Source organism: Vipera berus, assembly GCF_964194415.1.
Source record: "Vipera berus genome assembly, chromosome: 12".
Lineage (NCBI taxonomy): Eukaryota > Metazoa > Chordata > Lepidosauria > Squamata > Viperidae > Vipera > Vipera berus.
In genome coordinates this window covers 8,163,395-8,233,972 of record NC_138215.1, presented here as the reverse complement: position 1 = coordinate 8,233,972, position 70,578 = coordinate 8,163,395, and the positions used below count along the sequence as shown (strand labels likewise).

At 41.8% G+C, this 70,578-nt stretch overlaps 3 protein-coding genes across 3 annotated transcripts in view; 1 reads left to right on the top strand and 2 right to left on the bottom strand.

The window, feature by feature from the left end:
- Positions 1-12,527: 12,527 nt before the first annotated feature.
- Positions 12,528-22,978, top strand: MTFMT (mitochondrial methionyl-tRNA formyltransferase). The gene is made up of 9 exons (XM_081337665.1): positions 12,528-12,728; positions 14,301-14,513; positions 16,934-17,056; positions 17,861-17,963; positions 18,529-18,604; positions 18,944-19,035; positions 20,111-20,192; positions 21,889-21,971; positions 22,405-22,978. Exons 1-9 carry the CDS (start codon positions 12,556-12,558, stop codon positions 22,591-22,593), a joined length of 1,134 nt encoding a protein of 377 aa, XP_081193791.1. The 5' UTR covers positions 12,528-12,555; the 3' UTR covers positions 22,594-22,978.
- Positions 22,979-24,933: 1,955 nt separating this feature from the next.
- Positions 24,934-44,114, bottom strand: CILP (cartilage intermediate layer protein; the record flags this gene model as incomplete). Its single annotated transcript, XM_081336995.1, has 9 exons — positions 24,934-25,830; positions 25,886-27,303; positions 28,174-28,331; positions 30,592-30,700; positions 31,881-32,195; positions 34,247-34,432; positions 36,751-37,020; positions 39,566-39,649; positions 44,051-44,114. The coding sequence occupies 9 exons, from the start codon at positions 44,112-44,114 to the stop codon at positions 24,934-24,936; spliced, it is 3,501 nt and encodes a 1,166-aa protein (XP_081193121.1).
- A 22,099-nt stretch (positions 44,115-66,213) lies between these two features.
- Positions 66,214-70,578, bottom strand: part of PARP16 (poly(ADP-ribose) polymerase family member 16) — an 11,908-nt gene continuing 7,543 nt past the window's right edge. The window contains exons 5-7 of the mRNA XM_081336998.1: positions 70,042-70,213; positions 68,842-68,983; positions 66,214-66,363 (exon numbers count right to left, since the gene is read on the bottom strand). Coding sequence (XP_081193124.1) covers positions 66,222-66,363; positions 68,842-68,983; positions 70,042-70,213 — 456 coding nt within the window. The 3' untranslated portion in view covers positions 66,214-66,221. The remainder of the gene's footprint in view (positions 66,364-68,841; positions 68,984-70,041; positions 70,214-70,578) is intronic.

Below are 70,578 nucleotides of genomic sequence, written 5' to 3'. Positions count from 1 at the left end.
ACACCAGAGGCGCACGGAGCGCTGTTACCTTCCCACCGTAGTGGTCCCTATTTTTCTACTTGCATTTTTACGTGCTTTCGAACTGCTAGGTTGGCAGAAGCTGGGACGAGTAATAGGCACTCACTCTGTTACGCGGCACTCGGGATTCGACCCGCCAAACTGCCGACCTTCTGATCGACAAGCTCAGCATCCTAACCCACTGAGCCACCGCATCCCTTATTTACTGTAGTAGCCTATGTCAATAAAGATGAGTCTTCCTGTGGGGTTCGCTTTCCTGATCTGGTCTACTTCGTAGGGCTGACACTAATACAAAACAGCGAGCTCACCATATACCAGGAAGCATAAGGCTGTCCAAAAGATCCCCATGACGATTTGAAGCACCCTTCAAGGGGAAACTCTTCTTTGAAAGGATCCTTCAGTGGAAGCTAGGAAAAGAGAAAGCAAGATACTTAGTCCTGAGATTGGTGTGCCTGGCCAGAGGTCAATGGTTCTTGACTTAATTCATTTTCCAGGTATCAGATAATGCTATTACCCTAACAAAACACACACACACACAAAGAGAGAGAGAGAGAGAGAGAGAGGGAGAGGGAGAGGGAGAGGGAGAGGGGGAGGGGGAGAGAGAGAGAGAGAGAGAGAGAGAGAGAGAGAGGGAGGGAGAGGGAGAGGGGGAGAGAGAGAGAGACAGAGAGAGACAGAGAGAGAGAGTGTTTTATATGAGGATCTCAGCAGTGGCTAATCCATTTTGGATGCTCAAATTAAGTAATTAAAACTGTTCCTTTGAGGAGGAAGAGAAGGAGGGGGAGGAGGAGGAGGAAGAGAAGAAGAGGAGGAGGAGGAGGAGGAGGAAGAAGAGGAGGGGGATGGGAAAGGAAAAGGGAAGAGAGGAGGAGGAGGAGATCCAAGAGAGGCTGTAAATAGATGTCTTTGTAAAATTACAATTTTAATAGCATAATTTTATATTTTTTAAATAATGTAAAATACACACTAAAATAAAATAATATGAAAGAGACCAGGTGGCATACCTGTAAGGGGTCAAACAGGTCAGTCTGATGCAAACTGTGTTGTATTGACACAACACAACCACATGCATTACAAAATGTAATATGCAATCCTCTTAAATATTCTCTTAAATGTGGTTGGGGGGGATCCCTTTGTTCTTGCAGTCCAATGCTGCATTTGTTGTTGTTGTTGTTGTTGTGTTGAAAGCCTGCAGGCTACCACACCTGAGTCAAATTTAAACCTAGAGCTTCCTGATGATGGTTGAAATAGGCTGCAATTCAGCTACCTTTTATTTATTTTTTTCCTTTTTGTTACAGTACTATAAATCTTGTTAGATTGCATTGTTTCAATACAGTGATGTTTATATGATATGATTAGTGATGATCGGCATTCCGTTAGATAACTTAAAGCATTGAAAATAGAGAAAGAAAAGAGAAAAAAGTATCAATATTAATTATAATTTAGGATGCCCATATTGCATGCGTAAAGAATTCAGCTATCTTTGAAGAGAGATTAGTGGCATGATCATCTAGTAGAAAACATAACCTTTCCTAAGTTACTTATCTGAAATGGCATAGGTTCTCCTGTTGAGCAGGAGGCTGGGCTAGAAGACCTCCAAGGTCCCTTCTAGCACTATTCTATTCTATTCTATTCTATTCTATTCTATTCTATTCTATTCTATTCTATTCTATTCTATTCTATTCTATTCTATTCCATGATTCTATTCTATTCTATTCTATTCTATTCTATTCTATACTATTCTATTCTATTCTATTCTATTCTATTCTATTCTATTCTATTCTATTCTATTCTATTCTATTCTATTCCATGATTCTATTCTATTCTATTCTATTCTATTCTATTCTATTCTATTCTATTCTATTCTATTCTATTCTATTCTATTCTATTCCATGATTCTATTCTATTCTATTCTATTCTATTCTATTCTATACTATTCTATTCTATTCTATTCTATTCTATTCTATTCTATTCTATTCTATTCTATTCTATTCTATTCTATTCCATGATTCTATTCTATTCTATTCTATTCTATTCTATTCTATTCTATTCTATTCTATTCTATTCTATTCTATTCTATTCTATTCTATTCTATTCTATTCCATGATTCTATTCTATTCTATTCTATTCTATTCTATTCTATTCTATTCTATTCTATTCTATTCTATTCTATTCCATTCCATGATTCTATTCTATTCTATTCTATTCTATTCTATTCTATTCTATTCTATTCTATTCTATTCTATTCTATTCTATTCTATTCTATTCTATTCTATTCTATTCTATTCTATTCTATTCTATTCTATTCTATTCTTTCATAATTCTATTCTATTCTATCCCATTCCATTCCATTCCTTTTCAGGCAGACATAAACACTCAAGCTATTACAGAAAGGATTGTGGAAGAATCCACCAGCAAAAGTTTCATCTGGGCTCAAGGAATGGGACATCCACAAAAGCATCAGAAAAGTCGAAACAGTGGTGATGGCAGGGCTATCAAAGCCCTGTCCCTTTTGTAAAGTGTGTCCCATATAAAGTCTAGATGGGGTTTCAATCATCCAGCCAGAGCCTCCATCTTAACTTTTTAATGGCTTGGCTATGTAAGTTCAACCCTGATTGTTAGCAGCTTATCATGACATGTGGGCAAATCCAACAAACTGTGGTTCACTTGACCTTTTCTTTGGGTTTGTATGCACAGTTCATGGATTTTTTGAAGATTGGCCAATCCCTGGCAGCTCAGCCCTTATTGGCTGGCAAATCTGTGCCCTCAGAATAACATAGTTGGAAGGGACCTTGGAGGTCTTCTAGCCCAACCCGCTAATCAAGCAGGAGATCCTACATCATTTCAGACAAGTGGTTGTCCAAACTCTTCTTAAAAACCTCCAATGTTGGAACACCCACAATTTCTGAACCCAGGCTGTTCCACTGGTTAATTGTCCTTGGTGTTAGGAAATTTCTCCTTAGTTCTAGGTTGCTTCTCTCTTTGTTCAGTTTCCATCCATTGTTTCTTGTCTTACTTTCTGATGCTTTGGAACACAACTAGACATACCCAATTCCAGCAACCGTTCCTTATATGTTTTAGCCTCCAGTCCCCTGACCATCTTTGTTGCTCTTCCCTGCACTCTTTCTAGAGTCTCAACATCTTTTGTACATTGTGGTGACCAAAACTGGATGAAATATTCCAAACGTGGGCTTACCAAGGCATTATAAAATGCTATTAACACTTCTCTCAGCTACTGATCAGCCCCAATTGGTGGGCAGTTTCCTGCATGGTATCCTGAAAAACTCTGAAATAGAATCTTAATTGGTTTTTAAATTAGAATCAGAAGATTTTGGAGAGAGAAGGGATGAGGAGGTGGCTGACCTGAACATGAGGCTAAAAAAATTCCGTATACATGCAGAGTCAAGATTGGCAGCAGCTTGGGATTAAATATTTAACCAGTGAAAATTCTCAGGACTGTCTTTATGCTCTGGGTGCAAAAAAACCTTTCTATGGGTCCTTTTCACAGCAGCAGTTTCTGAATATAACTCTGAGCCTTCCTCTCTTAATGGCAATGCAGGGGCAGGTCCATGGGTATTGGAATCCAGCAACAACTGGCAAGATTTAAGTCCTATGCCCATGATTTGTAAAACTGCCTTTTTTGAGAGACACACACACAGAGAGAGTAACGTTTTAAAGTCTTGTAGAACTTTCACCCAGTTAATTAACTTCCCTGGCTAGAGGATACCTTGAATTTAGCCCAGACCCAAAGCAACCGAAGGATGGCTTAGCAAAAGCAGTGTGCCAACCATCTCTCTGTGTTGAAATATCTACCTGCAGAATTAGAAAATGGGTAACAGAAAAGTAGGAGGAATAGGAGGGGACGTGGGAGGGGAAGTGGGAGGAGAAGGAGGGGGAGATGGAGAAATGCAGAGAAGGAGATAGACAAGGAAGGAGGGTGGAGAAGGAGGGTGTTTGAAGTTGCTTTCTGGCGATTGCTTTAGGGGCAACTCTTTCTGCAGCTGGCAGTTTTCTGCTCTGAGTGAGAATTCTGCCTGGGATGCCTTTCAAGGACACTCTCTCCCCACCCACCCCCGCGCCCCTCAGCTTTTCTGTCTGGGCATGAAGCCATAGGTCCTCTCTGTCAATGACCTCTGTAATCTCTTTCTTGCTACATTCCTCTCCTTTACCTTCTTTACAACCCAAAGTTCAGATGGCATGACTAAAAGAATGACCCTTGGACAAAAACCAGAATCAAAAGAGGTACATGATGTTCTCTCTATTTCCCGCCCCCCTCTTTTTCTATAAGTATAGCTCTAATTCATGCATTACTTCATTGCATTTTTATAGCACTGTCCTCTGCAAGGATAATGTTCAGAGTACATTTTACCCTGAATATCCGCCCCACTGGTCTCCCTCCGCAGCCCATAAGTTCATATCCGGTGTAACACAACACAATCAGGCAAAGAGCTGAAGAGACAGTATACATTTTGCTGAGTGGCAGTATACAACATGATTTCTCTTAATTTTGGTGGTTCCCCCCCCCCCCCGGCTGAGCATGTAAGGCAGACCCCACGCTTGGCTTACTTCTGATTCAATATGTTGCACAGACCTGAAAAACCAAACATTAAGCAAGGTTGGCTGTATGAATGCACCCAAAAGTTTTTAGTCTTGATTTATCCTGCCTCCCTGTGTTTCCCTGAGGGGCACGCTTCATTTCCGTACACAATCTGACTCTGCTCTGCAGCTTCTTCCTGACAGAACTTATGTTCTCAATGTCTTTCCTTCCTTAATAAAGTTTTTGAATGGAGCAGAAACATGAAAGAAAGAAAGAAAGAAAGAAAGAAAGAAAGAAAGAAAGAAAGAAAGAAAGAAAGAAAGAAAGAAAGAAAGAAAGAAAGAAAGAAAGAGAAAGAAAGAAAGGAAGGAAGAGAGAGAGAGAAAGAGAGGAAGAGAGAAAGAAAGAAGAAAGAAAGAGAAAGAAAGAAAGAAAGAAAGAAAGAAAGAAAGAAAGAAAGAAAGAAAGAAAGAAAGAAAGAAAGAAAGAAAGAAAGAAAGAACTCAATAGAAGCAGATCAACCACAAATAAGTGGAAGGCAGTGATTTATCCATTTCCCCCTTGAACAATCTGAAGATGGTGAACTGTGCTTAGATGATGCTTATTAGTATGCCTTGTACCTATTTCTCCTCTAAGGAGCATGTACTGAAGCACACCAATGCATGTGCAAGCAAACACAGGCATATGCCCTAGGGATTAATCTGAATTTGAACGGAGTCAGATTCCACCAAAGTTACAAAGTCACAGACCCAATGGAAGGGCAGGAAACCAAAGTATTTCCAAGCATGAGCAGTGAACACAAAAGCTCTTCTCAGCGCTTTTCACACATCTGGCTCAAATGTTACACTTCCCTCTCCCCTCTCTTTTGAAATCCAGTCGTTGTCTTCTTGGCCCCATAAACTTTCTTAGCTTCCTTTTGCTCTACTTGTCCAAACTTTAAGAAGAAACTTACCAAAAGATGTGTAGCTTGGCCCAGATGAATGGAAGGCAGCAAGATGTGATCCTCAGCGTTGGAAGACTGTGTCCCTGTGCAGCATTCAGAACATCTGGCAGGTTGGGAGAGCCGTCGCATTCACATCTTCAGATGCCGTAACTAATATGATGCAGTCATTCGTTTCCCTCCCTTGCAGCTAAGAGAACTTGTAATCCAGGAAAAAGGCATTTTCAAAGTCTTTACACCCGTCCACACCCACGCAACCTCTCGCCAAAGGTGAGTGAACTTTTTCCCCAATCAGAGCTTCTTGGCTGCTTGTCAAAAGGGAGACTCGTGATTCTGTCTTGGTCCAGAAAATGCCACACACAGAAAAGGCCATTCCTCTTCTGAAAGTTTTTCTTTAATTAACACAAATGCCATTATTTCCAATGACATTTTCCCAGGTTCACAAAATGAAAGCATACCACCAGTCCATAGCTAGACACATAATCTCCCCAATGAGACTTAGTTCCACTTCTCTTTTAAGATGCTCCAGAACGACACTAGATTTTATTTGACAAAAATCATCTCCATTTCTTTAGAGACATGCTCTCTCTTTCTGTCATCTTTCTATTTCCAGCTTTGACTCTGTCTAGCTGTCACTCAATCCATCCAGTATTTTCCATGGGTGTATGGGTATGTTTGTGTGTCAAACTAATCTGTTTGATGAAAGCAGCACTGTGCCATCACAACACAATCCCGACTCTTTTTGTACATGCCACCATGTCCCAGCATGTCCAAAGAATGGAATCGCTTTCATCATTTTATTTAAAGATGAGTCACCTTGGTGAGATGGGCAGGATAGAAATTTAGTAATAAATAAAATAAGAAATAAAGCAATAATCATGCATCTATCTATTGTAGGTCTCTATTCCTAACCAAAACGATGCCAAAATCCTGAAAAGTTCGTTGTGAAATCACAGTGCAAGCTTCATTAGTTTGTACTTGCATCATAAGTGCATAAGGGATAGTTTGCATCATGATGAAGGGATGATATTTCATCATTTGTCTGTTTTCCAATGAAGTTTTCAGAGTGTGTCCCTCACTCAAAAGCCAAAAATGGATTTTAGCCTTCAAAAAACTATAATTTTTGCATTGCAGCTGCCATCTTAACTTTTTAGACCACTAGCTGCTGGAACTTCGGGCAAGGAGTATGAGTAATTTCATGCCAGCTTCAAGAATGGTGCAGCGTATTTCATTCAGTGGGATAGATCTGAAGAGAAGCAGAAGAGGACCAAGAGTTGACCACAAGGCTTTCCTTTAAAAAAAAAAAAGGAAGCTGGGCAAAAGAATTTCCCTGCTATGCTTTTCATGACTTGATAGGACGAGGCCACTGTGCAAAACAAACCTCAAAGATTATATTCTTTTGCTGAATATTATATATTCTTATTTCTGACTCAAACTGCCAATGGGGTAATCGTGACATCAGCATAGAGATACATTTATTTATTTATTTTATTTATTTTTGGGACTTATATGCCGCCTTATCTCCCGAAGGACTCAGGGCGGCTAACAACAATAAAACACAATAATACAAATGTTAAAAAAGATTAAACTAACATGCCCCAATGATAAAATGATAAAATATTAAAAATATTCTATTTAAAAATCCCTATCGTCAGTCCAGTTCAGCCTGATGGAAGAGAAATGTTTTAAGGCCACGACGAAAGAACCGGAGATCTGGGACCATCCGGAGCTCAAGGGGAAGTTGGTTCCACAGGGCTGGCACTCCCACAGAGAAGGCCCTCCCCCTGGGGGTCGCCAGCCGACATTGTCTAGCCGACGGCACCCTGAGGAGGCCCTCTCTGTGTGAGCGCACCGGGCGATGGGAGGTCGTTCCTGGCAGCAGACGGTCCTGCAAATATCCCGGGCCTAAGCCATGTAGGGCTTTATAGGTAAGAACCAGCACCTTAAATCTCACCCAGAGGACAACCGGTAACCAATGTAACTCACGCAGGAGGGATGTAATATGGGAGTATCGGGATGCTCCCATCACAACCCGTGCGGCCACATTCTGCACCAGCTGGAGCCTCCGGGTGGTCTTCAAGGGCAGCCCCATGTAGAGAGAATTGCAGTAATCTATACGGGAGGTGACGAGTGCATGAGTGACTGTACGTAGAGCATCTCGGTCCAGATAGGGGTGCAACTGGCACACCAGGCGAACCTGGGCAAATGCCCCCCTGGCCACAACTCCTATATGATCTTCAAAACTGAGTCATGTATCCAGGAGGACGCCTAAGTTGCATGCCCTATCATAATATTTTCCCCTGATGAGCTTCATTCTCAGCTCATTTTATCTCCTTCGAGAATACAGGCAGGAGGTTATATTCATTTAGATTCATTTCTCCTATTTTTTCTCAGATCAGCAATCAGAACCTGCTAGAAATTCTGCCCTGCATTTCATTATTACTTGACTAAGCAGCAGGAATCATGCCAAGAATATCTTTGGAGGTTTTATTTCTGTCCACTTTTGCCCTTGAGATGCCTCAGAAGTGCAATCTGAATTTAGTATATTTACTTTGGTTTATCAGTCCTTGAAACTGTTCTTTTTTCAGGGTCTTTAACCTAGGGTTCTTGGTTACAGAGTAACTAGGCTTGTAATCATATATGCCTCACATTCAGTAGCCTTTATGTCTGAGGATGCAAGTCTAGGATTGCACTTCGGGTCACATCTTTTGACATTAAAAGTTATCTTTTTAAAAAAGAGAAATCTACATTAATTTTTTTTCTTTTATTAGTTTATAACCTAAGAGACATTGGATTTCTATAATGGAGATAAGCAAGAGTTTTGAACTATAGTTTTATAACTCACTCCTAGGTTACCCCTTCATGGATTACTGCCTTGTCGTGGCGAAGGGGCTTGCGTAATTCAGTGAAGCTATGAGCTATGCCGTGCAGGGCCACTCAAGACGGACAGGTCATAGCTGAGAGTTCTGACAAAACGTGATCCACTGGAGAAGGAAATGGCAACCCACTCCAGTATCTTTGCCATGAAAACCCTATGGACAGTACCAAAAGGCAAAACGATATGACGCTGGAAGATGAGCCCCTCAGGTCGGAAGGCGTCCAATATGCTACTGGGGAAGAGCAGAGGGCTAGTACTAGTAGCGCCAGAAAGAATGAAGCGACTGGGCCAAAGCCGAAAGGACGCTCAGCTGTGGATGTGTCTGGTGGTGAAAGGAAAGTCCGATGCTGTAAAGATTTTTTCTCCATAGGAACCTGGAATGTAAGATCCATGAATCAAGGAAAGCTGGACGTGGTCAAACAAGAGATGACAAGATTGAACATCGACATCTTAGGTATCAGCGAACTAAAATGGACAGGAATGGGTGAATTTAATTCAGATGACCATCAGGTATACTACTGCGGGCAAGAATCCCTCAGAAGAAATGGAGTAGCTTTCATAGTCAATAAAAGAGTAGGAAAATCAATACTGGGATACAATCCTCAAAATGACAGAATGATCTCAGTTCGAATCCAAGGGAAACCATTCAATATCACAGTAGTCCAAGTCTATGCCCCAACCACCAGTGCTGAAGAGGATGAAATTGACCAGTTCTATGAAGCCCTACAGAACCTTATAGAACTAACACCCAAAAATGATGTCCTTATCATCATGGGGGATTGGAATGCTAAAGTAGGAAGCCAAAAGATAACTGGAATAACAGGCAAGTTTGGCCTTGGAATACAAAATGAAGCAGGGCACAGGCTGATAGAATTTTGTCAAGAGAATACGATGGTCATAGCAAACACTCTTTTCCAACAACCCAAGAGACGGCTCTACACATGGACATCACCAGACGGTCAACACAGAAATCAGATTGACTATATGCTCTGCAGCCAAAGATGGAGAAGCTCTATACAGTCGGTAAAAACAAGACCAGGAGCTGACTGTGGCTCAGACCATGAGCTTCTCCTTGCAAAGTTTAGGCTTAAACTGAAGAAAGTAGGGAAAAGCACTAGGCCACTCAGGTATGAATTAAATCATATCCCTGTTGAATATACAGTAGAGGTGACAAATAGATTTAAGGAATTAGATCTGATAGACAGAGTGCCTGAAGAACTATGGACAGAGGTTCGCGACATTATATAACAGGTAGCAACCAAAACCATCCCAAAGAAAAAGAAATGCAAGAAAGCAAAATGGCTGTCTGAGGAAGCTTTGCAAATAGCTGAGGAAAGGAGGAAAGCGAAAGGCAAGGGAGAAAAACATAGATATGCCCAATTGAATGCAGAATTCCAGAGAATAGCTAGAAGAGATAAGAATGCCTTCTTAAATGAACAGTGCAAAGAAATAGAAGAAAACAATAGAATAGGGAGGACCAGAGATCTTTTCAAGAAAATTGGAGAGATGAAGGGAACATTCCATGCAAAAATGGGCATGATAAAGGACCAAAATGGCAGGGACCTAGCAGAGGCAGAAGAGATTAAGAAGAGGTGGCAAAATTACACAGAAGAACTATACAAGAATGAGCTTAACATCCCAGATAATCACAATGAGGTGGTCACTGACCTCGAGCCAGACATCCTAGAATGTGAAGTGAAGTGGGCCTTAGAAAGGCTGAGCAACAACAAAGCTAGTGGAGGTGACAGTATTCCAGCTGAGCTATTCAAAATCTTAAAAGACAGTGCAGTAAAAGTGCTACACTCAATTTGCCAGCAAATTTGGAAAACTCAACAGTGGCCACAGGATTGGAAAAGATCAGTTTACATTCCAATTCCAAAGAAAGGCAGTGCCAAAGAATGTTCAAACTATCGCACCATTGCACTCATTTCTCATGCTAGTAAAGTCATGCTTAAAATCCTACAAGCTAGACTTCAGCAGTATGTGGATCGAGAACTACCAGAAGTACAGGCAGGATTTCGAAGAGGCAGAGGAACTAGAGATCAAATTGCCAACATACGCTGGATCATGGAGAAAGCTAGGGAGTTCCAGAAAAACATCTACTTCTGCTTCATTGACTATGCTAAAGCCTTTGATTGTGTGGATCATAACAAACTGTGGCAAGTTCTTAAAGAGATGGGAGTACCAGACCATCTTATTTGTCTCTTGAGAAACCTATATGCGGGTCAAGAAGCAACAGTGAGAACTGGACACGGAACCACTGATTGGTTCAAAATTGGGAAAGGAGTCCGGCAAGGCTGTATACTGTCGCCCTGCCTATTTAACTTATATGCAGAGCACATCATGAGAAAGGCAGGGCTAGATGAATCAAAAGTTGGAATTAAGATTGCTGGAAGAAATATCAACAACCTAAGATACGCAGATGATACCACTCTAATGGCAGAAAGTCAAGAAGAACTAAAGAGCCTCTTGTTGCGGGTGAAGAAGGAGAGTGCAAAACTTGGATTGAAACTTAACATTAAGAAAACCAAGATCATGGCATCTGGCCCTCTCAATTCCTGGCAAATAGATGGGGAAGAAATGGAGGTAGTGACAGATTTTGTTTTCCTGGGCTCCAAGATCACTGCAGATGGGGACTGTAGCCAAGAAATTAAAAGACGCTTGCTCCTGGGAAGGAAAGCCATGGCAAATCTAGATAGCACACTAAAAAGCAGAGACATCACCCTGTCAACAAAAGTGCGTATAGTCAAGGCTATGGTCTTCCCAGTTGCAATGTATGGCAGTGAAAGTTGGACCATAAGAAAGGCTGAGCGCCAAAGAATTGAGGCCTTTGAACTATGGTGCTGGAGAAGACTCCTGCGAGTCCCTTGGACCGCAAGGCGATCAAACCGGTCAGTCCTAGAGGAGATCAATCCTGACTGCTCTTTAGAAGGCCAGATCCTGAAGCTAAAACTCAAGTACTTTGGCCACCTAATGAGAAGGAAGGACTCACTGGAGAAGAGCCTAATGCTGGGAAAGATTGAGGGCAATAGAAGAAGGGGACGACAGAGAATGAGGTGGCTGGATGGAGTCACTGAAGCAGTAGGCGTGAGCTTAAATGGACTCCAGAAGATGGTAGAAGACAGGAAGGCCTGGAGGAATGTTGTCCATAGGGTCGTGATGAGTCGGACACGACTTCGCAGCTAACAACAACAACAAGGTTACAAGGTAATTTAAAACAATGTCAAAAAGCAGGACAGGAATTTTTTTTAATGCTTTAAATTACATATAGTTCCCAAAGACCTGCAGCCTGATCATTTTGTTTTAGAAAATAATGTAAAAAAAGCAGAGATAATAGAATCTTAAAGTTTGCAGTTATTACTCTGGTTCTCAATTCCTTATCTGCGTGAAACTTAAAAGCAGGAGTCCATTTAAAACAGACCTACAATTTAAATGCAGGTACACCAAAATTAAACACAGGATAGATAAACATAATATCTACCCCTCTTCAAGATTCACCATAATCATCACTGCAATCTATCTAAATCAAAGTGATTTCTTTTTAAACTGGAGGGGGGATGGAAAATCAAACCCTTTCTTGATGGAAGAAAATCCAAATGCTGCAAACTATTCCTGCAAATTGTTAAGCTTTTAGGAAGAAACAGCAGACATCATCCCTCTCCCAGCAAGCATCCTCTGTTGAATTTCTGCTTGTAATGCAATGCAACAGTTAGATACAGCTTTCTCCCTGTTGCAAAGAGGCATTAACACTCTAGCTGGGTTCCCATCATCGTGCTAAACGATAGCAAGTCTTCCGTTTGCAGGCTAAACCCGCTTCCTGCTAACCCTGGTTAGTTTATTTGTGGCTCATTGTATTTATTGGGTGAACAAATAGCAACTGGTGCATAATCTTTGTGGGAATCGAGAAAAGTCACTGGATCAAGCGAGTTGTCTGAACGTGGCTGCTTTGACGCGCAACCGGACAGCCTTCCTTAGCAAGGCTCCAGAGGTCGCCATGGATACGGCGAGCCCCCGGTTGCTATGGCTACCCGACAAGCCCAGGGCTCGAACAATCCCAGAAGCCCTCGCGGCGAGCACGCCTTGGACTACTACGCTCAGGGATGGAACGTCGGCCGCTCAAACTCTTCTACGTCATCAGGGCGCGACGTCGAGCCGATCGCGGAAGCGGCTGCCGGGGCGGCGATGAGCGCGCGGTTCCTGCGAGCCTGGCGGGGCGGGTGGGGCCGGGGGCGCGGGAGGGGCCACGCGACCCCCGCGGGGGAGGCCCCGAGGCGCGAGAAGCCCCCCTGGCGAGTCCTCTTCTTTGGCACCGACCACTTCTCCGCAGAGATCCTCCGAGCGCTCCAGGCCGCCCGGTGGGTCTTTCGGGTGGAGCAGCCCAAGGGGCGGGGGGGGGCGAGGGAATGAGAAATGGGGAGGGGGAGTTGAGGGTCACTCCAATCTCGGGGTTCCTCCACACACACACACCCCTTTGCAGCTGTCAGACCTGTGGACTTCAACTCCCAGAATTCCCCAGCCAGACATGCTGGCTGGGGAATTCTGGGAATTGAAGTCCACACAGCCCAAAGGTGCTTTTCCAAAAGGCAACTGGAATTTCTTGTTCTTTTTTTCCCCCTTGAAAACGTCCAGGAAGACTTTGAAGTAGTTTCTTGGATGAGAAGCGAAACGTTTTTAAAGAAAAAAAAAGCAAGAAAATCCAGCTGCCTTTTGGAAAAGCACCTTTGGGACAACCGTCGCCTGGATGCTTGAGATTCTCCGTAGACAAGAAGTCCACACAACCTCTGACAGTTGCTGAGGATGAGAAACAGTGCTGCAAGCCGTTGAGTTGGTTCAACGGCATAGGAGTGCCATGACCTTGCTTGGCTTAATACACCAAAAAAATCTCCCGCGCCCCCTTTGTTCTTAAACGAGTTTATGAATGGAGAGCAACTGAGAGGAATCAATGGGAAGGTCCAGGCATGGGCTGCCATATCTGCAACAGGCAGCAGTCCCTGACCAACCAGCTCCTATTAGCCCAGCGGGGTTGAAGTCAGCCAACACATGGGCTGAGATGGGAGGAAAACAATATCAAAATCTCTTAGGCTTTTTTGCTACTCTTGATTTGGGAGGTGAGCTTGACCGAAAGGAGATGTTAACTTTGGGAGTTCCAGGTGAAAGGTGACTGCACATGGACTCTCGATGTAAATTTTTGACAGGGTTCAACACCTATTGATAAACCACTTTATTGGTTGGATTTTTGAGTTGGTGTTTCTTTCAGTTAGGCAGGTAAGCCTTATAAAACAGCGTTTTCCTGAGTGAATCCATCGATCAAGTTGTGATTTATTCAGGAAATTGGTTAAGCACACAAGCTAGTGATGGATGATTGCATAAGAAAAGCTTTTCTTGGCTGTATCTGAATCCTTTGAGGGAACTCTAGCCGCTGACTTAGACCTGACAGAGCTGATTATCTATAAATCCTACTGTTGGCTGATTTAATTGGCCTGGGCTAGAAGGTTTTCTTTTGTTCAACAGCCTTGACTCTCTTCAGTTGAAGATGTTTGGTCCAGGACTTAAAATCGTGCTGGAAATTTGAGCTGGAAAGCCTCATATACCTGAAGAGCAAAGGCAATATGAAACGGACAGAATTACAGGCTACTGACTGACTCATAGGAGAGCATAGACAGAAAAAGAACTGAAATTAATTCTGGGGAATACTTTCTTTAAATATAGAAAGGCCATTAAGACCTAGGTCTGGGTAATGGACCATTTAAGGTTCCCCAAATTTCCAAGTGAATACATAAAGGTTCCTAGGATAAGCACTTTATTGTGATAAAATGCAGTTTCCTGTCTTTCTTTCTTTGGGAATCCAAGTATTAAAATAGTACACTTAACATTTAAGTCTTTTTAAAGGATGTCCATGTCTTCTTTTTGATCCCCTGCAAGGGCAGAGTGCCAAGACCAGACCACTTGGTGGATCACCTGGAGGTAGTGACTCTGCCACCCAGTCACTCAAAGCTACTGCCTGTGAAGAAGTATGCAGAGCAGTTTCATCTCCCTGTCCACATCTGGCCTGATGTAGGTGCATGTGAGAATTTTGACGTTGGCGTGGTGGCATCCTTTGGACGTCTGCTTAGTGAGGACCTCATCCTAAAGTTCCCCTAGTAAGAATTATCACAAGCACTCCCCCCCTACTCATTTTCTTAGTGTATTTCTCACGCAACTATTTCTTACTTTTACATGAAAGGAAAGGCTGCCTTCTATAATGTTTGATTATATACAGGGGCGGAAGGGCCAAGTTCCTTATAACAATTCCTGCGTAGGTATCTAATTTGTTGTAATGTTTGCAACCTGTGTCATCTAGTGGGCAAATTTGCCCAGAAATTTACTGGTGCTTCTCAAACTAAATTTCCAGTGCAAGGTGAAGGGGGAATTAAAGAACCTGCAGCACTGCAAATGTATCTGAACTGCAGCTGTCATCAACTATGGCAGAAGAAGCTCAGAATTGCTGTTCAGCAATACAGGTTGATAACAGTTTCCATGGTCATAGCGTTTTATGGGAGTTATTCAAATCAGGCATCGACTTGGCTACTTCTGATGAAGAATGGTAACAATCTCAGGTTCCTACAATTTTTGCGTGAAATTCAGCTAATATATCATTCTCATTCTTCCCTGGCAATGTTTCTTTTTTCACTGTGCTAAAATACTTTGTTTAGTGTTTTAATAACCTCTAGGGTTACAGTCTTTGCTGATTTAATCATGAACAAGTGCTGATATGCTTTGGGGTAAAATACGCATCATAATCAATTTAGAATGCAGCCATAAAAACAGTGTACAGGCACTCCTCATTTAGCAACCATCGTTGGGACCAAGCAACTCAGTCTTTAAACAAAGCATTCACTTGAGTGAACTACGCCTGTGCTTACAATCTTATTTCAGCTTTCCTTTGCTTTGTACACCTGCAAAGGTTGTGATTGCTAGGATTGGTTGCAAAGTTACTTTTTCATCACCTTCATAACTGAATATTCTGTAAACAAGGTAAAGGTAAAGGTTCCCCTGCACATGCGTGCTAGTCGTTTCCAACTCTAGGGGCCGGTGCTCATCTCCGTTTCAAAGCCGAAGAGCCAGCGCTTGTCCGAAGACGTCTCCATGGTCATGTGGCCGGCATGACTAGACGCCAAAGGCGCACAGAACGCTGTTACCTTCCCACCATAGTGGTCCCTATTTTTCTACTTGCATTTTTACGTGCTTTCGAACTGCTAGGTTGGCAGAAGCTGGGACGAGTAACAGGCGCTCACTCTGTTACGCGGCACTCGGGATTCGACCCGCCAAACTGCCGACCTTCTGATCGATAAGCTCAGCGTCCTAACCCACTGAGCCACAAAGCATTGGCTAAATTAGGACTATCTGTAATTTATTGCAGTTTACCACAAGGTCAAGAAAAACATGCTAGTGCATGCTGCAAAATTGCTCTGTTTGTTTGTCTAGCGTGTGGCATATCATACATGGATAAGCAACATATATTAACATTTCACCTAGATTAGTAAAACATAGTAAAATATAAATGTTAAAAAGATCTCTGTTCAAATACCAATGTCCAGGCCATCTAACCACTGAAGCTCAGCATTGTTTATATTAAAAAAAATCAGATACTGGACCGGTATGTGCCCTCAACTTACAGCCAGTCACAATGTGAGCTACAGTTGGGCGTGGGACCCCCACAGTAACACTGAGGGAAGGATACCATGCCCCATTGATACAGAGAGTCCTGATAAACGCTTTGTGAGGTGCGAATCCTATTCAGGATTGTCCATTGCTGATGTAGTTCAAGGCCTGGCTCCTTTGACATTTTGCTCAGTTTGACCTCTTGCAGCAATATGAATAGCTAAGTCAAGATGTCATGATTAAGCAAAGCTTATGTGATACCTGAATTAAAATTCCTTGCCTGTTGCTGTCCATAGAAACTGAAATCTTAGATCAAGTTCTTGACTTATAATTTGTGCATTGTTTGGGAGCAGTAATCTCCAAATTCTGGTGTGAAATACATTTATCTTTTGCATGCAGTTCATAAAAAATAAACTAGACATTGCAACATTCTAGCATAATACTATATGTCACTGCAGTCACACAGATTTCAGAACAAGATTTAAAAATGATAAAAATGAAAGCAGTGTTGGCTGTGAATTAAAAGGAGTTGGTCAGAGATATATTATAAGTAAGTAAATTATAACTTACAGAATTATAATTCAAAAACCTGATTGGCTGCACTTTGGAGAAGGCAAAGAATTGCATTGTAGGTTTTCTTGATTTGTAGAATCGCGTAGCTTTTTTACATTGTCTTTTTTTTTGTGCTTTAGTTATATTGAGCATTGAGATATCAGTAAAATAAACACTGTCAAAAATTACTCCTCATTTCTACATTGCATTAATATATTGTGCTTATTACATTGCTGAATTTTTAACTTATTGTTTTATCATAAAAACCTCTGGAAGTCACTTCGAAATCCAGCGGCATAACAATACAATAAATGAAAATGTTACTGGATTGCGAGTCTTGTTCTAATTTCCCAATATTTTGACACAGTGGCATGCTGAATGTCCACCCCAGCTACCTTCCGCGGTGGCGTGGCCCTGCACCCATTGTCCATACCATACTTCATGGAGATACAGTAACCGGGGTCACAGTTATGCAGATCAGACCTAAGAGGTACGTTGGCTGTTTCATTCAGCATCCAGTGCAAAACACCTGGCTGTGAGAATTATTAAGCATGGAACAGCCCGCACTTCTGAAGTTGTGTGTGCTCCATTACTGGAGAGTTTCAAGAAAAGACGGGACAACCTTTTGCCCAAAATGGCTTGAAGATTTCTGCACAAGGCATGAGATTGGTCTAGAAGACCTCCAAGGTCCCTTCCAATGCTATGATTCTAAGATTCAAAGCTCATTACTAAAATCCTCTTTTTAACAATTGTATCAATGCAGCAGTTCGGTTCTCTGTCCAGTCTCTCCACTACCTCTTACTAGGTTTTTAAATCCCGTGTAGAATCTGACTAAAAGTATATGTCAATGCTGCTGACATCGGATGTTTTTGCATTGACAACAGGTGGAAATGTAGCCATCTTTTCTCTTTCGCTTTTAGAGTTAGATGATGCTGGGAGGGGGGGGATGTGAATGAGAGTCCAGCTAGACATAACAACACTAAACTTAGAGTGAGAATCAAGGTTACTGAGCCCAGAGCTGATAAAGAATTGACGGGCTGGAGAGCTGGAGAGGAAGCCCGTGTTTCAAGCTAATTGGAGAATGTGATTTATGACTTAATTGGAGGAGGAGAATTGTGCTTTGATACTATGTGCCCGGGGGAGGGGAATTCAGTTTTTGACTTCGATTATGTACAGCCAATTTTATGCTATTTGAATAAAAGATCCTTTAAGGTAAACGATGCCTCAAAGTTCTTTTGAAGAGTTTCATCTGTCGGAACCGTGACAGCATATCTGCGATATGTTTTATTTCCAGGTTTGATGTGGGTCCAATTATAAAACAAGAAGAATTTGCTGTTCCACCCCGTTGCTCAGCAAAAGAACTGGAGCCATTGTTATCCAAAGAAGGTGCAAGCATGGTAAATGAATACCTTTCTTTAATCACACTTAGCCCGGTGAAGACACTTGTGGGAGATGCAAATAAATGCCAAAAAATGTATTATCAGTTGGAAAGCACCTTTTCTAGGCCCATTGTAATTTTGAACAGTCATTAAGCAAGCGGTCTTAAGTCAAGGATTATCTGCAATTAAATCTGAATCTCTCCCTGAGAACTTAAAGAAGGTAGAATGCATAGACTGGTGTTTTTCAAACTTGACAACTTTAGTGTGTATGGATTGCAGCTCCTAGAATTGCCTAGCCAAGATTGGTGTACACCATTCTGATAGATTTATAAACGCCTTGCTATAATACAACTGTAATACAACCTGGATAGTTTCTGAAACTATTTCACTGGTTATAGCCACCTAAAATACAAAACTCCATAAGTTCGATTTCCAGCAGAGGGTTTGAACCTCGTAGAATAAGATCTGGCTACCTAAATCTGACAAATCCTAATAAAGATGAAACTAGTCATGGCAATCCCTGTTGATTAGAAGGAGAATCTGTTCTTCGTTATACACATTCTGGACTTTTTTTTTCTCTCAGCTGATTTCTGTTTTGCAAAACTTACCTGAAAGTTTAACCAAGAAGAAAGAACAACCCAAAGAAGGAGTAACAAATGGTATTTATCGCAAGTTTCATGTGTGGTGTAGGTATTAATTAGCTATGATATGAGCCATTGCTAAGTAAACCGTCGTAATACTTTTCCCACGATTCCCCCGCCGTCCTTCCTCCCTATTAAACTGTAATTAAGTTGAAAACTTGGCAGCCAAGGGTTAATTTTTGAGAGTACCAGGGAAGCCGAATGCCCCTTAATTTGAAGAGGGAAAAAGAGGGAACATCTATTAGTCAACAGAAAAAAATTGCTTCTAAATGTTACTGGGACACTGGAAAAGAAGATTTAAAATGTGTAAAGATGCAGGGCCAAAAGAGGTTGCTTTTCTTTTATTTTCCTCTAAAGCTCCTAAAGTCACTGTTGCAATGAGCTGCATTCAGTGGGAAGAACAAACTGCTGAGCAGATACTAAGGAAGCACCGTGCCTTAGGAGCCATGGTAAGGTCAGCCTCTCAGAGAAGAGGTTGCTTAATAAATAATAATAATAATAATAATAATAATAATAATAATAATAATAATAACAACAACAACAACAACAACAACAACAACAAATAAAAAGTTGGAAGGGACCTTGGAGGTCATCTAGTCCAACCCCCTGCTTAGGCAGGAAACCCTATACATTTCAGACAAATGGCTGTCCAGTCTCTTTTTTAAAAACTTCCACTGTTGGAGCATTCACAGCTTCTGGAGGCAGGTTGTTCCACTGGATAATTGTCCTAACTGTCAGGAGATTTCTCCTTAGTTCTAAGTTGTTTCTCTCCTTGACTAGTTTCCATCCGTTGCTTCTTGTCCTGCCTTTCAGGCGCTTTGGAGAATAGCTTGCCTCCCTCTTCTTTGTGGCAGCCCCTGAGATATTGGAGCACTGCTATCATGTCATGTGATATATTTAAATTCAGAAGTAGCTTTTTATAAAAAAAAATAATCTTATTTTCAGCCCTTGAGTTGGTGGTGGGAACAGAATTATATATTCTGGAATTACAGTGTAATGTTTTTAAATCGGCAAATATTGCAGGATTTTTTTTTTAATTTGATGGACTTTTTAATGAATAAAATGAAGTATGCATCAATATAGGCCCTACGAATGAGTAAGAAGAGCTTGAGTTCCTCTTACTGAATTCTGAGTTCCTTCTCAGAATTTAACTTGGCAAAGACAAAAACTCAAATTCTTTTGGTTCTGCTGTGGCTCCTTTCCAATTAAAATGCAGTTGAAATACAATATCTGGTCGATTAGCTTCCTACTTAAACCAAATTCATTTCAGCGTGTAAAACGTTCACCTTTGTCTTTCCTTGGGATTGGAAGGAAAAACTGGCCTGGTTCTTCTAGCCAGGCACGCTGGCTGAGGAATTCTGGGAGTTGAAGTTGACAAGTCATAAGAGGGACAAGTTGGAAGACCCCTCTTCTAGTCGGTTAACTGTGACATAAGTGGAAATTAGATTCTGTTCTGAATAATTTAACTGAAATGTCTGTGACCTTCTGCAACTATATAACTTACACCGTGCTGTATGTTTTTAGATGCCTCTAAAGACGCTGTGGATGGGTTCCAGTGTAAAGCTATTGGACTTTGAAGAAGAGGAAATGCTACCAGATTTTACTGGTACTTATGAGAAACCCTTAGCACTCTAATCAAGAGTATCTTAATAGTGGCAGTGTCTAAATAACAATAGGTGGTCTGTGAAACAAAACTGAACACTTTCTGACTTCCTCTGTTGCAAATCCTCTTCTTGTTGGAATCAGACTGCTTAAGTGTATTCTTATTTCTAGGAACATTAAAGCGATCTGTAGAAAAATGTGGCATGAAAAGAATTGCTCTCTGTTTGATACCTACAAAGAAAAGTGAGGAATATTCTCTTTCGGTTGCCCTCTATGACGATGTATAGGAAATTGATAGAGTAGAGTAGAGTAGAGTAGAGTAGAGTAGAGTAGAGTAGAATAATGGAATGAATAGAATAGTGGAAAGAATAGAAATAGAATAGTGGAAAGAATAGAATAGAATAGAATAGAATAGAATAGAATAGAATAGAATAGAATAGAATAGAATAGAATAGAATAGAATAGAATAGAATAGAATAGAATAGAATAGAATAGAATAGAATAGAATAGAATAAATATGGAGGAATAGAATAGAATAGAATAGAATAGAATAGAATAGAATAGAATAGAATAGAATAGAATGAAGAATTCAGAAAAGAAAAGAAAAATATATAATAGAATAGAATTTAGAATAGAATAGAATTCAGAATAGAGTAGAATAGAATATAGAAAATAGAACAGAATATAGAATAGAATATAGAATATAATTCAGAATAGAGTAGAATAGAATAGAATATAGAAAAGAATATATAATAGAATAAAATTTAGAATAGAATATAATTCAGAATAGAGTAGAATAGAATAGAATATAGAAAAGAATATAGAATAGAATATAATTCAGAATAGAATAGAATATAGAAAAGAATATAGAATAGAATATAATTCAGAATAGAATAGAATAGAATAGAATAGAATAGAATGAAGAATTCAGAAAAGAAAAGAAAAATATATAATAGAATAGAATTTAGAATAGAATAGAATTCAGAATAGAGTAGAATAGAATATAGAAAATAGAACAGAATATAGAATAGAATATAGAATATAATTCAGAATAGAGTAGAATAGAATAGAATATAGAAAAGAATATATAATAGAATAAAATTTAGAATAGAATATAATTCAGAATAGAGTAGAATAGAATAGAATATAGAAAAGAATATAGAATAGAATATAATTCAGAATAGAATAGAATATAGAAAAGAATATAGAATAGAATATAATTCAGAATAGAATAGAATATAGAAAAGTATATAGAAAAGTGTATAGAATAGAATAGAATATATAATAGAATAGAATATAGAATAGAATATAGAAAATAGAACAGAATAGACTATAGAATAGAATATAGAATATAATTCAGAATAGAGTAGGGTAGAATAGAATAGAAAAGAATATAGAAAAGAAAGAATAGAATAGAATTCAGAATAGAGTAGAATAGAATATAGAAAAGAATATAGAATAGAATAGAATTCTTTATTGGCTAAGGGTGGTTGGATGCACAAGGAATTTGTTTTTGATACATAAGCTCTGAGAGTACACACAAGTAATAGTGGTAATCATATGTTCAATCTTTTGTTTTATTTAAGCTAATCAGCCTTCCCCTATAAGAGTTAAACCAAATACGATTTTCGTAACACTTTGGAACTTGTATTTTACTGTTGCAGAGGCAAGAATGGCCTGACTGTTTATATGTTCTACAGATAAAATTGTAGCTGAGAAAGAGGCGATTCCAGGGTTGGTGTTGTACCACAAACAATTAAAGATCCTGGTGATCCGGTGCAAGGTAAGTTTTTGTGTGTAGGTGTGATATTCTTACTCCTTTTCAAGGTAGAAAGGCTCTCAAAATGTGTGCCCTTTCAGTTTCATTGGAGAGATGGAGGAAAGAGAATGCCAGTCAAATGCAGCCTGTGTTGCATTTCTTTGGTTGCACCGTCCCTTCTCACAACTGACAGCAACAAACTGTTAGTACTGAAATCTTATCACCTTAGTCCCCTAGTTCTCTGAAGAGTGTCCATAGGTTTTCTAAGTTGCCCTTTACAAATCAAAAAGGGTTTTTTTTAAAAAAAAATTGGAATCTTAACAATGCCAGGATGCTGGATCCCATATTAGATTTCACCTAAGCTGCTTGCAACGGAATCACTCCTGATGGGTTTGCAGATTTTGCTCAGCTTTTTGTGGGTATGTGTGCATTCTCTCCCCCTCTTTTCCCTTTCTAGGAAGGCTGGGTTGGAGTCAAAACTATTATACATAAAAAGAAATTGACAGCAACCGACTTCTACAATGGCTACTTACATTCTTGGCCACAGAACAATTCTCAAACAGCTCTCAAGAATTGCCGGTTTCAAACACTCAAGCCGACCCAGGTGAAAAAGAAGTTGAAAGGTTCACTGAAATATGCAGAATAATTCTGAAACAATTTTCAGTAATATGTGAAAGTACCAACTCTGTGTGAAGAGGCAAGTTGGAAACGTCTCATCCTTGTGTGAAATTTGTCCTAGAACTGACTGACAGAAAACAGCAATGGAAGAAAATAAATAATGGCAAAGACAATGCTATGCAGACGATATTGTGGAGTGGATAACACAAAGGACTAGTAACCTGAACAGTGTGTTTATTCTTTCTATTTAAAGCTTCAAAACACTCTCAGCCTTGCAAGTCTTGATTTTTCAGGAACTGTACTTTCCACTTCTGGATCCATCTTTTTCCAGCTTAAAATACAGTTGAGCAGGATTCACTAACTTAAGGACACTTGTTGTATTATTGGAAAAATAAATGATTTTTGTACATGTTTGCGTTGGTGTGCCACACAATTCATTGCCATGGCTGATATTTGAGAATGCTGACTTGTGTAATATAATGTAGAAATCTGTTCTAATGATCTTCAGAATCCAGAATCTTCAAGATGAGAATCAAAGAACTCCTGGTAAGTAAACTTAATTGAAGAAAAGCTAAGAGTTGTAGTCAGTGGGGATAGACAAGAGTAGGCACACACAGCTGTACACAGAAGTGTTATTCATTCCTCACCAACATCTCCTTTCGCAGCTTTTTCCTGCCCTATCTAATGGGCTGCCCTTAGTGGCAACAATTTTTGCAAGGGACAGAATTGTTATTATGTTGTTTTTCACTTGCACCCACAGTCCCTGTTGCAATGAAACCATTACCACCCATCTAGTGATAAATATTTAAATATTTACAGTTCCAGTATAAATTCTTACAGTGTGCGGGAATCTTTATCCCCTACAGGTTAAGAATTTAGCAGAACAAAGCTTTATCCGTCAACAAGTTTACATATATTCCTTTATTTTGCATATTCTTTCTCCCATCCTTTCTGCTAACATTCTATAACATTTCATCGTTTACAGAAATACAGGCCCGAAATTATATAAATAGATTAATAATGCTTTGGCCTTTTTTTTAGTAATAGGCCAGCAATATTTTTAAGTATCATATTCTAAAACTGGTGCTGTTTCAGATCAGCAAATTTTAACCCAGAAGGCCTGGGCTGAAGTAGAGGGAGCCATCCCTATTGACAGATACGTAGACAGGTGAAAGCATTTGCAAAACATTGAAAAAAATAAAGCAGGCAAATTTATCGTCTTTAATTTTATTGCTGAATTCAAGAATTTCAGGCAGTAAGTCATTAATGCTGCACCTTTCAACTTGTTAAGCCAAAGCCAAAGAAATAGCGTTGTGGTTTAACGTAATTGCAAACCCAACCAATGATGGTTTATTCAATGTAAAACAAGTTTAGCATACCATTGAGGAGAACCCAGCCCTGGAGGTGCTTTGATTCTCCAGAAATCATGGCTTTTAATAGCCCAAATGCAAATGACTCGATTTTATACAGGTATTATTAGCTACCAGCTGCCTATTTCTTTTTTTAAAGAAAATGTATAATTTGAATGCCTCCAGTCTGTTACAGCTGATCCTCGACACAACGGTGGCCAGAATTTCTACTTCTAAGTAAAGCAGCTCTTAAGTGTATACCTCCGATTTTATGACTTTTTTGCCATGCTTGTTCAGCAAATCACTGCAGTGGCTTAATGAATCACATGATCAATAAGTGCATCCAGCTTTCCCCTGCCCCCCCCCCTTGATTTTGTTGTTGGAAGCCAGCTGGCATGGTCGCAAATGGCGATCGTGGTTCCCGGGTGCTACAACCATTGCAAATACATGCCGGTTGCCAAGCACTTGAATTTTGCTCACACGACTGTGAGGATGCTGCTACAGTCATAAGTGCAAGGACTTGTGAGGCCCGTTGTAACTTTAAACGGCTGCTAAATGAATGGTTGTAAGTTAAAGACTCCCCGTATCTTCCTGGTATGAGGGGACAACTTCCATGCTACTTGGGAATTAATACGCTGGAAGTCAACACATCTGGATGGTGCCAGAAGGAAAACCTAATCTGATTCATCATTGGCTCTTTGAAGATGCTTCTTGCATGTCTCTGAAGGCCAATGAAATCCCTTCAAGGACACGCAAAGCATTGCATGAGCAGAACCTTCCCATACCCATCAATATTGGCAAGGATTATCTGCTTTTTTCCACTTTCTTTTACTTGCTTTTTTCACATTTACCGTTCCCCCCCTTTTCTTTGTCTATATTTCTTATTGCATGTGCAAAACCGTTTAGTAAAAACTCTTAAAAAGTATGGGCAAGGACATTTGTTGTCTCTAGTTCATGAATTAACAGGAGGGCCTGGGGTTCTTGCAGAGCTGCCCTTCAGGAGCAAGGGATACCAAAGCTTACTGGACTTTTTGTGTGACTCTATGCAGAGGAATTTCACTTCGTCTTCTTAGTCCAGTTCTCTCTCTAGAAGGGCTTGCTGGAAACCGGCTGGGCACGTTCCTTAGAGACTGGAACGCGTTTTCTCGAGTGTCTTTTTCGTGACAATTGAACGTTAAGGCTATGCCCACGTTGCTCTTCATAATTCTTGAAGAGCTATCAGATGTCCCATCAAAACATCGTCCCAGAGCTATTTCTTTGGCTGTCCGAGGATCTTGATCAGTCACGGTATAGATCCCATAGTTGTGACCAAGCGGATCGAGAGGAGCCAACATGGTATATTGGCTGGAGTCATTATTCACTGCAACTGGGAGGTGGTTTACCAGATATTCATGCAACATGTTGTTCACGTTCTCCCTGTAACAGCTGCCCTGGGGGATGATCTTCACCAGCGTCCGATCGACACGTTCTTGGTCGTACAGCATGCCGCTGCACTTGAATTCTAGACACGCCGTTGAAAGGTTAGGCTGGTCCAGAGCACGGATGCTCCTCACATCTCTGATGCCGTACAACTGGCCGACAGTCCATGGATGGGTGCCCCCTGTGTTGCGAGATCTCACAATCACTTCAAGGGGCCCGTTGATCCTCACTTTAATATAACACGCCCTGAATTCCATTGGCTTGGGCCACCAAGCCAAGTAATCTTCTGTCCAGTTCACAGGGTCATCTTCATTAAAAGGAATGGTGTTGTAGTCATATTTGTCTCCTTCCACTCTGTAAAACCTGAAGTGAGCCGCGGTGGGGAGAGCAACTTCACATTCGTGTAGCTTTTCGTAAGGATAAATGGGACCATTGCTCTCTCCAGCGACATTGGGAGTAGGCTTGGCCACGCTGATCCTGAACGCCGTTTTCTTCACGTTGGGATCCAGGTGATCTGTTCTCCTGTACTTGAGCTTACGCCGTTTTCTTCACGTTGGGATCCAGGTGATCTGTTCTCCTGTACTTGAGCTTGTTGAGGTACGGTTGTGGCACTCCCACAGTAAAAGGGTTAAGCTGGGGAGAGGAGGCAACCGCTTCAAGTTCTTCTGCCCCGAGACTAGCCATGACGTAGGCACTGTAGGCCTCTGGATTTTGGTCATCACAGAAAGCTGGGACACAAACGCCACTAGAGCCAGTGACGGCACTGTCAAAGCGTCCCCAAGCTCTAGGGTTGGTAGAATATCCTGGGGTTGGTTCTAAGTTGATAACAGAAACAACCACACCTGCAACCTGTTCACTGGGCAGGTATCTCTCGCTTCGGTAAGCACGCACCTTGATGTAGCACCGTCTATTTTCAGGAACATCCAAGTTGAAAAGCCTCCTTTCTCGTATCTCCATGTTGCCCACCAGAAATGTCCTCTCCTCTCTCTTTCCACGCCTGCTGTGGTCCAATTCAAAATCCCCTTCTTCCTCCCACAAACCTGTTTGTGGATTCAGAGACCAAAGTTTCATCCCTTGCAGATGCTCTGGCATCTGGATCTGAGCAGAGTCCAGGTGGATCTTCACTTGGCCTGCATTGAGTGATTCTTTGGCCGTTTCGTCCGTGAAGTCCATGGAAAACATGCCGTACGTCCGCAGAGGAAGCATGTCCCCTTCAGCATCTACAAAATTCAAGTCAGACTGTGCCGTGGCTGCACTGGAGACATTTCTGGGGTCCAGGAAAGTCACGCTGGCTTTCACTTTCCCCGCGTAGAGTTCTCCATTCAGTCTGTAAAACGTATTGGGAGGAATTTCGAGTTGAGCTACTGGATCTTCTCCCTCCATTTCTCCCAAGGAAATCATATTGGTCTCCGTGGATTCTAGTGTGACCGGTGGCTTTTTCCTTAACATCCTGATCTCGTGGAAAACCGCCCCACCATTTCTGTTGAACGGCAACACCTTGGTTGTGTTTACAAACTTCTGCAGGCGGTCCACAAAGGTGAGGACCAGTCTCTCCGTGTTTGGGGGCACTTGCACAGAAAAAGTGCCCTTGTAGCCCGTCATGCTGATCCTGTTGTTCCCCACATAGATGTGACCAAACCGCAGGGGCTCTCCCGTATCAGAAGCCACAGCTCTTCCTCGCACGGTCACCTTGACCTCGGTGCACTTCTGGCAGCCACACTCCACAGTCACCTTGACGGGAAGTGCGTAGCCAGCACATGTGATTTCTCGTGTTTCCATCTTGGAGACCCCACAACAGTAGGCAATAGTGTCCTGGCACCAGAAACCCTCGCGTAACATTCCGGAGCACGTAGTGGGTGAACATCTTCCAACGTCATAATAGAAAGGATTGGTTGAGTTCTGAACGCAATCGTGGGGCAGTCGGATAAGATAACTCTCAGGCCTGGAGTCGCAGGGTGCTTTGTCCTTTGCTGTTAAAACCAAATTCCATATGTTACTATCAAGTTGTGCCCATTTCCCTGGTAGAGTTGTCTTAAAGCAGGGACGGGCCACCTTTTGATTGGTGGCATGTAACTTTTTACAAAGATCCAGTGCTTTTTTTGTAAAAGAAAAAGGTGCCGGAACTCGCACATCTCATACAACCCGCCTTGCCTACCCTACAAGGTTCCATCCAAAAAAGGTGCTGGAACTCCGTTCTGAGCGTTCTATGACAAAAAAAGCCCTGCAAAGATCACAATGCGGAACAGGAGGAGAAGGGGGCAACTTCATGCTTTGAGGCAAGACCAGGATTTTTCTAGAGGGAGAAATTGGGCATCTTGAAATTTTTTACCCCATTAAGAAAAAAATGCTAAGCCCGGATGGAGGGGCGGAGTGACCATCAGTTTTATTTATAATCAGGCTACCTCAAAAGAGGAAAATCCTTTTATCCACCCCGATTTAACCCTGGTTCGAGTCATAAGAAAAGTCCTCACCAAAGTAGAACATACAGGTAGTCCTCAGGTTATGACCACAATTGAGCCCCCCAAATTTCTTGTGCTAAGCAAGACAGTTTTTTTTACGACCTTTCTTGAAACACTTGTCAAGTGAATCCCTGCAGTTGTTAAATTAGTAACACAGCTGTCAAGTGAACCTGGCTTCCCCGTTAAATTTGCTTGTCAGATGGTCACCAAAGAGGATCACGTGGCCCCGGGACACTGCAACAGTCATAAGCACATGCCAGTTGCCAAGCATCTTGATTCTGATCACGTGACCCTGGGGATGCTGCAACGGTCATGTGAAAAGTGGTCATAGGTCACTATTTCCAATAGCGTCCATCTGAGGTCATCCCCCAAACAGCTCACCTGTGAGAGAAAGGCTTGCGCTTTGAGACTTGACCGAACCGGCTTCATTGCTGGTCTTACAATAATACCGTCCGGCTTGGTTCATCTTCAAATTCTTCAAAACCAAATTGCTTTTGTATTTATAGAGGGCAGGGTCCAGCAGCGTATCGTTGTGGAACCTATAAGGAACATCAGAGTAACAACTGAGAAACAAAACTCTTTTGTTTCTAGGTGTCTAACAGCAGTGGCTCAGTGGGTTAGGACGCTGAGCTTGTCGATGAGAAGGTCGGCAGTTTGGCGGGTCGAATCCCGAGTGCCACGTAGCAGAGTGAGTGCCTGTTACTCGTCCCAGCTTCTGCCAACCTAGCAGTTCGAAAGCACGTAAAAATGCAAGTAGAAAAATAGGGACCACTATGGTGGGAAGGTAACAGTGTTCTGTGCGCCTTTGGCGTCTAGTCATGCCGGCCACATGACCACGGAGACGTCCTCGGACAAGCGCTGGCTTTGAAACGAAGATGAGCACCGGCCCCTAGAGTCAGAAACACATGTGTGCCCCTAGCACACATGTGCGGGGGAACCTTTACCTTTACCTAACAGCAGAGGATTTGTAGAATTATTTTCCATTATTCTAAACCTGGACAAAACGGCTGGGGGCAAAAAAACAGTTCTCTTACCAGACAAGTTGATCTACAAAGTTCAGTTAGGGCAATTTTTTTGCCATCGGGTCAACCTCAGAAGGCTGGGCTTAAGTGCAGCTGCTTGGGAGGTGGGGGTGTGTGTGACAGATTGGGGATGTAGCCATCCCCTGCTCTCTACAAGGCATTTCAACAATATTGTAAATGCACATCTCTTCCAGATTTTGCCATCTAATTTTGCCATCTAATGTCCAAGTCCAAGAAGGACTTCCACGAAGAAGACGGGGTCAACTTTTTTCCCCAAAGCACCAGAAGGCAAAACAAGAAACAATGGATGGAAACTAATGGAGGAGAGAGGCAACCTGGAATGAAGGAGAAATTTCCTGACAGTGAGGACAATCAATCTGTGGAACAGCTTGCCTTCAGGGGTTGTGGGTGCTCCATCACTGGAGGCTTTTAAGGAAAAACTGGACATCCACTTGTTTGAAATGGTATAAGGTATACACCTTATACTAGAAGATCTCTAAGGTCCCCTCCAACTCTGATGGTAATGATGAAGGGAAAGAAAATAGGGATGGAGTATAGTAGAGATTCAGATATTCCATGAAAGATTAAAATACCAATCTGTAGAATAGAATAGAATAGAATAGAATAGAATAGAATAGAATAGAATAGAATAGTAGAATAGAATAGAATAGAATAGTAGAATAGAATGGAATGGAATAGAATAGAATAGATAGAATAGAATAGAATAGAATAGAATAGAATAGAATAGAATGGAATAGAATAGAATAGAATAGAATAGAATAGAATAGAATAGAATAGAATAGAATAATAGAATGGAATAGAATAGAATAGAATAGAATAGAATAGAATAGAATAGAATAGAATAGAATAGAATAGAATAGAATAGAATAGAATAGAATAGAATAGAATAGTAGAATGGAATAGAATAGAATAGTAGAATGGAATGGAATGGAATAGAATAGAATAATGGAATAGAATTAGAATATAGAATAGAATAGAATAGAATAGAATAGAATAGAATAGAATAGAAATAGAATAATGGAATGGAATAGAATAGAATAGAATAGTAGGAATGGAATGGAATGAATAGAATAGAATAGAATAGAATAGAATAGAATAGAATAGAATTACGGAATAGAATAGAATAGAATAGAATAGAATAGAATAGAGAATGGAATGGAATGGAATAGAATAGAGCTGGAAGGGACCTTGGAGGTGTTCTAGTCCTTCCTACTGCCTTCGACATGAATGGGCTTCAGATCCCAGCATTCCCCTGCCAGCCCATGAGAATGCTGGGAAAGTACCCAGGTTGATGTTCCTCACATGAAGATGTTGCTAGCTTTGTACCATTTGGAACTATAGATAGTCCTCAATTTACAACCATCGGTTTAGCAACCATTCAAAGTTACAAGAGCCACTGAAAAACAGTGACCTACCATCCGTCCTTGCACTTAACCACCATCGCAGCACTCCCTGAGGTCATGTGATCAATTTGCAATCTTCTCAGTTGTCTTCTGACAAGCAACGTCAATAGGGGAAGCCAGATTCACTTAACAATGTTGTATTTTTTATTCTATTTTTACTTAAAAATTGAAGTCATTTGCTTAACAGCCCCGACCAAAAAAAAGATTGCAAAATAGGACGTGGCTCACTCAGCCGCCATCTTGCTTGACAATGGAAATTCTAGTTCCAACTGTGGCCGTAAATCAAGGATTATCTTTAATTTAGGAAGCAATCAGCGCACATCTCCTCCTGCAATCCCATTTTATTTTCTTACCACAAATATCTACCAGGTGGTGGATTTCCAGTGGCATGACAACAGAACGACACACTTTGGCCTTCCCTCCTCGCTTTGTTTTCTGGGTGCGTCGCCATGTATGGTTTTTCTGAAAGAGAGAAGCATTTGAACCCTCACCCGTTGGAATGGCCAAGCTTGGCTGACCTCCATACTTCCTTCTTACTCATCCGGAAGAGCCTCTGAGATGGACGTATGGCAGTGTTGCCAACCTCGACCCCTTACAGAAATAGGGATTTCAGTGCCTGGAACTCCCCACCAGCGTGATCCTTGCTGAGAATTTGGGAGTTGAAGTCCACATGTCGACACGGAATCCAGGTTGGGGGAAGGATGACTCGATTCAATTGGCAGCTGAATCTTGCTTCAGGCAAGATTCATAAAGGCAGCAAACACACCTAAAAGTCCTCCTTCTTTTTTTTTCTTCAACAAAAACAACAACCCTGTGAGATGGGTTGGGCTGAGACAAAGATTTTTGACAGATCTGCTCTCTGCTATTAGAACATAGATTAATGAAGAATAACAGAATAATGAAGTTGGAAGGGACCTTGGACATCTTCTAATTCAATCATCTGCTCAAGCAGGTGACCCTATATTATTCTGGACAATTGGCCATTCAGTTTTCTTCTTTAAAACCTCCAGTGATGGAGCATCCATAACTTCTGGAGGTGGGCCGTTCCAGTGATTAATTGATCTCACTGTCAAGAAGTTTCTCCTTAGTTCTAGGTCAAAGCTCTCTTTAATGAACTTCCACCAGTTACTTCTTGTCCTGACCTCTTGCGCTTTGGAAAATAAAATCTCCTCTGTGACAGCCGCTCAAGTATTGGAAGACTTCTATCATATCCCCCCCCTCTAGCCCCTCTCTTCTGCATAATCATGGCACATGAGCATGCACTGTGGGGGCAATCTTGATTACACGTGTTCTGTAGAAGATGATGTGGTCATGCACCATGGTTAGAGCTAAGGTGGTGCAGTGGGTAGAGTGGAGTACTGCAGGCTACTTCTGCTGACTGCCGGCTGCCAGCAGTTTTGCAGTCTCACCGGCTCAAGGTTGACTCAGCCTTCCATCCTTCCAAGGTCAATAAAATGAGGACCCAGATTGTTGTGGGGCTATATGCTGCCTCTGTAAACAGCTGAGAGAGGGCTGCAAAGCACTGTGAAAAACACTGTGAAGCGGTATATAAGTCTAAGCGCTATTGCTATTACAATCCTATGAAACCCCGGGACTCATGAAATCTCTTCTGCCACTGAACTGGGACCCAACGATTCCTTACCTGCTCTTTTCAAGTAGATATGAACGGCCGAGTAATTTTCAGCGCTCTCTGACAAAGTGATCACATCTGTCACGTACTTGGATTTTTTAATTTGTAGTGTGGTTTTTCCATCAGGGCACAGGCCAGGAACTTCAAATGCCCCATTGTGGTCTGACTCTGTTAAGAACTTTGATGGCTTCGCTTGCAGATAGAGGCGGGCTCCAGCTGCCCGGGCACCATCTTGAAGGGAAACGGTGCCACGGAGTAAATGGTCTTGGCAGAAACATGCACTGCAGTCGGCATTCTCCCAACCCCTGGAGCAAGTCATGTTGCAAACTGAAATGTGTAAGAAAAGCATGAGTTACTCCAGATTATTTTATATATATATTGCCTCTTTCTCTGTAAAATCAGCCAGGCGAGGAAGAAGAGCAAACAAACCAGTCATTTTTCACCAGTGAATCTTCTAGAAGGGTTTTTTTTCTAAACCTCACAAAAATTCACAAAAGGTCTCAGCAACTCTGCAAGTATAATCAGTGTTGAGCTAGAAAGGAGAGGACATTCAGAAATAATCTGGAGAGCCACAGGTTCTCTATCGTGGGATGAATTGATCATCTTAGTGAGGGGTCTCCAATCTTGGCCCCTTTACGACGTTTGGATTTCAACTCCCAGAATTCTGGGAGTAAGATGATAAGATAAGATAAGACAAGACAAGACAAGACAGGATAAGATATAAGATAAGATATAAGATACAAAAGAGGTAAGGTAAGGTAAGGTAAGGTAAGATAAGATGATAAGATAAGATAAGATAAGATAAGATAAGATGAGATGAGATGAGATGAGATGAGATGAGATGAGATGATAAGATAAGATAAGATAAGATAAGATAAGATAAGATAAGATAAGATAAGATAAGATAAGATAACCTTTATTGTCTTTTTTTTTTACTGTGGGCACAACGGCACACATCAAAAATGAAATTTAGTTGCCCAGTCTCAAAGTGGAACCCATGCATGACACACACCTAACCATACTATATACACATATTTATTTATTTTATTTTATTTTATTTTATTTTATTTTATTTTATTTTATTTTATTATTTTATTATTTTATTTTATTTTATTTTATTATTTTATTATTTTATTTTATTTTATTTTATTTTATTTTATTATTTTATTTTATTTTATTTTATTATTATTTTATTTTATTTTATTATTTTATTTTATTTTATTATTTTATTTTATTTTATTTTATTTTATTTTATTTTATTATTTTATTATTTTATTTATTTTATTTATTTTATTTTATTTTATTTTATTTGACTTATGTACCACCCTATTCCCATAGGACTCAGGGCGATTTACAGACCCACACCCCTACATATACCTAACAAATAAATATTAAAGACTGTCCATCTTGAATATATAACGGAAGCCTGAGAGTTCACAAGGTTAACGCTGTATGGAACAAAACTGTGGCTGAATCTGGATATTCTGCTACGGATACCATGAAGCCCCCTCCTCCCAGAAGGTAACAAGGAAAACAGGTCGTGAAGAGGAAGTAAAGAGGCCAAGGTTGGAGACACCTGGCTTAGTGTTTCTCAGCCACTTTAAGATATGTAGATTTCAACTCCCAGAACTGAAGAACGGCTGGCTGGGGGATTCTGGGAGTTGAAGTCCACACTTCTTAAAGTGGCTGATGTTGAGAAACGCTAGTTTAGCTGATTTAGCTAAAACAAGAGATGCCCCCAATGAATCATGCAGAGGCAGAGGAAGGAGTTATGTCCAAAAGCTCGATCTTACTGCAATTCTGAAAATATCAAATACATTTTGAAGGCAGTGTTTGCTGTGGTGCCTATCTGAATCACCCCAAAGCAATGAAAATATTCATGCTCTCCCACAGCAGAAGGTTATTATTAAATTAGGCTGCAGCTAGGAATTCAAAAACATTCCTTAACTTTTCTCCTCTTAGGCATCCTGTTTAGGAGAGGAGAAAAGGAGGGTGACTCCCCAACCACAGAGTTGTAGTCCGTCGAACCTTGTAGGTAATCCAGATGGCCACAAGGTGGCAACAAGCTGCAGTCTTTTGTACCTCTTTGCTGCCATCTTGTGTTTGCAGCTAGATGTGCTCACCCTGCACGGACCTTTCTCCAAGGGCTAATAATCAATCATGGTACGAGCACAGCTGGCACAATCTCTTTTCCGCTGGGTCCCCCCCAGATGTTGCCACCATCTTATCTTCAGCCCCTGAGTGAGGCAGGCTTAAATCCTCTTTCACTTGCCCAGAAGCTGCTCCCCTCTTTTTCTACAGCAGCCCCCCTTTAGATGCCCTGGCTCCATACATCTTGTTAAACTCAATTTCACAGTCATCACGTTCTCGGAAAATACCTGTGCAAGGGGGTCCCAGACAACCCCTCTCTTCCTCACGGACGTCCTTGCAACGTGGATCCATGAAAGTACCTGCAAGGCATGTCCTTCTCCGAGTCTGCACCCCAGCTTGGTCACATTTTCCAGAACAGGGGCTCCATGTTGACCACGAAGACCAAACTGATTTGGAATTGCCAGCCGAAAAGCCTTGGAAGAAGACACAAGCCAGCAGCTGTCTTAAGAGGTTGAGCAAGATGAGTCGGAGAAGACTTGAAAAGCAAGGGTAGAACGAAACGACCTTCTTCTTGTGGAGTGAAGAATCTGGTGATGGCTTCTAGAAGCAGCTTCACTGCTTCCCCACCCTGATAGCAAGGTGTATGATGATGAGCTGGTTCGCCACAGTGAACATTACAAAATTGTTTGTCCTGGGTAGCTGCAAACTATCATGGGAGCCCTTTCAGCGTGACAGTGACACTCAAGTTTATTGGTTTTGCCTGATGGTGTGTGTGCTCTTTGCATTAACATTGATGAAGAATTTAATTTAATGTATTCAATTTGGCACCGAATGAGCATGTAATTGAAGCCCTGCCTCTTTTTAAACATGCAACTTGATTTTTTGGTTGTTTATGTCTTTGGAGATGCCTTGACCTCTTCATCTTTTTAAAGCTAAACTGAATAGGACAACCACATGGCTTTTAACGGGTTGCCTGAGTTTAATTTTCCAGAGCTCTAATAGTCTCTGCTTGCTATCAAGACTGACAAGTGAGATCTGCCTGACAGATCAAGTTCTACTCTTCTGTCCTGGAGATGAAATTTCTCTCCATGCCAGTTGTCTAGGTGTCATGCTAGTTTTCCTGGCAAAGTCAGAGCACGGGCTAGCTGTGATACAAAATTAAGTATGTTTTGTGAATGCAGTCAAATGCTCACATCTTCCAATAAAAAATGTCTATAGCTCAGGGCTGAACTGTGAAGTCCTTTGTTGGCTTTGTTGGCTTTGTTGGCTTCCAGAGGTTTCATGATCCAACAAGGTAACATCATCAGTGCCCCATCAGTGCATCTTCAGGTGACAATAAAGTGACAATAAAGTTTCTATTCTATTTTATTTCATTCCATTCCATTCCATTCTTTTGTAATTCTATTCTATTCTATTCTATTCTATTCTATTCTATTCTATTCTATTCTATTCTATTCTATTCTATTCTATTCTATTCTATTCTATTCCTATTTGGATAATAAAATGTCTGCAAGCTATCAATCAAGCAGATGTTTCATTACCCAGCTAGGGAACGTCATCAGTGCTAGAAGGCAAACCCCACTCTCTTCTAGCACTGATGATGTTACCTAATTGGGTAACGAAACGTCTGCAAGAAAGCAACCAAGCTCAAGGAGCACCAAGGCCTCCACTAGCATCTTCCTCCCAAAATGCGGCTCAGATCTTCCACCCCAGTGATGCCCTCGCTGTGATGTCCCGTTGCCTGGAGGCGGTTCGGGTCTGGATGGGGAGGAACAGACTTCAACTCAACCCTGACAAGACTGAGTGGCTGTACATTCCGGCATCCCGGGACATTCAAAATGTTCCATCTCTTTCTATGGGGGGTGAGCTCTTACCCCCCGTGGATAGGGCTCGCAACTTGGGAGTCCTCCTAGATTCACGGCTTACCCTGGAAGATCATATAGTGGCCGTGACTAGGGGGGCTTTCGCCCAGGTTCGCCTGGTGCGCCAGTTGCGGCCCTATCTGAACCGGGATGCCCTGTGTACGGTCACTCATGCGCTCGTGACCTCTCGCCTTGACTACTGTAATGCTCTCTACATGGGGCTTCCCTTGAAGACCACTCGGAGGCTCCAACTGGTACAGAATGCGGCCGCGAGAGTTGTCTTGGGAGTTTCCCGGTACTCCCATGTTACACCTTTGCTCCGCGAGCTGCATTGGTTACCAGTTGTCTTTCGGGTGAGGTTCAAGGTTTTGGTTACGATCTTTAAGTCCCTACATGGCATGGGTCCGGGATACCTCAGGGACCACCTGCTGCCGGCATCAACTCCCCTCCGCCCTGTGCGTTCCCACAGAGAGGGCCTCCTCAGGGTGCCGCCAGTCAAGGAATGCCGACTGGTGGCCCCCAGGGGGAGGGCCTTCTCTGTGGGCGCTCCGGCATTATGGAACCAACTGCCGGTAGAGCTCCGGACGGCATCAGACCTCCGAACTTTCCGTCGTGGCCTGAAGACCCACCTATTTGAAATGGCTGGTCTGGCCTGACGGGGGATTATGGGTTTTAATTTGTCGTTTTAGATTTGTATTACTGTTTTAACTGGGCATGGGTTTAATCTTTTTTAATTTTTGTATTGTCTTTTTTATATATGCCCTGTGAACCGCCCTGAGTCCCTACCAAGGAGAAGGGCGGTATACAAATTAAATAAAACTTAAACTTAAACTTAAACTCCTAGAGATCCCTTGCATCGACATCCCATAGTATTGCCTTTCTTCTTATTTGCACCCCTCCCCTCCTGAAAAATTAAACACACCTCTTACCTGGAGGACAGAGAAAACGCACGGCATAATTGAAGCATGTTTGCCCCAGGGGCTGCTCCTTATTCAGGCACCAGAACCCTTCATGGACGCTGGAGTGGACCACCTGACCTGAACTGGCTGCGGGGACCCAGTCGGTGGTCCGGGCTTCAAGGCGGATGGGTCTTGGACACACCCTGCTCGGGTAATAGAAGCGAATGGCATCCAGGCGCTCGTAATCACCGTTCCCTCCGGGGTGATCAATGTTGAACCAGCTGGTCCACATTTCTTGGTCTGAAGCAGAGAGAAAGATGAGCTGCAAATTGTACGGCCACAGAAAGGGGGAATGGTCACCTTTATCAAGTAGACCAGACAGGAAACAGACAGGCCATAGTACAGGCAGTCCTTGACTTACAATCGTTTGTTTAGTGACTGTCCAAAATTAGAGTGGCACTGGAAAAAGTTTCCCCTCTTCCATTAAAACATACGAAGAACAGCTACGGGACTTGGGTTTGGCTAGTCTAAAGAAAAGAAGAAATAGGGGAGACACAATAGCAGTGTTCCACTATTTGAGGGGCTGCCACCAAGAAGAGGGGGTCACGTTATTCTCCAAAGCACCAGAGGGCAGGACAAAAAAAATGGTTGGAAACTGATCAAAGAGAGAAGCAACCTGGAATTAAGAGTGAGGACAATTAACCAGCGGAACAGCTTGCCACCAGAAATCGTGGGCGCTCCATCACTGGAGATTTTTAAGAAGATTCACTTGTCTGAGATGGTAATATAGGTTCTCCTGCTTGAGCAGGGGGCTGGACTAGAAGACCTCCAAGGTCCCTTCCAGCTCTATTCTATTCTAAAGGGATTTATGGTTTTCACACAATTATTGCAGCGTCCCCGTGTCAGGTGATCAAAATTCAGTTGCTTGGCAACTGGCATTTGTTTGGGACAGTTGCACTGTCCCGTGGTCACGTGATCAACATCTGTAACCCTCCCAGCTGGCTTCCCACAACCAAAATCAAAGGGGGAAGCCAGATTTGCATAACGGTCACATAATTTACGTAACAACTGCAAGGCTTTGCTTAACAGTTATGACAAGGGTAAAAAAAGATCATAAAATAGGGCAAAACTCACTTGATTGCCTTGCTTAGCAGTGCAAATTTTGACCTCGATTGTGGTTGTAAGTCAAGGATTACCTCTAGCTAAGTTTACTTTATTGCAAAGTTACATTAATAGAACCTTGCAATTCTCCCACCATCTCCTTTACAGTTGAAGAAAACTAGGGAAGGTCCCTTATGAGCAACTTGCCCCACGTACTATCCAATTTCCTGGAATTTCTGTTTTTGCCACACTGATTTCAAGCACTCAAAGTAATGGAGAAAGAAACATAAGATTAAATAACCTTTATTGTCTTTTTTTACTATGAGCACACTGGCCCATGTTAAAAATGAAATTCTGTATATATACACCACATACACACACACACACACACATTACTTGATAAGATTAAAAACGCAAATCCCAGGCATATTAAAATTAACAAACTAAGCGAACACTGGGATGGAATAAGAAAAACTAAAACGGTTTTTATTGTTAAAAGATCAAGCATTCGTTGGCTAACTGCCAACGTCCTCAGGATGGAAACGCTGGGCTGGGGAGATCGCGTTTATACTATTGGTGTCTGCACTCCACTCATGGTCTGTTTGCTGAGGTTGGCCGTATTTCTTTGAGACGTTGCGCATCCATTTTTGGGGAATGTAGTTGTCTCTGGGTGTCTGTTGTCAAAAGTGGATTGTTGACAGTTCCGTGTGTTATAGCCATAGCTCATTGCCCGTGTTCTTATACCAGAGGTTCTAAATAGTTAATATATATATTAATCACTGTCCATCTTGAATACATAACGGAAGGAGGAAACTTGAGAGTTCACAAGGTTGATGCTATATGGAATAAAACCGTGACTGAATCTGGATGTTCTGCTTTAGATACCACGAAGCCTCCTCCTCCTCCCAGAAGGTAACAAGGAAAACAGGTCGTGAAGAGGATGTGTAGCATCCCAGACAATCTTGTGGAACTTGCTCAAACATTGCTTATATGCCATGTCCTGGATGGAAGGGAGTGAACTGCTAATAATCTTTTCTGCCGTCCTCACCACTCTCTGAACCACCTTCCTGTCCGAAGCAGTGATGCTTCTAAGCCAGACTGTGATGCTGTATGACAGGATGCCCTCTACAGAAAGTGGTCAGGACAGGGGAAGGAAGATGTGCTTTTCTCGTGCGACACCGAAAATGCAGGCGCTGCTGTGTCTGCTTCACCAGTGTCTCGCTGTTGAGTATCTACACATTGATGTAGGATGGAGTCAGGAGAAACCCTGTTCTGTCCACAGCATTTGTGGTTAGGAGACCCTGTGTATTTCACTCGGGATGGGGGATAAAGGCTGCACACAGCTTTTAAAGATGTCTTTGATTTCAAACACTTTGTGTTTGTGGCAATTCATCTAACATTAATCTTCAGAGTAAGCTGCTTGGTAAACACTTAGCAAAGCTGAGAATCCCCTTTGGGATTCACGATGTCAGGCAACGTCCGCCTTATAAACCTGGACAAAGATGTTGACAACCCAGGTAGACGTAAAAGTTTTAACTTTTAGCAGAAGGAGTGCTAGCCAGAATGAATTAGGCTGCAGCTAGGATTAATTTGTTTTCCATTATCTAAGAGTATAGAGGCAGACTGATAGGATCTTTCATAAATTAAGCCATTTTAATTTGTTTTTTTAAAAAACATAATAGCAACCATATGGCATCTTAATTCTTTCTTAAAACAGAACTGCCTGGAGTGGAAAATGACTTACTGTCTGAATTGTGTTTTGTCAAAAGGCTGTAGGGTTTTCGTCCAGCGGCGATCCAGCGCACTGATTGTTTTAAAATCCGTTCACCTTAGGGAGGGGAAAGACAGAAACCAAAGTAAATGCTGAAAAAGTGAAAAAAGAGAGAGAATAGGCTGTTTTTAAAATCTGGCTTTCCCCCAATATGCTGGGGCCAAGAAATTAGGGTGAACCCAACACGTAGGCTAAATAAGATACGTCATTTGTTGTCCATCTTGGCACACTGAATATTGTTTAATCAGTGTCATTGTTTTTAGAGTTGGTTTAATTTTGGTTTAATTTTGGCTTTCTGTGTTAATTTTAAAAAAAAAACTAACTCAGTACTATTCTGAGTTGCGAAAATGAGATTGGGGGGGAAATATAAATTGTTTAAATAAATAAACTAGCTCCAAGCCAGCAGCATTTGTAGGGGGGTTGAATTCTGCAAGATGGTAGGCACAGAATCACAATAGCAGCCTCTCATATTTTATATGTGCAGGTGGGCTTCAGTTGCATCACCCACCATAATCACAGATTTGGAAGGAACCTTGGAGATATTCTAGTCCAGAGGTTCCCAAACAGGGGTGCGAGACAATATTCCAGGGGGTGCAAAAACTTGGCTTTTCAAAATTACAGTGTATATGCATAATTCGTTGCTGTTATTTTGAACTTTTGTAAGGGGTGCGAGAATAAGTCAGAAGCGTTTTATTTATTTATTTATTTAGATTTATATACCGCCCTTTCCCGAAGGACTCAGGGCGGTTTACAGGGCATTTAAAAGAAAATCAATACAAACGTTAAAACAAATTAAAAAAGATTAAATAAAACCCTGAGAAAAATAAAAAACCCAGTTAAAATTAAAATTAAAAAGTTTTAGGGGTGTGGGGTATAGAAAAGGTTGGGAGCTGCTGTTCTAGTCCAACCCCCTGCTTAGGCAGGAAACCTTATACTGTTTCAGACAAATGGTTGTCCAGTCTCTTCTTAAAAATGTTCAGCATTGGAGCACCCTCAACTTCTGAAGGCAAGTTTGTTAGGCATATGGTGTTAGCCTACAATGTTGGGTTGAAAATATATTAACCATGATATTATGTCTTTAAGATGTTAATTGGCCAATGGGTGTGTAAGTGTTCTCATGGCCATAAGAGGGAGCTAGTAACATAGCTTCTTTCTCTCTCTGAATTCACTGCTCTCTGCTATTACTGTTTTTGCTCTGTGATAAACCTGAACTGTGTATTGACCTCTGGACTGGTAAGAAGACTTTGTATTTTGGATTGCTACTTGGACTGTTTATTTTTGACTGTGCATTTTTTTTATTTTTACACCACCTCAAAAGTAAACTACTTTTTGCTTTTACAACTCAGTGTACTCTTGTGGTTACTGTGTGACTCTTACTGCTCTCAGTACCCTTCCTTGTCTGTGCAACTCTTTGGTAGCACAAGGAGACCTCTGCACAACAAAATCCTTAAGAAAGTTGTTCCACTGGTTAAATGTCCTCACTGTCAGCAAATCTCTCCTTAGTTCTAGGTTGCTTCTGTCTTCCATCTATTGCTTCTTGCAATGACTTATATCCTACATATATTTTGACCTATCTCTGCATTTATCCATATAGGGGTAATATTCAGTTATATTCATATAGTTTTCTTGATGGCCTAAGGCAGGGGTAGGCAACCTTGGCTCTTTTATGATTCGTGGACTTCAACTCCCAGAATTCCTGAGCCAGCATGGCTCAGCTTGGAAACCTCTCTCTCTCCCCTCAGCATGGCTGGCTCAGGAATTCTGGGAGTTGAAGTCCACAAGTCATGAAGGAGCCACGGTTGCCTACCCCTGGCTTAAGGAAAGCAGTTTGGCATTCCTTTCTCTGGGAAGAACTCAGTTGTAACCTTTTTTTCCATCACTGCGGTTAAAAAAAAAGGCATTTTATAAAACCAGAGTGCAGCCTAAAACATTGACCAAAAAGCTTTACGGTCCAGTCTGTTTATCTCATTTTCTCCAAATAGATAGGAAGGTTTTGCTTCAGTAGCTCTGATATGAGTTAGAGACTCCTCTGAGGTTTTGGCTGGTAGGGAAGTACTGGGCAGGAACAGGTCCAGCTGCAAGTCCCACATCTAAGAAGCAGTGGTGGGATTCAAATATGTGAACAGCCAGTTCTCTGTGTGGATGCCACTTCCTGAAGTCCATTCTGGGCCTGGGCAACAAAAAATTAGCTACCAGTTCTGTCAAGATGGTGCGAACTGGCTGAATCCCACCACTGCTACGAAGTGTACAATACACATTAATCATTATGGAAAAATGTCGTGCATCTGGTGGCTAAGACTTGTTTGGCCCAGTCACAAAAAAGCAAACCCATGGATCGGTTTCAAGCTCTCTGTTCCTAAATCCTGCAAATGTTTGAGAAGATAGGTGTCATCCAGTAATTATAGTAATGATGTAATAATGACTAGTAATTCGTTAAAATAATAATCAACCAAAGCTAGTCAAAGTGGAAAGGCAGGCAGTTCAATACAGATTGAAAGTGTACATCTATGATGACCATATTTTCTTGGGAAAAAAAATAAAGGATTGTAAAAGGAGCAAATCTGAAACAGGTTCATAAGAATAAAGAAATGTTTATGTTTCTAACTCTGCTTTACAAAGGGAATTTCAGGAGCGAAACCTGGAAAGATTTTACAAAGCTGTGTATTCTAATAAAAACATATAAAATCAAACAGCTTATGTAAATTTCCTTTAAACAGACAAATCAATTTGTCTATTTTTCACATAAATGTGAAAGACCAAGCATTAAATTGTACTATTTGCATGGTAAAAATTCAATGACCAAAGTAAAAGACAGAAGTCCTTTTAACTAAAGAGACATAGATTATATTCAAGCAACATATTTAACTATACAGGGTCAATTTAATATTTTTTAATTTGGTTTTTTTTAACTTTTGTATGGTGGATTTTTTAATTTCCTGTAAACCGCCCTGAGTCCTCAGGGAATAGGGCGGTATATAAATGTAACTAAATAAATAAATAAAATAAACTAAATTAATAAAAAAAATGTGACATGCGCCCAAAATATTAAACTTCGTTAGTTTTCCATCTGGGTTGTCTTTATAATGTAAAAATGAAAAGATGGAAAAAATATGTTTCCAGATGATTTAGATTTAACAATACATTAAACAAGTGGGCTAATTTTATGCTAATATTATATTAATAATTTACAGATTTTTTTCCTTTCCTTTCTTTTAAACACTCATTCATTTTATTTGTACCATATTCTATAACAGAATATATAGAAACATCTGGACTTCTCTTTCGGTGACTTAACATATCTCGTGAACCCAGCATTTCTGGCTTATTTGTGCTTCGTTGTGAATCAGAAAATAGATTGAATGTATTGTTTGGAGAGAAAAAAAAGGGGGGGATATTTTTAGTGTTCCCAATCATGCAAAATCAGTGCAACAACCACTCAGGAATTTAAAAGTTAGTCTGAAAAAGTCATAGGTTGGGCACTTGGTCTCTAAAAGGTTCGCCATCACTGCCCTACACCATTTCAGACCAATGACTGTCCAGTCTCTTCTTAAAAACCTCCAGTGTTGGAGCATTCACAATTTCTGGAGGCAGGTTGTTCCACTGATTAATTTTTCTGACTGTCAGGAAATTTCTCCTTAGTTTATGTTTATGTTTATGTTTATGTTTATTGGACTTATATACCGCCCTTCTCCCGTAGGACTCAGGGCGGTTCACAAGGTATTTAAAATAATACAAATTACAACAGTTAAAAACAGTTAAAATAATTAAATTTAGTCCTTGAATAACGTATAAAACCCCTGTTAAACTCCAATTAAAACCCAATTAAAATAAAATTAAAATTAAAAATTCTCAGTCCTGTCCGGAAAGCTCAAAGAGCCAGGTCTTCAGGTCCCGGCGGAATGAGCGAAGGTCAGGGGCAGTCCTGAGCTCTACGGGCAGCTGGTTCCAAAGGGCAGGCGCACCCACAGAGAAGGCCCTCCCCCTGGGTGTTACCCGCCGGCAATCTTTTGCCGCCAGCACCGTGAGAAGGCCCTCCCTGTGGGAGCGCACAGGACGAAGGGAGCTTGATGCCGGCAGCAGGTGTTCCCTCAGATATCCTGGACCCTCGCCATTTAGGGCTTTATAGGTCATCACCAGCACCTTGAATCTCACCCGGAGGGCAACCGGGAGCCAATGCAGCTCGCGGAGCAGAGGTGTTACATGGGAGTATCGGGAAACCCCCATCACAACTCGCGCGGCTACATTCTGCACCAGCTGAAGCCTCCGAGTGGCCCTCAAGGGCAGCCCCATGTAGAGAGCGTTGCAGTAGTCTAAGCGGGAGGTCATGAGTGCATGAGTGACTGTGCGTAGGGCATCTCGGTCCAGGTAGTTCTAGGTTGATTGGCCGTGTGACAGGTGATCAAGTGTGTAAAGCAACCCTACCATTTTGAACATCTGAGGAAGGTCAGCCATGCTCACCAGAAATGCAGGCAACTACAAGAAGAAGGAAGGCAGGCAGAAGCTGTCTCTGTGGTTCAATCATCCTTTAACTCCCGAACAGGATTCTCAGATGCTAATTTCCAAGCAGATCAGACGGATCTTGATCATCGGGCACTCTGGTTTTAAAGTCTCCTTGGGCTTCCAAATGGAAGAACAACCTGGGAAGAAGAAAACAAGACACATTTTACCTCAGTATGGGCTCGGTCTGGAAGGATTTTGTTCCCATTTTCCTCTTAACTACTCTCTTGGGAGTAGGCAAATTGAACAATGAGCTCATGACCTCAGGGAGTCTTCTCCTTGAGCGTTTCAGTTGGACATGGTACCAACTCTTAACGTTAGAAAATGAGTTGTCCAGCCCTGGTTTAACTTATGGGAACAAGGGGAAATGTTTTCCCCAAACTCCTGACATTAACTGCGTCAGGATAAGAACAGAGATGCTTGCAGAAGTCCTTGGTCCTGAGGCAGTCCAACAAGCCTGACGGTGCTCCCTCTGATCTTCGTATCACACGATAAAAGGTAAACACAGGCAAATGCAAATTCTTTCTTTGCGATTTATATAGTTATTTCATGGTTTAAATACACCCACGTTTCATTCCATGAAGGCTAAATTGTATGATGAACGGTTGAGGGAGCTAGGTATATCTAGCCCAGGGGTAGGCAACCTTGGCTCTTTGATGACTGGTGGACTTCAACTCCCAGTGCTGGCTCAGGAATTCTGGGAGTTGAAGTCCACGAGTCATCAAAGAGCCAAGGTTGCCTACCCCTGACTAGCCTATCGAAGAGACGGATTGGGGTGGGAGACATGATAACTGCCTTCCAGTTCTTGAAGGGCTGTCACAAAGAAGAGGGGATTGACGTAGTCTCCAAAGCACCTGAAAACAGGACAAGAAGTTGCGGGATGAGGTTTATTAAAGAGAGATCCAACCTAGAAGTCAGGAGAAATTTTTTTGACAGTGAGAACAATTAATCAGTGGACTACTTGCCTCCTGGATGTGTGGGTGCTCTGTTGCTGGAGGTTTTTTTAAAAAAAAAAATAAACTAAAAAAACCATTTGACTGGGATGGCGGCACAAGGCTCCTGCCTTGAGGTCTCTTCCAAACCCTCTGATTCTATGTTCCATGTAACTTTGTCTACATGCTTCAGCTCTGGTCTTGAATCTCTTCTGCAGATTGTCCTTTCCTATAACCCCGTAGGAGATCCCTTTGGAGAAGGATGAACCATCTCCAGAACCAAAATGATTCAGGAATGAAGAACTGACCGGACTGTTTTGTATATTTTTTTCCTGTTAAGATGGAACTTACTTTGAGGCATAGCTAAGAACAATATAGCTTGTCCCTGCCTCCATCCAATATTATTCACAACCAGATAGGGATCTAGCCAAAAATGGGCATTTTGATCAAAACACCCACGGTCCCTCTCCACTCCCACTCAAGTTCTCAAGATCCAGATACACCTCCACATAAAGGTAAAGTAAAGGTAAAGTTTCCCCCGCACATGCGTGCTAGTCGTTTCCGACTCTAGGGGCCGGTGCTCATCTCTGTTTCAAAGCCAAAGAGCCAGCGCTTCTCCGAGGACGTCTTCCGTGGTCATGTGGCCGGCATGACTAGACGCCAAAGGCGCACGGAACGCTGTTACCTTCCCACCATAATGGTCTCTATTTTTCTACTTGCATTTTTACGTGCTTTCAAACTGCTAAGTTGGCAGAACACCTCCACATACGGTACTGTAATCTTCATTTAATTTTGGAAATAAATGTCTACTCTTTCTTTCATTTTTTATTTTTTTAAATAAATTGTCGTTGAGGGTAGAACTGTTACTAAGCTTTATAAAAGAAGCTGGAAGGACTACAATGGCATCTCACAAGCCATTTCACGTGGCATTGTCTGCATGTTTTTAAGCCTCGCATCATACTCATGAGGACTAGAAACATTTTATTTCACAAAATGAACGGCATAACCTCTAGAATGCCACCTTCTATCTCCAGTGTCAGATTGCAAAAGATGATATGTAGGTTTGAAGAACAGGATTCACCTGGTAACTGAATTGGAGGGAGGGATTCTCAGTTAATCATAAATTAACCAAACAGGCATATTCTTACACTGTGTTTAAATTACTACACCCCCACAATTTAAAATGTACAATATCATTGCAAAGTCTTTTTCTGATCTGAGTAAGCCTGTTGTGTGAATTGGAATAAAACCAAGACTTGTTCAGACTAGGATATTTCTGAAAGACACATTTGAAGCTGCAATTTTAAAAATCTTATAGGTAAATTTAAGTAAGATTGAAGAGGCATGAAAGTGCTTGTAACTAAATACATACATATGGAAAAAACATAACTTGCCAGGGTGAGGACATTTAAACACATACATTCACACACACATATATGCACTATTTGCAATTTGATAATTCTGGGAACATGTCAGGAACATTATGCACGGGAGAGAGAATATGTGTGTGAATTTTCCATCTGACTATATATTTCCATGGGTCCAAAATCCGGACTGGGATATATCTAGAATTGGAGAACCAAGTAAAAAAAGACACAGTTGGACTTCAAAGTATCGAATTAAACATATTGTTGATTTTTTTCTCAATGTACGGTTTACCTCTCTTAGGCTAGCCTTTGGTTTTTGCACTCTGACAGTGCATCCCTCCTCAAAAATAAGGTTCAGGCACTTTGGGGCCATTTATTTCTAGATCTATGTCTTTTCAGAACTGCAGATTTAACCTTTTTTTCCCCTCTATGATGTGCACGCCTTAGCGGGAAGAATAGAACTAAATTGCCTTCATGATAGGAACAAATTAGAAACCATTCTTTCATCCCGGTTATTCCTCATAAGTTTCCCATTCAAGATACAGTAAAATAATTTTAAAAAAAAAATCCATGTGTTTGAATCTGCCTTCAAACTGCTTCCCATCTAAAAAAAATACACTACAGTCCTAACCTTCTGCCCAGGCTGATAAAGCACCATGCAAAGAGTCATTTCTTGCCCTGTGTTACATGTAGAGATATGTCTGCACCTCCCCAAACACCTTTCTTAAATAAACGCTCAATTAACAATAATGTTATACTCTGCCTTTGTTTGCAAAAAAAATTAAAAAAAGTTACACTACAGCATTACCTACTCCAAGTAACACTGGAAGTCATTAGCCTTCATGGCTGCAAATTGTGTTGTTCCGTTCAGTTAAAATCTAGGGATTCTAAATTGTAGAAAGTCTTTAAGCTTACCAACTTTTCCAGTCTTGTCTGAAGTCCCGTTCAAGGCATCTGTTTTCAGCATTTCCTAAAGGCGGGAGGGTCCCTTTTATAGCGCTGCTTGGATTTCGGGGGGGGGGGGGGTTGGCACTGAGCCATACAGATGGAAAACCTGCTTTGAACACAAGGAAACCAGAGCCTGTATAAATGCAAGGGAGAGAATGGGAAGTCAGGGATATGTATATATATATATATATATATATATATATATATATATATATATATATATATATATATATATATATATATATATACTGCTCAAAAAAATAAAGGGAACACTTAAACAACATAATGTACTGTATTTAATAGTAGGTTGTCTTATTTTCTGTTCCCTTTATTTTTTTGAGCTGTGTGTGTGTGTGTGTATACATATATACATATACATATATACATATATACATATATACATACATACATACATACATACATACATACATACATATATATATATATATATATATATATATATATATATATATATATATATATATATATATGCACAATTAAAACAACTGCACCCGTTGGTTCTCACAGTGGGAAGCCCCTCTTTAGGAAGAATGCTGACCACCGAATTGGAAAGACTGTAAATTATGCTGACCACCGAATTGGAAAGACTGTAAATTATTTATTTGATGTCAAGTTCTGGAAAAAGAAACCAATCTCCATGTTGGAGGAATTGCTTGGAAAGGAGGGGGGTCCATGGTGCTCTCCGAGCTTGGTGGTTTTCTTGCAGATGTTTCATTACCCAAACTAGATAACGTCGTCAGTGCTAGTACGGAGTGGGGCTTGCTCAGAGCAAACGTTAATGATGTCCCCTAGTTTGGTAATGAAACGTCTGCAAGGAAACCACCAAGCTCGGAGAGCACCAAGGACCCCACAATCCTCCTCCTCCTCCCATTCTCCTCTTCTTTGCAAAGCCCACTCCCTCCTAACACTGATGATGTTACCTGGTTTGGCAATGAAACATCTGCAAGGAAACCACCAAGCTCGGAGAGCACCAAGGACCCCATAGTCCTCCTCCTCCCATTCTCCTCTTCTTTGCAAAGCCCACTCCCTCCTAACACTGATGATGTTACCTGGTTTGGCAATGAAACATCTGCAAGGAAACCACCAAGCTCGGAGAGCACCAAGGACCCCATAGTCCTCCTCCTCCCATTCTCCTCTTCTTTGCAAAGCCCACTCCCTCCTAACACTGATGATGTTACCTGGTTTGGCAATGAAACATCTGCAAGGAAACCACCAAGCTCGGAGAGCACCAAGGACCCCACAATCCTCCTCCCATTCTCCTCTTCTTTGCAAAGCCCACTCCCTCCTAACACTGATGATGTTAATGAAACGTCTGCAAGGAAACAACCAAGCTCGGAGGGCACCAAGGACCGTACAGTCCTCCTCCTCTTCTCCTCCCCCTCCCCTCCTCCTGCCTGTATGTATGTGTACTACATATGCAACACACATAAAAAACCCAGACAGAGCTTCAATTGCGCCATTACGGCTGCCATCTTGTCATCTTTGATCACACCCTGAAGATGCCGTACAACCAAGGCCTTTCGGTTAATCTGTTTGATCCCATCTATCCACCCTCAACTATTATTTTCTCCATTAATTTTGTCCCTAAGTTGCTTTTTTTTTCTTTCCAAAAGGCAACCGGAGTTTCTTGGTTTTTCCTTGAAGACATTTGGCTTCTCATCCGTGAAGTTTCTTAAGAACTAAAGATGCTTCTGAGATGAGAAGCGAAACGTCTTCAAAGAAAAACTAAGAAACTCCGGTTGCCTTTTGAAAAAGTACTTTTGGGACTACCATAACCTGGATGACTGAAAATCTCCATAGACAACCTCAATTAATTTTCTTCAACCTTGCTAAATCAAATTGTTTTGTTTTTTTCCAATTCATCATAGCACAGGAAATAACCTTAACAGAAATATGCAAGAAACTTTGTTTAAGCTAAGGGGTTTGAAATATTCTTTATTTATTTATTTAGAAGATTTATAGGGCCGCCCACTCGCTCTCAACGAGACTGGGCAGATTAGAAATGCTTTAAATGCTGGGAAGTGAGATAACATTTGGAAGTGGCTCAGGCAGACAATTCCCTGATTCCCTGGAGCGTAAAAAAGAGTGAGGAGGTCTAGCACAGTCAGGCGGTTAAGATTCCGTTATCAGAGCCAATCTCAGTGAAAATGGTTTTAGCCTTTCGGTAATTTTCTGGTCTGGTCTGGTTTATTTGGTGGGGCTGACAGTCATTCAGTTGGGCAACCTCCCTAAAGCATATGAGTTCCTGCTTACTTCTCAGCCTTTAATTATTAAGATTGATTGATTGGATTCTCTGGCAGTCTTTGATATAAATAGAATAGAATAGAATAGAATAGAATAGAATAGAATAGAATAGAATAGAATAGAATAGAATAGAATAGAATAGAATAGAATAGAATAGAATAGAATAGAATAGAATAAAGTTACAAAAGAATGGAATGGAATGGAATGGAATAGAATAGAATAGAATAGAATAGAATAGAATAGAATAGAATAGAATAGAATAGAATAGAATAGAATAGAATAGAATAGAATAGAATAGAATAGAATAGAATAGAACAGAACAGAACAGAATAGAATAAAGTTACAAAAGAATGGAATGGAATGGAATGGAATGGAATAGAATAGAATAGAATAGAATAGAATAGAATAGAATAATGAAATGGAGAATAGAATAGAATAGAATTAGAATAGAATAGAATAGAATAGAATAGAATAGAATAGAATAGAATAGAATAGAATAGAATAGAACAGGAATAGAATAGAATTAAAATAGAATAGAATAGAATAGAATAGAATAGAATAGAATAGAATAGAATAGAATAGAATAGAATAGAATAGGATAGGATAGGATAGGATAGGATAGGATAGGATAGGATAGAATAGAGTTACGAAAGAATGGAATGGAATGGAATGGAATGGAATGGAATGGAATGGAATAGAATAGAATAGAATAGAATAGAATAGAATAGAATAGAATAGAATAGAATAGAATAGAACAGGAATAGAATAGAATAGAATAGAATAGAATAGAATAGAATAGAATAGAATAGAATAGAATAGAATAGAATAGAATAGAATAGAATAGAATAGAATAGAATAGAGTTATGAAAGAATGGAGTGGAATGGAATGGAATGGAATGGGAATGGAATGGAATAGAATAGAATAGAATAGGATAGGATAGGATAGGATAGGATAGGATAGGATAGGATAGGATAGAATAGGATAGGATAGGATAGGATAGGATAGGATAGGATAGGATAGGATAGGATAGAATAGAATAGAGTTACGAAAGAATGGAATGGAATGGAATGGAATAGAATAGAATAGAATAGAATAGAATAGAATAGAATAGAATAGAATAGAATAGAATAGAATAGAACAGAACAGGAATAGAATAGAATAGAATAGAATAGAATAGAATAGAATAGAATAGAATAGAATAGAATAGAATAGAATAGAATAGAATAGAATAGAATAGAATAGAATAGAATAGAATAGAGTTACAAAAGAATGGAATGGAATGGAATGGAATGGAATGGAATGGAATGGAATGGAATAGAATAGAATAGAATAGAATAGAATAGAATAGAATAGAATAGAATAGAACAGAACAGGAATAGAATAGAATAGAATAGAATAGAATAGAATAGAATAGAATAGAATAGAATAGAATAGAATAGAATAGAATAGAATAGAATAGAATAGAATAGAATAGAAGCTGGAAGGGACCTTGGAGGTCTTCTAGTCCAACCCCCTGCTCAAGCAGGAGGACCTATACCATCTCAGACAAGTGACTGTCCAGTCTCTTCTTAAAAATCTCCAGTGATGGAGCGCCCACGATTTCTGGTGACAAGCTGTTCCACTGGTTGATTGTCCTCACTGTCAGGAAATTTCTCCTCAATTCCAGGTTGCTTCTCTCTTTGGTCAGTTTCCAACCATTGTTTCTCATCCTTCCCTCTGGTGCTCTGGTGAACAACCTGGCCCCCTCTGCCTTGTGGCAGCCCCTCAGATACTGGAACACTGCTATTCCTAAGAACATCTCCAGATTTCTACTCAAAGAACTCTTATCTTCTTCCACTCTTTCTCAGTGTCCAGATTTCACAGCTATAAAAAACATTGCGTTAACCTTTCCAGTCTTCACTTTCATCATGAGGTCCTTCCTGATCTTGTCTAAAGTCATCATGGCCTTCCTCTGCAGGATGAAGACCTGATTCTATGAAAGCAAAAGCAGCCAGTAGTTCATTTTGGTAGTGTTTTCAGCATGAGTTGGAGGCAAGAATACAATTTGGGAAATATATCAAGTTCAGAGCTACTCCTGTTTTTTAAGCTTTCCAGCTCAACAACGAGATGAGCCAAGACAAAGGGAAAATTGTTTGCTAAGTTAACACAGACGTATAATAGCTAGCCTCTAATTGCATATATTTGCACAGTAGAAGAACAAAAACAGATGAGATCATTGGATTTTACAACGTGGGCTTCTTTGGCATTAAAAAGATCTCCTTAGGGCCCTGAAAGGCAGACAGGCTCCCGTAATTGTGTCTTAAGCAAATGTTCTTATGGTCTAACTTCTCTAAGGGGCGGTAAAGGTGAATGTGAAAAGCTGTGACATGATAGCACTGTTCTAATATTTGAAGTGCTGCCACAAAGAAAAAGGGGGGCAACCTATTATTCTCCAAAGCACCTGAAGGAGGACAAGAAGCACTGGATGGAAACTAACCAAGGAGAGATGCATCCTGGAACTAAGGAGAAATTTCCTATCAGTGAGAACAATCAACCAGTGGAACGGCTTGCCTCCAAACATTGTGGGTGCTCCAACATTGGAATTTTTAAAGAAGAGACTGGACAGCCACATGGCTGAAATGGTGTAGGGTCTCCTGCTTGAGTAGGGGACTGGACTAGTAGACCTCCAAGGGCCCTTCCAATTCTGTTATTCTGTTTTATATTCTGTTATAAATGAACCTGTACGGTATATGCTGAGTCTGTCATCTCCTCCCAGTTTGTGGAGAAACATGCTGTTCTTTATACGAATGGACTACGTAGGCGATGGAAAAGAAGGCAGAGAAAGTAAACTCCAAAATATTGCCACAAAGAAGAGGGAGTCAACTTATTCTCCAAAGCACCTGAGGGCAGGACAAGAAGCAATGGATGGAAATTGATGAAGGAGAGAACCAACCTAGAAATAAGTAACAACAATTAATCAAGGGGTTGAAGACTTCCAAGGTGCCTCCCAATTCTATTATTCTGTTATTTCTCAGACATTTTCGGACACTGTCCAGCTTCACAGTCTTCTGTAGTGAGGTTTTTTTTTTACTCCTTGGACATGACTTGAAGAGAGAAAGTCCATGTGAGTGATTTTGAGTAGGGAGTATAACCTGAGAGAAATGAATGAGGTAGTTTAATCAGAGAAACCATGACTTCATAGCTAAGAACATGCATATTCTTCTCACCTTTGGAAAGATCTGGACCAGGTGTGTCCGATCTGCAGCCCATGAGCCACATACAATCTCTGGGGAGGTAATAATGCAGCCCCACAATATCACAAACTTTTAACATTATTATGTGCATTGATATACATTAACTATATTAATATAGTTTATATGTGACCCAAGATAATTCCTCTTTACTCAATGAATTCCCATATCAAGAGGATGCACAGTTTTGGGAAGGCTGCATAGCACTTTCCTTGATTGACTATGTACAATATCTGTCTTCTCCCTCTATATCAGGGGTCCCCAACCCCAGGTCCGTGGACTGGTCCCAGTCCGTGGCATGCCAGCAACCAGTCCGTAAAAACAAGCAAATTCCCATCTGCGGGATACAGGCAGCACACAAAACCACGCACCTTCCAGTCCGCGGAAAAACTTCTCACCACGTAACCAGTCCCTGGTGCCCAAAAGGTTGTGGACCTCTGCTCTGTATCATAGCCAGCTCCTTGTTCTTCTCTTCAGAAGAACCCATTGTCCATTGCACAACTGGCCAAGTTCTTCATGCAATCGGGCACCTATAGGTCAGGCTCAGGCACCATCCCAGCCAAGAGTGAGTCATTTCTTCCTCCTTTACATAAGAGGACATTTGATTCAGGTTGGTTTGTGGAGACCCATGACCTGTAACCTCTGCACACGTGACATCATCCGGCTTCTCTAATAATCTCTCCCCTCCCTGTACCGAACAATGTTGGTAGTCTGTGGTTTCTTCCTAAATAGAGCAAAGCAACTGTAATTCAATTTCGCTCAGGAAGAAATGTTATTTTTTCAGGCCAAGATCCCATCTGGCACGTTTCTACTGGGAGGGATGGCTTACGTTCACGTTACAACAGGATGAATGGAGCCTACACAACATGTCCTGCAGAAGGATCTCCAGGAAGCAAACGGGAACTGTTCTTTCTTCCTTTACAGTTAACTAAATTTCACCATAGCCTTCCAAAGCTAGGAGTCCTCCCAAGGCATTGGACCATAACTCCCATCATCCTGTCAGCAGGAACCTCCAGTCTTCACCGAATAACATAATAGAGTAATGACAGAGTTGGAAAGGACTTTGGAAGTCTTCTAGTCCATTCTCCTGCTCAAGCAGGAAACCCTATACCATTTCAGATGAATGGCTGTCCAGTCTCTTCTTAAAAAATCTCCAGTGATGGAGCACCCACGACTTCTGAAGACAAGTTGTTCCACTGATTAATTGTTCTCACTGTCAGGAAGTTTCTCCTTAGTTCCAGATTGGTTCTCTCCTTGATTAGTTTCCATCCATTATTTCTTGTTCTGCTTCAGGTGCTTTGGAGAATGGGTTATTAGGAATAGTGAATAGTATAGTCCCATTTAGCTAGAAGATACTTGCTCTGCTTACCTACTCAGTGTTTGAGACATTCCTTTTGTTAGAGTGTTCTGACACCTTTCAGATATTTGGACTATAAACCCTAGTTTTGTGGGTCTTGTGTTCCAAGATATCTGAAGGACAAACAGTTGCCCCAATATTCAGAACGAATGGAAATCTCGTTTCTCCTAATTCAACTTTTACAAAAGGGGAACCCCAAAAAGAATTTGCTACATGCATTCAGCTATAGTCAAGCACCCTTAAAATTAACTGAGCATGCAATGTAGTTAGGTTAACTCCTCATTGATATTCCAGATAGCAAGAGACTTCTTCCAAGCCACATAATTGTGCAAAGCTCTAGTTTAGATGTGATCTTTTATTGTCTTGTGATCATCTCCTTGGCGATGGCTTTCTTGCAGCGGTTTATTTTCTTCATTTTACTTGTAAGGCAAATCAAAGAGTTAATAAAGACATACAGTATATATGCATCCCAATAAAGAGGAGGGAAGACCCAGTAACAAAGTCTTCAGTTTTACCATCAATTGCCACATTTTTATTTATCTATCTATTTTTGCAACAGGTTTCACCAGGTCTGTAAACTTCCAATGAGGTCATCTAACTTTCCCCACCAGGAAACCCTCCATTTGCAAGATTATGCTAATCCCTGATATGCTACACTTTATTGATTAGGTAATTGACAATATCAAACATATGAAAATTTCCTAAGTATAGAGAGAGAACTCAACTCGTTCTATGCGCGCTCTAGGTAAAAGGTAAAGGTTCCCCCGCACATGCGTGCTAGTCGTTTCCGACTCTAGGGGGCGGTGCTCATCTCCGTTTCAAAGCCGAAGAGCCAGCGCTTGTCCGAGGACGTCTCCGTGGTCATGTGGCCGGCATGACTAGATGCCAAAGGCGCACGGAACGCTGTTACCTTCCCACCGTAGTGTTCCCTATTTTTCTACTTGCATTTTTACGTGCTTTCGAACTGCTAGGTTGGCAGAAATGCGCGCTCTAACCAGGCTCCAATTATACCTGGTCCACAAAACTAATCCCATAATTTTGGACTTATTGATGTTCAGGTATTGAGTGTGCAATCCCAAAGGTGCTTTTCCAAAAGGCAATAGGACTTTCTTGGGTTTTTTTGTCGTTGTTTGTAAAAAAAAACAACATTTCACTTCTCATCCATGAAGCTTCTTCAGTTCTAACTGATTAGGAGTGGGGGATGGAAGTATTTAAATTATAAATCCTTCCATTCCCCACCAGTCAATTAGAACTGAAGCAGCTTCTTGGATGAGAAGCAAAAAAAAAATCAAAGAAAAAACTGAGAAAGCCCAGTTGCTTTTTGGAAATGCACCTTTGGGATAACCATGACCTGGATGATTGAAAATCTCCAAAGTCATTGAGTGGGCAATATGTACTAAACGTAATCCTCAATCTGTCCAATGTGTAAATCAATGACACTTTTGATATTTAATTGGAAAGCACAACATTGGGTTGAAAGAGGCTGAAAACAAAGACCATATCTTTGCATTGCATGGAGTCAATTGCAGTTCTGGGAAACTTTCCATCCTCAGGAATGGAGAAACCACCATGGGAATGTGTAAACTTTGTTGATAATTTAATCCAATCTGGATAACCAATCCAGACTGGATCCTATGAATTAATCTGTTGTTTTAAAAGTTAACAGTAACTTCAGCTTCATCTTATGGTTAGTTATGAAATCAGATCAGTTGCAACATCTGGCACCCAGCCTCCGGCAATTGTGTGCAGAAGCTGCCTAAGGAAATGGGATCTTCTGAAGAAAAATTGGAAGCCCGTTTTCTGCTCAAGACTTGCTTAAACCATGTTTTGTTTTCCCCTGCAACAGAAGCCACAATTCTGTCTCCAAAATAAGGTGTGTCCTTTTTTTGCTCATTCCTGCTGCTCTCAGCAACTCCAAGTGACTTCCCGCCCCCCACTGTTGCAAAAGTTCAGGAGAATTCAGATGGGATCAAGCTGACAGTAAGACCAGACATGTCTTGACAGTACATACAAAAAGATTCATTTCCAAGCGAGAAGCTTTCAACAGCAGCTTTGCATACATGAACTCTGATCTGTTAGCAACTGCTCCCTGGTGGGTGTAGCACCTGCAAGCAACTTTGGTGTGGGCCAGCTGGGAGGTAGGTGGTGCAGTCTAGCAGTTGGGATATTGGAATTTGGCAAGAGAAACTACAATCCAGTTTTCTGCTCAGCTCTTGATTTTGGTGTGGTGGCCTTGAATCAACTAGCTTAGCTGAAGCTCTACTAGGAGAATACAGAGATTAACCTAAACGAAGGTGGACCACAACGAGCACATGGCACCTTCTCTTAACATTGTTTTTTTCTTTTTGAAGAACCGCAGGTTGCAATGAGTTGGGCCAGGATATCTGCAAATGTGGTCAAAATAGGCAACAGGATCTCATTCTATAAACTGAAGGTGATCTTTCCCGCAATGTTCAAGAACTCTGGTTATTGGCTAGCTAGTTTTTACTAAAAGTTTACTAAACCATATATTCCCATAAATTACACTGAATTAGCTTTGTGCATGCTAGATGCTGCAAGGATACTATATGGTTTTTCCTGGAAAAGCTGTTAGATCTGCTCAGGGGAAGAATGCGGGAGTTGTTATTTAGAGTAACTCCCTATCTTGTAGGGTCCTTGGTGCTCCCTGAATTTGGTTGCGTTCTTGTATTACCAACCTAGGTAACACCATCAGTAGCATTGATGGATAAGGACTCCTGTCTTGGGCAGGTGGTTGGACTAGATGACCTCCAAGCTCCCTTCCAGACTTATGCTCCTATATTCTACATCTACAGAATTTATCCTGTCTTCAGAACAGACGTCTGGGCACAGGATTTGTGTTAAGGGTTTCAGAAACCGCACAACGTTGGTTCTGAACTCATACGAGATTTCATGCAAAATACCCAAAACACCCATTGAAAAATGGTGTTGATGTACAGTTTCTGTCCAAGTGTAATGAATTTCAAGGAGCCTGAGTGCCACATGTCTGCTCATTAGTTCAGCCCAGAAAATAGAAGTCAGAAAAGGCCGTTAAGAAGGTGCCTTCGAAGCAGACCTCTGGACGGTTACAAAACTTTATTGGCAAGGCTTCGAGCACAGCCATCTGGGCGGCTTGCAAAGAGACTGTGATGCTTCGTCGTGTTCATTTTTGGCCCGTCCCAGCTACTCCCACAATAACTATGTCATTTCAGCCTGGTCCTGTGTGCTTTGCGTTGCTCTCCTATCGAGTCTCCTGCCCGAATGAATATTTGAATCACAGAACGCAGCACAAAGCAGCTACGGGGGCCAAGCTGTTGATCAATGTGGGAGTTCACATCTGCCAACTCTGTTTAGTGCAGCTGGGAAGCGCTTTGGCAGATGTGAGCTGTGGTGGGGGTGGAAACGGGAACCTTGTGTTCCCTTTTGTACAGAGTGATTTGCACCTTCTCCTGTCTTGCTAAACTAACACCATGCCAGCCAAAGCAACCGTTATGGGGGGATAAACATGTTTAAGATGTATACCCTTTCCCCTCCACCGGGATGTACGGCTGGAATGTTTTTCGCTCATTTTGGCAAAAAAAATCGAAAATGGTCAAGATGCCTTAGCACGGTGTAATGCAACTTTCATCAGATTAAGCCCTCCAGATGTTTTATGTTATAGCCCCCGTCATCCCTGGGGGATCAACCTCAATAGACATAGCCCTTGACTTACAACAGCTTGTTTAGTGACCATTTGAAATTACAACGGCCAGTGAAAAAAGGAAGCATTTTCAGTGCCGTATTTCACACTTCTTATCTCCCTGATCATGTGATCAAAATTCAGACGCTTGGCCACTGGCTCATATTTATGACCGTTGCATTATTCCGGGGTCACGTGATTCCTTTTTGTGACCTTTTGACAAACAAAGTCACCGGGGAAGCCAGATTCATTTAACAGCCATGTTACAAACTTAACAACTGCAACAACTCACTGAACAGCAAGAAAGGTCGTAAAATGGGGCAAAACTCAGTTAATAACTGTCTCGCTCAATGGTGGCCGTAATTTGAAGATCTCATTTGCTTTGCGATATTAGGCACCAGGTGCATAACAGTAGCTTAACAACACAAGGGACATCAATTGATGCAGACTGCAGAAATCACCACAATATTGGGGTGTCAGTCCAGTGGCAGATGAAGTGTCACAATGCAAACCATGCCTCTTTTAAACAAGTGGTCAATATCAGTGCACATGACCAAGGGGCAAGCCTTTGCCCACCATCCTGCCAATTTTTACACATAGCCTCCCACAGATGATGTTACATCTTTCTGTATTTAGCGGACATTCCAATATAGCCGACTCCCTTTCAATGGCCTTTCAAAACAAGCTTCTTTTTCCATACTGGTGGTGATAATAATCATCCATAATGATGCAAAAGGGTGAGGAAGTGCGTCAAGGCTGAAGGAAGCTGGTGGATCCATTTGATGGACATCGAATCATCATCTGAATTGTCCTTGGTAGAGAATTTTGTCAGGAAGAGCAGGTCGAGGTGGAGAGAAAATTAGGTCCAGCTCCTGAAGGAATTAACAAAGCCATTATTTCGCTTATCGCCCCCATCTCTCCCCATCATGTAGAATGAGGTTATTTGAGTCTCAAAAGAGACTTCCTTAATTTGTTACATTCATTTTTCTTGGCTCCAATGAGGTGGGGAAGAGAAAACAAGGTGGGGAAGAAAACAATTATTGGAAAGATCAACAGGCAGGGGGAAAATGATCTTCTGGATTGCCTTTAGGCCTTGACTTTGCTTGGGACCTCTGCCTTGTTCCTGGGGGGCTAACCAAAGCTGAAATCAGGCAGTGGGGTTGAGACTCCCCTTTGGGGAATAAACAGATTACTGAGTTCACATTCACCCACCATTTCAAATGAAACTTGGAAAGTGCGGGTGACTGTCGAGTGTTTATTTAATTGCTACTTCTTTCTGGCAGATCAGAGGAGGATTTTTTCCCCCAAATTAAAATGACTTGTGTGCCATCTGTTCTTTCAAGAGAGAGTTGGATGTCTCTCCACTGTGAATAAAAGGATGTGTTCTACTTGCAACTGCTCAGGCAAGGATGAAGAAGTTCAGATGAGAATAACAAAACTGTCTTTGTTTGCAGGGCTTGGTTTGGCTTGGAAAGCTCAGAGACAAACAATAAAATCCATTTAATTTGAAGTAGGAAATCAGCCGTTAACAGCACTTCAGGAAAAGAAAGAAAGAAAGAAAGAAAGAAAGAAAGAAAGAAAGAAAGAAAGAAAGAAAGAAAGAAAGAAAGAAAGAGGAAGGAAGGAAGGAAGGAAGGAAGGAAGGAAGGAAGGAAGGAAGGAAGGAAGGAAGGAAGGAAGGAAGGAAGGGAAAGAGAAAGAAAGAAAGAAAGAAAGAAAGAAAGAAAGAAAGAAAGAAAGAAAGAAAGAAAGAGGAAGGAAGGAAGGAAGGAAGGAAGGAAGGAAGGAAGGAAGGAAAAGAAAAAGAAAGAAAGAAAGAAAGAGAGAGAGAAAGAAAGAAAGAAAGAAAGAAAAAGAAAGAAAGAAAGAAAGAAAGAAAGAAAGAAAGAAAGAAAGAAAGAAAGAAAGAAAGAAAGAAAGAAAGAAAGAAAGAAAGAAAGAAAGAAAGAAAAAGCTCACAGATCTTTATCAAGCTCTGGAGGTAAATCTTTCATTCCAAAGGAAGTAGATTCTTGTTTTCATTGCCTTTTAAAAGTGTTCAAAATCATCTTTTCCTTCCTTCCTTCCCTCCCTCCCTCTCCCTTTATCTCTCCCCTCCCTCTTTTCCTTCTTTCCCTTCTTCTCTTTCTTTCCCTTCCTTCACTGCAAGCTATCAGACCTGAATAAGCATAACTGTTCTATCATCCTGAGAACTGCTGATTCTCACATCCAACAGATCTAATTGTGGATTTTGATTATCGATCAAATCCACCCTGTACAAGAAATCCACCTGGCTTATTAAACATAAATCACAGACCAGAACTGGAGGCTATCCAATCGAACCCAACTGAATTCATGAGGGTTTGCGTCTTGAACTCGAAGGCGACAGGAATGGCGAAACCAAAATGTCAGCAATGAAAATCCTATCTTTTTAGAAGGCGTTGTCTAGACCAAGGGTCTTCAAACTTGGCCCTTTTATGACTTGTGGACTTCAACTCCCAGAATTCCTCAGCCAAGTTTGAAGACCCCTGTGCTGAAAAGAAGCAGCTTGATAAAAACATATCTAAGCCATCAATGTCCACAGTTGCCTTCAAGAAATGGCTCCTACTTTTAATTGGTCTTCAGAACTTTTGTTTCAGAAATGGGTTCCATTCTAGTGGCCATAAAAGCTAAAATCTATGAAAAGCCAAAGTTTCCTTCAAGTCAATTTTTACTCTGAGTAATATCCTGGACTCTCCACCAAGTAAACCTGGCAGCAGTGTGGCTACTGCGTTCTTCCAGTTTATTATTTTCACTTCCCACTTCTTCAACTGAGCCAGACATAAATGCTAGGAACGATGATGGTGAATACATACAACATTCATCTCTTTCCAGCTTGTTAAGCCATGATCTAGCGTCTCTGTCTCTATTAGATTTGGCTCTTCCAAAACTCCTAGCAGATCCCCTGAGAGTCTTCATTGTAAGCAGATGTTCTATTTGCTCAATCACCTTCCACAACGGAAGTTGTTTTAAGCGTGTAAAACACATCACCGGGAGAACAAACTTTGAATTCCCCAGGAGAATGCTTCATATTTTTCCTCCACAGACACCCTTCAGCCATGTAGGCTTTGATTCATCTGCTGCTAAATTCAAGGAAGGTTTTTTTTTGTTCCCTCTTCTCAAAATCTTAAACCAGCATGGCTTGTGGGACATCCAGTCCAAAGGTTATAGAGGGAGACAAACAAATAACTCTTAGAGAGCTGTTTTCGTAGAAATACAGTAGAAATATATAATTCCTACCCATGCATTAAAACAATTTTTACCGAGGAACAAGAGTGTTGTGATTCCTCGCCAGCCAGTGGATCCGGCAGCTGAGTCTGAGGAATCAGATGAGGAGGAGGAGGGGTCTGGAGTGACATCGGAGTCAGAGGAAGGCTCTGAGGAACTCCAAGACTTAGAGTTGGATGAGGATCCTGGCCCCTCTACTCACGCTCAGGTTGAGACACAGCTGTGCTGGGAGTCTGAGTTGGACAGTGATGAAGCACAGCTGGGAAATATTCAGGATGCACAAAAACACTGGCAGGAAAAAAGAGTAGGACAGAGGAATGCAATGGGGCGGCTCCAAAGGCAAAGGAGAAAGCATTAGGAAGCCACGCCTGGGCTGAGTTATAAAAGGGAAGGTGTGGGAGGTGCTGGTTGCCAAAGGCAACTGTTGGTGTGGAGGATCGAGCTTCTGTGGACTGTGTTTGTTTGCCTTGGACATTGACTCAGGTCTGTGAATAATAAAAGGGCTTGGGGTTTTTTTTTTCCTTGTGGTTCCTGTTTCTTGGAAGAGGGGTTTCTCCTTGTGAGCATAACAAGGACTCACGTAGGCTGGGACAGAACAAAGGGTTGGGTTGGAAGGGACCTACCCATCATTTGTCTGAAATGGCACAGGGTCTCCTGCTTGAGCATGGGGTTGGACTAGAAGACCACCCAAGGTCCTTTCCAACTCCATTAGTCTATGTTCTAACCACAGATATATTTGCCCTTTGTGCCCCAATCAGTGTACGTACACTTGAGGACCTCGTAGCATCATTTTTATTTATTTTATTTTTATTTTAATCCCATTTATATCCCGCCCTTCTCCGAAGACTCAGGGCAGCTTACAATCTAAGAAGCACAAGTCAATGTGCTTAGCAATAGCCTTCATTCTATGTATATGCCTGCTTATTAGGGCTTTCACACACACCCCAAGCGGCATTATTACAAAGTCAGCTTAATTGCCCCCAACAATCTGGGTTCTCATTTTACCTACCTCGGAACGATGGAAGGCTGACTCAACCTTGAGCCTGGTGGGACTCGAACCTGCACTAATTGCAGGCAGCTGGTGTTACTTAAGGAGGCATTAGCCCACTGCTCCACCAAGGCTCATCATCATGACAGAACACAATGCACGTTGCTAGTTTCTTGGGCAAGAGCTGTTTAATTTGCACATATTTTACTCTGGTATTTTCTATTTTAAATTTTATGCCCCATAATATGCCTTGAAGAGACCAAACAGGACCCGATTTTAGTTTTTCTCTGGTTTAAGTCTGTGGGGTGCACTTTCCTTCCTGTCGTGATTTCTCTGTCTGGGAATGAGGGGAATTGTAATCCAGGGCCTTTGAAAGCCACCAGCCAAGGAAGGAGGATCAAAGTGTTGTTAGATATCAACTGGGAGAAAGAGGGAAGTGAACCTTTGCCCAGGTTCGCCTAGTGTGCCAATTGCGGCCCTATCTGGACTGGGATGCCTTGCATACAGTCACTCATGCGCTCGTGACCTCTCGTTTAGACTACTGCAATGCTCTCTACATGGGGCTGCCCTTGAGGACCACTCAGAGGCTTCAGCTGGTGCAGAATGCAGCCGCGCGAGTTGTGTTGGGGGTCTCCCGATACTCCCATGTTACACCTCTGCTGCGTGAGCTGCATTGGCTTCCAGTTGCCCTCTGGGTGAGATTCAAGGTGCTGGTGATGACCTATAAAGCCCTACATGGCATGGGTCCGGATTACCTACGGGAGCACCTGCTGCCGGCGTCAACTTCCCTTCGTCCAGTGCGCTCCCACACAGAGGGCCTCCTCAGGGTGCCACCGGTCAGAGAGTGCCGACTGGTGACCCCCAGGGGGAGGGCGTTCTCTGTGGGCGCGCCAGACCTTTGGAACCGCTTACCGGTTGAGCTCCGGATGGCTCCCGACCTTCGCTCCTTCCAACGTGATCTAAAAACTTATTTATTTGAACAAGCCGGCCTGGTCTGATGGGTTTGGGGTTTTAATATTGATTTTAATTAATTTATTGCATCGGGCACAATTATTTCTTTTTTAACTCTTGTATCTTGTATTTTTGATATTTATTGCCCTGTACACCGCCCTGAGTCCTTTGGGAGAAGGGCGGTATATAAATCAAATAAATATATATAAAATATATAAAAATACATCTGAATGTTTTTCTAGCCTGATGGCTTTTCTAGTCTGGAAAAGCATCAAGTCAATGAAAAGGTTAATTTAAAATTTCCCCTCCAAACAAATTGGAGCGTTGGTGTGTATGTTTCTCTCTATGTGTATGTACACATAATGACATTTGAGTCCAGCCCCCTGCTCAGGCAAAAAATTGTTTTAATGCATGGGTGGGAATTATATATTTCTACTGCATTTCTATGAATTCTTCATCGGCGCCTGATTGTAATTTTGATTTGAAACATCACACCACAACACACCACACAGCCAAGCACCGAAATTAACCCTACCATACACAAAAGGGGTGTCAGAAATGACAGCTAGAATTCTCCAACCCCTAGGAATAGCAATAGCCCACTAACCCACAGCCACACTCCGCCAAGAATTATCCAGAATCAAAGACAAGATAGAGGATGAAGAATTTTGTCATGAAAGTTACTTGAGACAGATTATGGTCATCCTTTATTGAAACCTTATGTAAAATTTTATATACATATGTACAGCGTTGAGAAGCCCTTACGTCTATCCTTTTGCTCATTCTGCTTTTTCTTTTTTTTCTGTTCTTTTTACCTTCAGTTCAGATAAAGGGAAACATTTAAAAATGAAGAACTTAGGGAAAACTTTTTTTAAAAAATGAAACACATGGTTGAGTCCACGTAACACACTAGTCTGGTTACACAGATTTTCATGCTGGCTTGGTTCAGACATTATGCTAAGACAAGGGTTGGGTTCCCTATACCGTAGAACATTAAATCCTAAACTAACCCCCTCTCCTGTTGTTTTACAAACTGATTTTGAGTTTTTCAGAACTATTGACAGCTCACTAAAGTTGATACCTTGACTTGATCAGTGGAAAATTGGAAGAGGTCAACCACTTCTCGTGGCTGTCAACTTGCACAGATCCAGGGAAGTTGGCAAGAGGATGAAAAAACAAACTAACTCAAAATGGTAATTGAAACCTGCATTCCGTTATACCTAGCCTTATTTATTCAATGAATCCATTTTCTAGCATGGCACAATATCCTGCAGGGACGATAAACTAACCAGATGGGATTTGCATAACCCCTCTCGAAACTAACACAAAAATCCAGAGCCTTAGACAGGGGGGGTTCTACTGGGTGGGTCTCAAAATCCAATGCCAGCAAAGTCCTACCTTGGGGCTTCAATCATGGGGTTGAAGTTACTATCTTGACTTTTGGGATTCCCCCCAATAAATGCCCTGGAAATAATTCAGACTTTTGAGCTAATGGAGGCAATCAGCAAGCAGAAATGATCCGGAAGTCAACTTTAGAGAGCCTTGTAGCAAATATTCAGAAGCCTTTCTGTGGACAAAGAGGACTGAAACATATCCTGGGAAGGGATATGGTATGAAGAAGAGACCCAATCTGGGTCCCCCCCCCCGGGGGCTCAATGGAGATTTAAAGGGGAGGAGAAATAAAACGCAATCCAAATTCCAAGATGCTGTTATTTTTACTTTACGGAGATAGGCCTCTCTCCATAAAAGCGAAGTTCTGGTCTTCTGGGAGTGTTTCCAGATCTCGTTGATCCCAAACGGATCACATCAGTCACACAAAGGGTGAATCAGACTTCCAACTTTCTTAGAGATTGTTTCCTAGCTTTTTTTTTAACCTAATTGCTAGGAAAAACAGGCCAGAGAAGAAATCCAAGCAGAGGAGAAAGAGAAAGCAAGAGGAACTTCGGTCAGGCAGTTCACGGCCTCTTCCATTTTTACCGTCCTGGGCAAAACGAAAAAACAGCATCCTTCTTGCAGATGGTTTTCATGGACAAAGTGTTTGGCGGCCTTTAACATACACAGGGGTCCCCACAGGGTGTGGACCAAAGCATCAAGTAACAGCCGTTGGGGGTGCGAAGTTCTGTCTCTGTAGGCTTCCTCAAGGTGGCCCAACTCAACTTTGCTAGCCTGAGAGTATCTCCCGAAGTCAGTTTTGTGCTTCTGAGCGTGAGTTCCTCTGCAAGCCGCACCAGGAGTAAGTACCCAGTGGCTGCGTTCACACAACCCTGAAGCAAGCTCTGGTAAAGCCCCAGCAGCCGAGATATTAAGCGAGGTTAATGTTTTATGGCAGTTAGGTTTTTGAAGCTTAGCAATTTGGATAGACCCAGCCTTTTGGCTGAGTTAATATGCCAACCTCGAAAAAGGCCGATTCCTTAACAGGGTAAAATGTGTCGTCTGAATCCAGGTAGCTTGATTATCATTATGGCTCTCAAATGGCATAAAATGGTTTCCAGCCTGGTCATTTCATCACACAAATATACAGTTTAAATGAGAGCAAGGTGGGGGTGGTTTTTTTTTCCTCCCTTCTCTCCCTTCCATCACACGCATGAAGCACAGTGTGGTTTTCCAAGGATGGCCAGCGACCCAGTGGCAGATCCAAGAAAGGGTGGATGGATCGTGTCGAGGAGGACACGGAATGCATTGGCGTCACCCCTGAAGGCGCCCTGGATCAAGCCAGCTTTGCCAACCAGCAGAACCTGCACCAGAATAGCGCCAGGAAGAAGAGGAGGCCTTACAAAATTAAGAACAAGGGTTAAGGACAAGCCTAGCTGTAGCAGAGACTTCGGAATTATATGATGTTTCTTCTTTAAAGGTTGACAGTCTCTGTCCACCCATCCTTTTGTCTCTGAAGATATTTTGGAGACCCTTTTTTTGGGGGTGAGGTCTTTAGCAGGCCAAGGAAGGGGCAGTTCTCCTCATCTGAGTCTTTTTTTTTTGCAGAAACTACCTATCCAAATGTCTAAGGAATCAGGAAAAATTAAGGCAACTGGAATGTTCCTTTCACACACACACCCCCATCGCCACCGTGTTCCGCTCTTCAGGATGGTGGGATTCACAAACGCTGAACGTCTCTCCCTGTTAAGGCACCTGGTGAAGATCATCAGCCCTAACCCCCCACCCCCACCCCGAGTGTCATTGCTTGAAATCAAAAATCCGGTTCCAGTAGTAGAGAAAAGCTGGAGAGTTGCTAGTCCCTATGACGACCAGCAGCAGGAGGTAGAGACTCATCATCACTGCAAAACGATGTTTGGACAGCCACGATTGGCTGGAAAGTCTATGGGGGAAAAGAAGGAAGACGGTCACTGCAGCCTTGCATCATTTTTAAGGCCCCAATTTCTATTCCCAGTTCTGTACAAACTGTACAGGGACAGATTGCTTCCCCCCCCAAAAAAAAAGATACAGTTGGCCGATTTTAAAGTCAATAAACTAAAAAAAAAATCAATTTAGGGAACAATTCAGTATCGCTCCCTCTCAACTCAGTCTGCAGATGACTGTTGTGGAGAAAAAGAAGAGGCAGGAATGTTTTAGATACCATATATGCGTGCTAGTCGTTTCCAACTCTAGGGGCCGGTGCTCATCTCCGTTTCAAAGCCGAAGAGCCAGCGCTTGTCCGAGGACGTCTCCGTGGTCATGTGGCCGGCATGACTAGACGCCAAAGGTGCACGGAACGCTGTTACCTTCCCACCGTAGTGGTCCCTATTTTTCTACTTGCATTTTTACGTGCTTTCGAACTGCTAGGTTGGCAGAAGCTGGGACCAGTAACAGGCGCTCACTCGGCTATGTGGCACTCGGGATCCGACCCGCCAAACTGCCAACCTTCTGATCTACAAGCTCAGGGTCCTAACCCACTGAGCCACCGCGTCCCTATATATATATACACACATACACATATACACACACATATGTATCTCTATATATATCTACATCTATGTATATATGTATGTATATATGTATATATGTATGTATATATGTTTGTCTAAAATAGTCTTAAAAATATGAGTCTCGGGTATATTCATATTCAAAAACTAAAACACAGATCACCGAGACTGAAGAATTTATTTTAAAAACCTAGCTTTCGTCAGCCTCTGCTGACATTGTCAGAGTTCTAGCCAGGATTGAGAATCACGTTCTTACAGTCTCTGTAACGCCAATCGTTTGGCTGACGAGCGTGTTACCAGTCTATTCAGCTCCCACTCTCCCGTAATCCATTGCTCTGAGCAATTGCTCGTCAGCCAAACGATTGGTGTTAGAGAGACTGTAAGAACGTGATTCTCAATCCTGGCTAGAACTCTGACAATGTCAGCAGACGCTGACGAAAGCTAAGTTTTAAAAATAAATCCTTCAGTCTCGGTGATCTGTGTTTTAGTTTTTGAATATGTGTGTGTGTGTGTGTATAGATATCCATAAAGAAGCGCCTTTATGTCTTGGGTGGACATGTAAAAAAAGCTAGAAAGTTCTGGATCCAAATACAGACTCGGATCTGGAAGATTTTAAATATTAATATAGAGTTGAAATCAGAGGTTTCAAAGAGTTGGAAAAAAGGCATGGAACCCTGTGTGTTGTTGTTTTTTGTATGAAACTGCAGTGAGATTAATATAGGCACAAAGATGGAAAGATTCGGCATAGTCCAGAATGGAGGAATGGCTGGTGAAGTTGCTGAAATGGCTAAACTGACTTCCTTCGATCAGAGAAAAGAGGATAAGTTACATTTGCTGCTACCTGGAGAATTCTTATTCACTTTTTTCACGTGAAACAGAAAAAAAAAAGACGAATGTAAGATTTAGGGTTATAAGATTAAACAGAACAGGCTGCAGAAAGGCCTGTTGTTATCTTAAGAGTAAGAAGCAAACTTATAATTGTACTTATAACTGCTGTAAAGAATATTGGACAAGAGGAGCCGAGTGCATACAGGTAATCCTCCATTTACGACTGCCATTACAGGGCTATCAGGTCAATCTGTCTTCCCCACCGACTTTGCTTGTCAGAAGGTCGCAAAGGGGAGATCACGTGACCCCCGGGACACGGCCACCGTCATGGCTCTTTGAGCTTTCCGGCCCAGGCTGAGAGTTTTTAATCGGGGTTTTTTATATTTTTTTCAGGGATTAAATTTAATTTTTTTAATCGTTTTTAATTTTTGTATCAATGTTTTAAGTACCCTGTAAACCGCCCTGAGTCCTTTGGGAAAGGGTGGTATATAAATTCAATAAAATAAATAATAAATAAATAAATATGAACCAGATGCCAAGCACCTGAATTTGGGTCACATGTTCACGGGGATGCTGCAAGAGTTGTAAGTGTGAAAAATGGTCATAAGTCACTTTTTTCACTGCCATTGTAACTTCGGTCGCTAAATGAACTGTTGTAAACCGAGGTCTTCCTGTACTTTGCTAACAATGTACACATACATACATATACATATCGTAGATGTACGTGCATACATTTAGCCTTCATGCAGAACGGTTACAGCTGCCCCTGGCGGCATACTTTCATTTTAGCCGTCATAAGGACTAGGAGCTTGACTTAAAGCCCAGGCCGAGGAAACCCGATGCCTTGAAAGCTCAGTTCTGCAGCCTGACGACTCTACCACCGCTATGGTTTCCCCTGACTGTTTTACAGTGGCTCTTACGATGGCTCTTTCCTGCTTTTTCTGAATTTTTGAACCATGGAGAGACGAAAAGCTTCAGACACGCCCTGAAGCATCTTTACTCCTGGGAAGAGCGAGCTGCGCAAGGGGGAAGGAATGGACGCTCACCTTCGGTGCTGCCTCTGTGAATATATTAGCAAGTATTTCACCCGTATCAGCTGATTGTTTGTAACGACAAAATATTTCTGAGGAACGTCACCCCCTTCGCTGTTCTTCACCCTGGCCCTCTTCCTGTCAATTTCTTTGGAGTCTGCCAAAAAGAAAGGGGTGGGGGGGGGTGGGAGTAAGGTTTTTTTTGAAACTGAGAGTCTGAGAAAAGAAACTGGAGATGCTCACGTGCGAGGATCGGTTTGATTCCGGGCTGCAGTGCAAGTCGGACAGAAGGTCCAAAACAGTTTTGGTTCTTCAGCCACAACTTAACGCAAGGTCCTGGCTGAGCAGCTCACGGCAAAAAGGAAGGGGCAGGATGGATCCCCGGCACATGTATTCCCAGCACACAAAGGCCTAAATCCAGATCAGCAGATGCCTAGGGCTGTATGCAGGTAACGTCCTAGGCTCAGCAAAATTTAAGCCAGCAGAGCTAGTTGGAGAGTCATGACAAAACAATTGTTGTGATTCAGGGTCAGCCTGTGGGTTCGGCATTTGGGTCGGACGATTCAGAGGAGGAGGAGGAAGGGGGTGTTGGAGAGGTTGCTGAGGGGGTTGGAGAGCTTGCTGATGAGAGCCCTCAGCCAGGCCCCTCCCACCTGGTCACGACGCAGACCCAGCTGTGTGAGCCTGACAGCATGGATGAAGATGACCCACAGCTGGCCCTGTTCAAGGACGCCCGACGCAGGAGGCAGTCAATCAGGAGTAAACAGAGGAAGGCAATGGGGCACCTCGGAAGGAGGCAGAGAGAAGCCACGCCCTGAACTGTATAAAAGGGGAATGCGTGGGAGGGCTGGTTTGCTGAAGGCAACCGTTTGAATAGTTCCTGTCTCATGGTTCGTGTTTGCTCTCTTTGCTCTGTTTATGTTTTTATGTTAATAAATTTGGCAGGCTTAGTTCCAGCCTCTTGCCTTCTTGTAAAAGGGGTTGTCCCTGCCTTATCTGCAGGGCCGGTAGCAGGCTGGTACAGAACAACAATACTCCAGTTTGGCCAATAGGTTGAAACACCAAAATTCTCAGTTGCTGTTGGGGAGGGAGGGACGGAGGGAGGGAGGGAGGAAGGAAGGAGATGGTGTAAAAGAATGGGAGGGAGGGAGGGAGGGAGAGAGGGAGGAAGGAAGGAAGGAAGGAGATAGTGGAAATGAATGGGGTGAGACTGACCTTTTTTCTTCGCTTGGCACTTGACATCCGGGTGATCGATGACCTCGCAAACCGCGACACAGCTGAGGATCGGGCCCATTGCGCTTCGCTGCCAGCCCAGACTGTGCGGGCTGTAGAGGAGGGCCAGGCTTAAGTCGCTGGTCAGGTAAGTGCCTTCCCCAAACAAGGAGGTCTGAAAAACAGCGGAAAGATCTCCATCTCCTTGCCCAAAAAGAGGAATTCTAGGCTTCTTATCCACTATTTTCCAACTGTGGGCCTTCCCCATTTCCCAAGGTCATGCCCACGTACTATTACAGGTAGCCCTTGACTTGCAACAGTCCATTTAGTGATCATACCAAAGTGACAGCAGCAGTGGAAAACAAAATGGCTTATGGCCGTTTACGACTGTCACGGCCTCTCCATGGCCACCAGATCAAAATCCAGAAGTTTGGCAACTGACTCATACTTGTGACAGCTGCAGTGTCCCGGAGTGGCACGATCACCTTTTTCTGGTGACCTTCTGTCAAGCAAAATCAATGGGGAAGCCAGATTGGCTTA

Excerpts from the sequence above, each read along its gene's own strand:
- MTFMT (XM_081337665.1), top strand. The coding sequence starts at position 12,556 with ATGAGCGCGCGGTTCCTGCGAGCCTGGCGGGGCGGGTGGGGCCGGGGG. Across the intron at positions 17,964-18,528 it reads CCAAAGAAGGTGCAAGCATG|CTGATTTCTGTTTTGCAAAA; the intron begins GTAAATGAATAC and ends TTTTTCTCTCAG. Across the intron at positions 20,193-21,888 it reads AATGCTACCAGATTTTACTG|ATAAAATTGTAGCTGAGAAA; the intron begins GTACTTATGAGA and ends TATGTTCTACAG.